This window comes from Lonchura striata, chromosome 3 (genome assembly GCF_046129695.1).
Source record: "Lonchura striata isolate bLonStr1 chromosome 3, bLonStr1.mat, whole genome shotgun sequence".
Classification (NCBI taxonomy): domain Eukaryota; kingdom Metazoa; phylum Chordata; class Aves; order Passeriformes; family Estrildidae; genus Lonchura; species Lonchura striata.
In genome coordinates this window covers 6,367,010-6,427,957 of record NC_134605.1, presented here as the reverse complement: position 1 = coordinate 6,427,957, position 60,948 = coordinate 6,367,010, and the positions used below count along the sequence as shown (strand labels likewise).

The window sequence follows — 60,948 nt, the reverse complement described above, 5'->3', positions numbered from 1 at the left end:
ACTAAAGGTGCACTCACATGGGCTCTTTGCCCTAGTGCTTTTCATGAGCATAAATGGCAAATTATTATTTTCCCTGTCTGAAACCTGCCAGGCCTGCTGGTGATGAATGGAACTGCATTGCAGTTGCCTGGTACACCCTGGAACTGAACAACACTCTGGGGAAGTGCTACAGCTGTGAAACCTACGAGGTCTGGCATTTTGAATAGAGAGGCAACAGCCTTTCCTTGGATTACATAAAGATATGCCTCTGCCAGAAGCAGGAAGCTTTAGACTGCCCAGCCTGGTGTGCAGATGCAGACAAAACCCTGCTCCATATGCTGAAGATTACAGGCAGAAAGATGCTGTTTTGTAGCTTGAGCCTGTTAAGTAAGGAGTTGTATGGTTATCCCTTCACCCCAGCTTCTGCTGAACCCTCCTGTGATTTGTCCACGAGGATGCAGCCACTGGCTGGGGGAAGCACCCCAAAGGATGTGTGTCTCTGACTTTCAAGACTGTAATTTCTTTGTCCCTGTATGGTTGTGCCTACAGCTATTTAGACCCTCACACTTCCTGCATGACCTTGCCTTTACCACAGCACAGGCTCTGGGACAATCCTGAGTCACCCAGGGGATTCCTCCAGACAAAGCCTGTTTACCAGGCATGCCTTGAGTTGCACTAAGATGGCACTTTGCTCATGTTGTGACACAGAAACAGGCTCCATTATAGGCTTTCCCAGGATATCCTTCCATCTGTTTCTTCTGTGAGCCCTGTGCCAAATAGTGCCAGCCTCTTCAGTTCTTTGTCATTTCAAGACCTTTATAACATTGTACACTCACTGCTTCCTGTCCACTCCATACCAGGTATTCCAACAACTGCATGAGGGAAAAATGAAAACAACTTTCTTTCCAAAACATAAGTTGTTCATTTTTTCCCACAGAAAATGAAAAAAAGAAAATGAACCCTCAAGTTTTAGGTTGTGTTCACCAGTATTTTCAAACAGCAGCCACGAAAGAAACCAGTAGTGTTTCTTATTTTAATTGCATAAACCCAATATGAACAAATCTTATCAAGCCTGTAAGTATACAGAGGTGTATTCCTTTCATATTTTTGTCTACTTTTATTTACAAAAGGAAAAATGAGCTTACAGTTTCAAGCCAAATTAAAAAAAAACAAACCAAACAAACAAGGCTAAAAGTGAAAGAAGAGGCAGAAGAATGTGTGGGCTTTTACTTTAAAAAAGTATCTGGAAGACAAACAGGACACACAGGGAGAGCTAAGAGTCAGAGCAGCTGCTGATGCCCTTGAATTTAAACAGCATCTGAAAATCCAAGTCTCTTATCTGTCACTTAACATGTAGTGAGAGAGTCCAAAACAGAGCAGTCCTTCAAGCCTCAGATGTACTCTGGGGCACTGGAAGCTTAATAGCCATATTTTTCATTGAGATGAGTCTTGCCATCACCACTTTGACCTAATGGACAAAAAGGAAGAGTTGAATTATTCCTTTTACACATCACCTAAGAGAAATGTGTATTCCTGTATGAAAAAGTCTCTAGGTAGCACCAGCCATACAAGCACAGAGGATAAAAAGCCAGACTGCATATTGCAATGTGTCTTTTGATTTACTCTTAGAATTAATTTCAATTTTACTGACAGTGTTAGTATTACGTCAGGTACTCCTGTTTTTGTGGCTGTTTTGTTTGTTTATTTGTTTTTCTGGAGTCCTCATAATGCCTGCTTAGAAGGAACGTTTGACTATTTATTGTCAGGCAGAGCCAAAAAGCAGAGCTCCCTCTTACCACTTGCCTAACTATCCCAGATTATACTTTGGAGTTCCTGAATCCAGTATTCTGCTCCTGTAGATTCGTATGTCACAGATGTGCAGTCTTTTCATTGAAGGATGATTCACCAGATAACAGTTTTCTTCAGTGAAATTTATTCTTATTTCTATAACCTTGCAACAGCCTTACAAAAATTATAGTAATGAATCTATCAAGTGAAGGCTTAGCTTTGAACTTGCTCTGAAAACCTCAATGCACGAAAATAAGTTTTCTATTTTAGAGGAACTGAACATTCATTACCCTGTTTAAAAATAACTTCACCTAGCTAAAAACACCCTGGAGCTAAAGACAAAAAAATATTCAAGTTTAACCTATGTTGGATGAGTGCATTAATTATTCAGTGCCTTCACCAAAGCATTATTGAGACTTTCTCTAAAACAGTTGACCCAGTGTATTCCAATGGTTTTTGCAAAAAAACTGCAAAGAAGCATTTTTAAATTTCACAGACTTCTGTGAAAACTGAGAATACTAACATTGCTGAAGCATTTATCCTAACTATACTATTTATACTAACATTGCTTAAGCACTTATGAGTTTGAGCTTATCTTTGACTAGGTTACCATACCGCCATGTCTGAATGCAGTTAGCTCCCCAGGTGTTACAAAACTGAAAAACAAATTTCAGGTGCATCTCTCCATTGCCATGAAGCTACTACAGATATGGTCTGTATTTCACTGCAAGACTTGCATGGCCATACAACCATCATGGGGCACAGCATGCCACAGAACATCAGGTTCTGGGTAAAGTATTCCTGAATTAGCTTTTTTTCAAGGACTTGCAAGGACATGCTGATGACTTATTAGGAAGATTCCTGAGTTATGAGACTAAAAATAGTAGGGAAATAGTTGATACCTGCAGGAGGAATCCATATGCAGTAGTCTGGGTCATCATCTGGGTACTGTGAGGAAAAAAAAGGTTGTTGGACCTGCAAAGAGAGGAAGATTTTTTTAAGGTGATGTACCCCTCCACCACTGTGTCACAGACACGAAATCCCTCACTAATTCAGATACAAATAATGAGAGGTGAGGATTACTTCTACAAGTCAGGGATGAAAACAATAATACAGAAAAAAAAAATCGAATTCTCAAATAGATACAGTTCATTTCCATTAGAGTCACAGCTAATAAAAATGCTGTTTATAGGGGACCTCTGGAGATCATCCAGTCCAATTTCCCCCATCAAAACAGAACCTGTTCATTTCTGGACAGTTTAATCCTAATGTTTGGTGATGTCATTTGACATAGGATTTCTTTATGCAGGGAAAAGCTTTAGAGTAGCATTTTCAATAGGTGCTCTACTGATTTCAATGCACAATACCACTGAAAACTTTTGGTTTAAGGTGACTTTCAAACTGGAGCTTATAAAAGTTCAGGTTTTATATAAGGATAATTTAGTTTTCAAAAAGAAAAGAATGCTCATTATTTTCAGGTCTCACTGGCACCTTGAAATGTTAAAGCAAGCCACAACAGGTCACTTGCAATGAAGTTGTTGACACAGCAGTATCTTTTTGTCCCTAGATTTTTAGATTTTGCCACATCAGCATCATTTTCTCAACAACTTCTATTTTCAACAACTGCAGGTAAAAAAAAAAAAAAAAAAATTGTACAACTGTAGAGTATAAGACTTAGGAGCTCAAAATAATGCCAAGTTACTCAGCACTGATTTGCATTACTCTGTAGCATCATTACAGTCTAAAGTTATGCAGTTGAAACAAATTTTCATTCCCTCAATAACTTTTCTAGGAGACTAATGTTTTCCAAAACATTAGACTGCAGAGTTGTGCAGCTTTTAAATACAGCTTGTGAACAATCACTTGAAAATTGTTTTTCCAGTTTTACATGATTCAAGTTATTGAAATATTACAAAAAGAAAAAAAAATGAAAAAAAAAAAAAAACCAAAACAAAAACCACCCCCATAAAAACCCAACTGACTTCTGGCTGATACTTTCCATGCAAGATTTGAGCCCAAAGGCAGAGACAGCATGTGGAAAAAGTGATTTGTGATGGGAGAAAGAATACATCTAAGCCATCTGGCATTTGGAGAATGCTCAGTGTTAGAGCAAACTCTCTGTTGATGAGAGGTGCTGACTTGACTGCCTCAGCATGAAAAACTGCCTTGTCCTCCCATACTCATAAAAGTTGTAAAACCTGAGCTTTACCAGCATAAATAAACTCTCAATTTCTTCAGCATCTTTAGTGAGGCCAGCAACAAAGCTCTGAGGACTGTGCCTACCCAATCCCTGGATCTTCAGCCAGAACTAACAAAGCAGCAGTCAGCACACACAGGATGCAGGGATCTGAGGTTCAGCAAGTGCTGCAGGACTAAAATTAAGATGGTCCCCACAAAGAAACTGTCCCAGTGGTCAGAACTCATGGTCCACCAAGTACAGTCACCAAGTCAGCAGAAGGGTGGGATGCCTTATAATAATCATCAGGCTGTCAGAGAAGAGCTTTCCCAGCTCCAGGAAAACAACAATTGATTGAGTCCCAAAATGTGCAAAGTTTACATATTTTAATATAAAATACTTCTTGAGCTTCAGGAGTCATGGTGTTGTAACTGACCTTGCTTGAACTATTGATTTTCTTAACTTTCTCAGATGTCTCTTCAGGTTCCTTATTTACTACCTTGGGTGCTGGGAAGAAAGCAGAATTGTTTTATCACACAGCACAAATTACCAATTCTACAGATATAAACTTATAGGAAGTTCACATAAAAATTTAAACATCCATAAGGAAATCCCAGATATCTCCCTGCACCTCAATTCTTACTTGAGAATAATAATGCTGAACATCTAATTGTTTTTCCTAGATTTAACTTATGTTAAATACACTCTGTTATGTAACAATGTAGTTTAGTAAGATCCTGTATTAGTGATTCTATAATATTAACTCTTATTAACTTTTTAGCTGAGTTAATGTCAAGATATTTATTTTCTAAAAGACACTAACCCGTAATCACTGTAGTGACTGACTTAGAAAGGAAGGAGCAGGAAATGTGCAGGACAAATTTGCTTTTTAAAAAGCCAAACAAACAAACAACAAACTTTAGGAGTTGATGGTGAAAACAATTCCTTGGTTTTCTGCCACTTAGTATTTTAAATACTGATACTCTCATGGCTCTCTATGGACAGATTCTAAGGAGTCTGAGTTACAAAAAAATAGAAAAGTCATAAAAATTTCCTCCATGTACACCCAACATTCTTCATTTTCAAGATATGATTTTTTTGTGCATACATGCAGAGGCATCATCTAGGTCACCAGCAGATTATTATCTAATGTTATTTGTCACTTTATAAAAGAAAGTTTTGTCCTTCTGTGGTGTTAAGAGCTAGTGCTAAAGAATAACAGAGGAAAAAGCATTATCATAGTGTCCTAAATTAATTATTCTTCTCATGCTGATATTTTGGAACAAAAAAACTCTAAACAGTTAATGACTATGAAAAGCAAGGACAGCTGTAATATAATGGAAATGCCCAGTCTTTACCATACCCTTTCCACTTCCCAAGCAAAACACAATATTCATTTCAATTCTAGATTCTTTAGGTTCTTGATTAGGCTCACTTTCCTTTGACACACATAAGATAATAAGTTCTTTAGTCAGTTTCCAAACCCACATGCTATTACAAAATAATCTGTATTGTACTGTTCACCTTGGGATTTCTCTTGTGAGGGTCCCATTTGAGATTCACTCCTCAGTACCTTTGGCTCAGGCAGAAAATCAATCCCTGTAACACAAAAAAGGAAGAGCTCAGTGGCACTACAGTAACTGATGAGCAGAGTGCATCCCTGAGACCAAGAACAAAAGGGAACTCTTTGCTACATTTGTCTTAGGAAGAACTCTTCTCTCAAAAACATTCCAAATTATTTCATCCACTAAGTCCACTGCAATACAATGAAGAAAATTCTGTGATCTGTTAAAACACTTTTCTGCAGCCACATGTCCAGCATTAAGCCAAGAAGCTAAAAGTAGCTTTCTGTTATCATCAGTGAACATATTGTTCACTGAGAAACATCATTACTGACTTTTCAAATGCATCAGGTGATACAGGAAAGGAGGGATTGGAGATACCACACAGGTACCTTTCCATTACCACTTTTGAAATTGTTTTTCCTTCTTACAAATGGAGCTGAAGCTTTGCACAGACATTTGTTTTCTTATTATGTCACTTTTACTGCCAACAAAACATTGCAGTTGTTTTTAGTTGGACAACCAATTGCATGGAAACACGGCATATCAAAACAGGCTTTCCTTATATCCAGGAGATTTGCACAATTGCACCAAAAAGCATGAAAACCTGACTGCCAAGCAGTTTCACCTAGAACTATGTGAAACTCAGCTGCTGCCACATGGACTCTAGACTCATGGCAAAAAAAGCTATGGAAAAGAAGTAGTCTGGAGAACCTGTGACTCAAACATTTGATTCACATAGCTCTTAAAAGTTCAGCAGTAACAGACTCATCTTCATTACTAGAAAAATCAGAAACAATGGTTTACCATCCTGAAGGGGTTCTGAATTTTTGTTACTGCAAGGGGAGCCATCAGGAGCACGAGTTTCTTTCCCTGTTTCTTTCTCTACTGTCATCTTCATTTCTAGGTTTGACACTCTGCTATTTACTGCATGTGCTTCTTGCTGCTCTTCCATTTCTTCTTCTTCCTCCTCCTCCTCTTCCTCCTCCTCTGGACCATCATCTTTTGTTTTTAACAAGTTTTCAGGGATGTCTGGACGCTTAACAGGCAACTTCTGCAAGACAAAGACTTGGGCATCAGTGCCAAGACAGAGGCAGGTGTCACAGATACTCATTACAGGAGAAGCACACACATTACTGTCTGAGACAGCTGGTAAGGAAACACTCTCAGGCTGACAAATAGTTAGGGTTTAAGGAAAAGTTATTAGTAGTGATGGAAGATGAAAAAACATGTCTGCGGTCTTTTCATAAGAGGCACACTGGAAACTGCATCAATCATGGATATGATCTTGGCTATGAGGATGGAGAAAAACAAGAAAAGGACTGGCTGCTGAGGCAGAGCACTGGTTCAGCCTCATGTCCCCAGACTGCCTCTCTTGATCCACTGCCTTTTGGCCACAGCTGAGCCCCAGGAAACTGGCTGTACAAGGACACAGAATGGCAACTGCTGGCAGCAAACGACATCCAACAGCCCCTGCTCGTTGGCCATGCACCTTCCACTACCACAGGCTGCACCTCCATGCTGTTTCCATGCATGTTAGAAGACACAGTTGCCACCTTTGGCCTTCACAGCCTGAGAAGCTGGTCCCACAAACAGACACTGACCTGCAACACTTACAAGTCCAACTTACCCCTAGGCTTCCAGTTTTCAGTTTGAATTTGCTCCCCCCTTTCATTGCACCAAAGATAGGCAGGTTCATCTTTTTAGGCTTGTTCTCTGCATTCAGACTGTAACTCCCACTCCTAATAAAAATTGGACACAAACGGAAACAGTATACAAAGTATCAAACAAATCTTATATATACCAATGCAAAAAAAACAAAAAAAAACAAACAAAAAGTCTGCCTATGAGAAATGGATATATAAAAAACCTTTTATCTCTCTCCCACTTGCAGCATCCAGGGAGGATGCTTCAGGAGATGATTCCTCCATCCTACATATATGTTGTAGGATTCAGACACATGCCATAATAGGAAGCAAAAAATAAACGAACAAGGGAAAAACCTCTGTATCACATAGACTCCCTTAAATTCAACTGCATACACACACACATATTTATATATAAAAACACACTTGGAGGCCAAACCTTAATTTAAATGAATTAGTTAATTAACCTCTAATCAAGCTGCCACTAGTAAATGAACCCAGCACACCCTCTCAAACTGCAGTGGTGCTGCTAGGCAGTAGCTGAACAGCCACTACATTTGACTTATTGCACAGAGTGAAGTGGCTTTTATGTTGTATGTAGTATCTGTAAAATTCTTCAGTTCCTTTTGGATGCACATGGGGAAAATTTTAAGAAGCTAACAGTGCTTCCAGTCCCTTACCTGTGTCATCCTGCCAGCTTGGGCTGGTCTCACTGCAGTGCTGTGCATTTCCCTCAGCCATAGATGCTGCAATAGCCCAGGGGCACAGCAGCTCCTTAAAGAGATGTGCCAGGTAGTCTGGAAGGCTGTCCTGCTTTTGTGATTGGAAAGCTGCCTATTTACTGCCCATGGATAAGAATAAAGGGAAAAGTAATTGTTTTATGTTTTCACCAAGACTTACTGGGGCTTCAGCTCAGGCAGTTCTGTAGGCTTGACAAGCTTTATTAACCCTTTCAGTCTCTGCTGCTCTTTCCTCAGTTCAAACGACCGTAAGTGAAGCTTCTTTCGTGCCACGCTGTCTAACGTGCATCCTGATTTTATTTCAGTCATGAACTCATCCAAAGAATCTTGAGCTGCTGGATGGGACTGGACTAGGCAAGATAAAGGGAAGATATATAACGTTATGGTGGGGACATAATTGTAATAATCAGATCCTGCCTTTAGAGAATAAGGTACATGGGAACAACTATCCTCTCTGTGAGTTTCTATTGAATTGTGAAATAATAGAAGTTGTTAGGCCTGGAAAGATGAAAGCATTTCTCCTAACAAAAGCCTGAAAGTAAATTTAATTCACTTATCTAAAAAAGCCTCTCTTAAAACAGAATGTTTCTTTTTGAGTGCTATTCCTGGTTGTTCATATCACTTCAAGATCTGCTCTCCCTAAAAAAGTGGCTTAGGGACTTTTTTGTAGTCACAAACTAAACTAATCCCAGCCACAGAGAAAACCTACACCACTGCATAGGGAATCAGATTTTGACATTTCTGGGATGTTTATATCATAACATTTGCAAAGTTTAAAATCAATCAATGCTGCCTTCTACTCCTGAAAGACTGCATACAAACCAAATTTCATGCATTAGGCCAATCACACAGAATGTACCTTTGTTTTGACTAGATTTTCTGAAAGAAAACTGCTTTTAACTTGAAGAAGAGTAATGACAAGTCTTTCTACACCTAATTTCAAAATATTAACAATATTATGCATACTTGACTAATTAAAATAAATCTCAGGAGGTAAAACTAAATCTCTAATGCCTAAGAAAAAGAAATACTCTTCTAATACCTGGATTTAAAATAACCAAACAAAAAGATCCAGAAAAATGCCTTTCTTTGGCTTGAATAGAGTTTCAGAAGTTGTTATATGGTATTCAAAAATAATCTGGAGGCAAACAAAGAAAAATGTTCTTCCCAGAATTTTAACAAGTCTTTTGATAGATAGTTTTCTGCCTTTTAATATTCAATGGAAAGTGGCAAATCCACTATGTATCTTCTGCTTTATAAGTGTTTTTGTATATATAGACATGTGTAATTATTTGATCATTGAGTTATTTTCAGTTCAGCTTGAGCTAATTAACTAGCACTTGAAATTTTAAATGCATAAAAATAAAACAGATTAAGTTATTCTAAAGAGTATGTATTTGAGCAGTTTTACAAGACTTAAATTCCTAGAGGAAAGTCTAATAAGACTCATGCTTACAAATGGATTCAATTGAAAAGGATATTTCTGATATAAAACAAAACAGAGTTTACCATTCGAAAGTACATGAAAGCCATAACAGTAACTGTTCAAAGCTGTACATAATTAATAGGTTTGAAAAGATAAGAAACAGTTGTAACATCCACCTCCATGCAAGCACAAATGATGACAAAACATGTCATAAAAGAAATTCTGATAGAAATACTCTTTCTTTTCATCACGACTATTTATATGAACCAAGATAAAAACCAACAATGAGAAGGTATTGTTAACAATGTCTAAACCTCCTTGCCGGCAGGAGCTGAGCAGAATGATAATTTGATTTAAACATAAAATTACAAAGATGTGGTTTAGTGAGTAGTCATATTCTTCAGAACAATTAAAGCTTCATAATTAAATCCAGAGCTTGCTGTTGCACTGCAGAGTGGTGTAAGTGCTTCAGTCAATGAGTGATGCTGAGGGAGCTGATCACCCCTTCTTGCAAATTGGATTCTCTGCTCAATTCCACCAACAGTGCCTATTACCAGCCAGTTCAGCTTGCAGGGTTACAGTTAGCATTCCTTATCTGCTGCAGCAGTTTTCTACACTATTGAATTAAAATCAGACGTTACTAGGAGGTGAATCAATCATATCTATTATCCTTTATATCCCAGTGACAAAAAGCTACAGGGCTATTTAATGCACCATCAACTTATCGATATTTTTCCTGAACAGGCAACCGAAGATGTGACTGAAGAGCTCCACATATTTGATCTGCATCGAGTAGCATCAGTGAATGAGTGATACCAAATCAGTCCACCAGTAATTAGTTCTGAAGAACCCCAGGGAACAATTTGTGAACTTCTACTGAGACTTTTTTAGACAACTACTTAATTTCTCCAAGTCCTTGGCAAGAGGTGTAGCAATTTAGCCTGTCTTTCACTCACTGGTGTCTCTACACTCTTGTCTTTAGGCTCCAAATAATCATTTAGAGCAAACAAATGGGCATTGAGGTTTCAGAACTGGATGTAATGCAGCAGTTTTGCTGGACAGATCATGACATTGGTAAAAATGTTCCATGGTCAATAACCCTGCTCCTGGCTTTCTCAACATCTGTGATTAACCTAAAGCATTCAAATAAGACAAAACCAAAGGATCTAGAAAACACCCAAACAAACCAGCTGATTGATGCAATGTTTGCTATGTTTGTTTTACCCTGGCCTAGTTCTAGGGAATTCCCACCCAATACTGAATGATTCTGTGCTTCAGTAAGTGCCAAGACTGCACCTTTTTCCAGGGCTCTAAACTAGCTGTGTAACCATCTGCAACTTACAAAAACCCGTGTATTGGGATTGCACGACCAGGTTTTGGTTGGGAAGGGACCTATAGCATTATATAGTGTTAGCAGAAGTACAAAAATGATCTGATTCTCCCTTCACTCAGTCTCTACTACAATGTAATTCAACAGTCTTGTTGAGAAACAGTATCAGTAGAAACAAAGGTATCAGAAGATAGAAAGCTTGGAATTACACCTCTCAGACAATCTAAGCATTAGCTTATTTTGCTGGTCAATTGCTAAATATTTATCAAAAGTATAAAGCTGAAAACAATTCCTTCAAACATGCAGAACATCAGTTCGAATGCTTGGTGGAATGGTACTGCTTTTTGAACAGGGATTTGGTATAATCAATCATCAACAAAGATGTTGATATGAATGATTTTTGTTGAGGAGCTGAGTAACTAGAAAGAAACACAGCCATGTAATGCACAGCAGATAGCCCAGCTGTCACACTGCTGCTAGGCTTCTTGGAGACTAATGTTGCAGCCTTTATTAATGCCAACTCTGTTAGTAAGGTTTTTGTGTGAACAACCAGCCTAAACACATTTCCTTCTTACCTTCCTTTTACTCCAGGAGACATCATTAGTAACAGAAAGCAAAGTGCAGCCATTGGTTCAGTTTGCTTTTAAATATAACCCACTAACAGACATCACTGGTCTGGAAAGGCTCTGCCTTTAGAAACAAAGGCATAATCCTAGAACCTGAATGGCACACTCTCCTGTACTGGCATGTTCACTGAACATATGGGTTAAGTGTCAAGTGCTTTGCCTCCACATTTCTTGCTTCTCACCTTTCCTTTATAAAGTGTGTTTACAATGAAAGAAAAGAAATAAAATATATTACCTCTTTTATGAGTTTTTCCTCCTCCCTTATACATGTTTTTTCAGGGAGTGGGAAAAGCAGCATTCCTCAAACTGGATCACTTTCAGCAATATGGGCAGATAAACAGTAATAATACTCACCCTCTCAGAACTCTAGGAGCTTGTACACTTGCCACCTTACTTTAACTTAGAAATTGCTTGCTTTGAAAAAAGCTGCATTCATTAGCAAGTGACCATAAACAGAGTATATAAGCTATTAGATGAAGACTATAAGAATTCTCTCCAGCTAACTCAGTGACCTGCAAACTTTCCTATCCCTTTGTGAAAAGCGGACACTGAAAAAAAAATCCAAACCTTTGAAAAGAGAAATCCCTAAGATAATTTTTGGCTCTGTATTATTCTTTATGGAAAGCACTGGGATGAAATAAACTTCATGTCTTACCTTTCCCTGAAACCTTCAGCTTCTCTGTGATTTCAGAAAGCTCATTTTCTGCTTCTTTTAGCTTTGTGACCTATGAGAGAAAAACATGCTGAGAAGACTTTATCCTGTTAAAATCTCATTTTAACAGTTACTCAAGTAGCCTATCAAATTGCTTCCACTTTTCTACTTCTGAGCTTTGACCAGGACTTCCTGGGCTGAAAAAAATTAGAAGTCTAGATTCTTCCTAAATAACTTATTCATTTTTTGACATGGAAAATTATTGAAACAATTTCTGATACACGACAGTACGCATAATTCTTCTGCAGTAGTGCTGTACCACCACTGAACCCTCCAGCACCTGTTATCCCTCACAACCTACTGTCTTTGCAGGATTTATTGTTGTCATATGCCTGTCAATCCAAGATTCTTATTCTTTGAAGGAGAATGAGATATTTCTTTAGGATGTGTCCTGTGGACTTAAAAGCCTGGAATTATTTTCCAGTTATTTAAAACTATCCTGTTTTGGCATTTCCTTCATCCACTGCCATAACCCACTAAGATTTCTTCTTAGTCATAATATAATATAATACAGACATGAGAGAGTAACCCTGACATGTCATAACAATTGTTCTTACCAGGGAGTCATATGTCTCTGGTTTTTCTTCTATTTTACCAGCTTTCTTCATTCTATTCAGTCGTTTCTTTTCCACAGCACCAGTTCGATCGAGGAAGGTGTCATCATCACTGTCATAAAAGTCCTCATCTTCCCAGTTCTTTGATTTCCTTTTTCGGGATACTGAGAAAGGCACAGGAGAAGGCAAGAAACAAAATGATTTGCATATCACTCAGCAATAAAGCAAATTCGAGATCGCAATCTCAAATGCCTAATTTAGGGCATTTAGAATGATCAGAGTTATTCACCTGCTTCTTGCCTCAGTACTCCTCGAGCATCAAGCAGCCTGCAAGCTTCCAGTGCACATTGTATCATCGCTTCCTTCTTTTTTCCTGAATGGAGAACTTCTGCCACTAGCTGCTTCCCTGATGCATCATCCACAGGCAACCTGATCAGTTTGAAGGATCAGAGAACAGCTCAGATACAAACAGCTTTTCAGAGATGCTACTCAGATATTTTACAATGGCATTGCCATTTCATTTTAATCTTTTTGTGCGTCAAATTTTTCCACTTTTTATTTCATACAGAACCAATCAAAAGACAAGCATGATTTCCTAGTCATGTAAGTCAATTTGTATTTCACTGGTCCAAACAGTAATTTTTCCTCTATTTATTCCATTAGAAATACAGAAAGTTAGAAGGTTAAATGTCAATCCCTGAATCATTTTAAGTACTGGTATCTTGTATTCATACAATGTGGGTAACAAATAATTTCCATGACAAAGCAAAGGATTTTTTAAGCAGTACAATCATTACTATGTTGAGACTTGTTGACTTAATTTCCACCTCACCTTCTCCTGTCTTATAAATGAATTACATTAGTGGCCTCTAGCAGGAACCCCTCAAAAATTGTCTTATACCATACAGGAACTGAAATTGGACAAACAGTAGAATTAAGTTTGGGGTTTTTTTGGATCTTTCTCATTAGGAATTGAAAGAGATTGTTTCCTAGTTTCTTCTCTTGTATTCCTATTTTACATACTGGGGAGCTGAAAGAACCTAGATCCTTGCTTTCCCAATTTTCATCCCCTAGGAAAACCAAATATTGTAAGAACAAAAAAGGATCATAGACACTGAACTAGGCACTGATCCTTGAACCTCTGTCTCAGTATCAGGGCTTAAATCTAAATTTAACTGGCTTCCTTGCCAAGTGTGACACAACAATTAATTCCTTCAGTTTTGTTTGCAAATTCAACAGTCACCTTCCATGTACCAAAGGAATGGAGATGTACATACTTGATCCTGCACAGCCAGCTGTTGTGCCCACGATCATCATACTCATATTCTAACTCTTCTCCTAGAAAAGAAAATAAAATTGATGTGGTAACCAAAATTGAAATAAGCAGGAATAACCTTTACAGCAGGGACATTCTTCAAAACAAAAGGATTAACAAGCTCTTGCTGCATACCATGATTTTGCTTTACTTATGCTGATTTGGGTTTTTTCCTAAAATCAAGGCTTTTTCAGACCAGAAAATCTTTAAGTGGCCTGTTTAGGAACATGCAATTCAAAGAAAAACCAATCTTGTCTCTGTATGCGTGAAAGTATATGATGCTGAAGCAACAACAGATTGCAATCTGAATTCACAGATACTGTTTGTCTTCAAGGTTGCTTTTTCACTTCAACAAGTAAGTGAATATTCTTTAAGTTTCACTAGCAACCACTGAAACTTTAGACCACTTAATTATTGCCTTTTATCTTTCTTAAATTTTTCCACGTAGCTTCAAAGCATGGGTGAAGTTTGAGTGTCACTCCAGAGGATACAAGCTGAAGAATATTCCAGAATATAAACTACTCACTGCAGTTTAGGAATTAGTAACTAAGACTCAGATGTACAACGGTGAGCTGAGTTTTAATGAAAAAAACCCAAAACAAACCACTACAAATCCCCACCAAAACAATGTAACCCACAGTGTAACAGAAAGTTTTGCTCCCACATGACACTTTATATCCCCCTGAAACATAAACAACAAAGTAACACTAGGCTGAGTTAAAAAAAAAAATCACATTTAATAAAAAAAAGAAAAAAAAACTACCTTCTCTATCAAAAAAGCCCTGTAAGGCCTTCCTAGGGTCTTTCATATAAAAGGCATCTTGAACATCCTGAAAATCAACAGCAATAGGGTTTTCTTCAACCTCATCCTCCTCAGCATCCTCACCTAGAAGACATCAAAATTCCAAAAAAAAAAACCCATGAAACATGAGAAAGAGAACACCACCATATTTCAACTTTCATTAGTTTGAAAGAAGTAGCAGCTACATCATAAAATTACTTCCCTTAAATGTATTATTCCTACACCCAATAAAAAAAAAATTTGCTATTAGTTATTCCAATATACTATTCAGTTTTGCAAATCAATGTCAGTCTCACTACTTTCAAAGGTTTATAACCTTATACGTTTTAACTCAAAAAAGCCCAATTAACTTGCAAAAAGCTCATTAATTATAATTTATCTAGCCTCTAATACGTGGACTTGCTGTTTAAATGCAAAGACAGCTATACTGCATAGAAGTCTCAAGCAGCAAAATTTCACCTCTTGGGCAAAAGTGTGGACATCATCACAGAGGCAACCCAAAGAGCATTAATTAAGCTCTAAGTTTCATGGCTTTTAATAGGTATAGGCAAATTACCTCCTGCTGTTTAAAAGGAGCTCACTATATGTTAGCTTGTCACATACCCTTCGTTTTAGCAGCAGAAAGATTAATTTGTACTCAAAAACTTTGACTGGATTGTGACTCTTGGTAGCCAGTTGGAATATTAACCCTAGTATTCAGTGAAAATGCACTTACAGACCTTCTAATACATATCAGTCAATCAATACATCCTCACTTACCCATGCCCCATGAGCAGCTCATATCACTATTCTGACTCCTTTCATTTCTCTCCTCTTTCTCATCTTCCTCATCAGAGTCCTCTCCCAACATTGTCTTTTCTAATTTTGCTTGTTGCTGCTTGCGTAGTGCCTTCAGTTCAGTCACAGTTAGCTCTGACTCAGACTCCTGGTCCTCTTTGGGTCCCTAAGTCAAAACAGAAAATTAGCAAAAGTGTTTTTAAAAAAAACCCAACAAGTATTTCCAGCACACATGCAGGGTTACATATAATAACACATTATTACATATAATAGGAACATCATTACACCGCTCTTCAAAAAGTGGACTTATTTGACTATAAATGGTTTGCATTCCAAAATGTATTAGCTTTAATGGCATTTTCAAAAGAAAGGCATGGAGAAATAAACATTGTAGTGTACTTGCAGTCAGATCCATCTCACATATAACTGTAATTAAAAGGCTAAAGGCAAAAATTCACGTCAGAACTACACGGGTGAATCTGAGGAACAAGCAGGTTCTCAAGCGCGTGTACAACACACAATGTGCTGCCCAAGTCCCTCCTAACAAACACTCCCCTTTTTCACAAAGAGATATTAGTTCTTTATTTATTGTGGCATCATACTGTCAGAAAGACATTCCTAATACATCACACTTTGGAGATCACACTTTTGCACACACAGCACATCACTGCAGCCCCACACCTCACTGCAGGGCCGGCAGCAGACAGCCACAGCTTTTCTCCCGGTCAAACAACCACGGCAGCGCTGGGCTGCTTCCAAACGGCCTCACACCTCATGGAGCCGGGAAAACTCCCGAGCCTGACCCGGGCCAGCCTGTACCACCCCGCACACGCTCCGGAGCCGCCCGAGCCCCGACGCACCTGCAGGAGGAAGAGGCGGGAGCTGCCGCCGAAGCGCAGCCCGTGGCCCACCCGCACCCGGCAGTAGGTGCGGGGCGGCACCCGCGCCTTGTTGAGGAAGGTGCCGTGGGTGCTGCCCAGGTCGTACACGTAGAACCCGGCGGCATCGGCGCCGCCGGGGGAGCAGCCGGCGCCGCGGTACTGCAGCACGGCGTGGTGCCGCGACACCGACGGGTGCTCCAGGGACACGGCGCAGCCGGGCAGCCGCCCCACCAGGAACCAGCTGCTGTCGTCCAGCCGCACCGAGCCCAGCGCCACGCCGCCCTTCAGCACCTCCAGCCCGTACCCGGAGGCGGCGGGCGGCCGGCTGCCCCACGGCGGCTCCTCGTAGCGCGGCGCGGGCGGCGCGGCGGCGCGGGGCGCTCCGGGCGGGCCGGGCCCCGGGTCGCCGGGCCCGGGGGCGGCGGGCAGCGGGCGGCTCGGGCGCTTGAAGGCGGCGGGCTCGGCCTCCGCTGCCATTGCCGCCTCTGCCTCCTCCGCCATCTTCCCCGGTCCGTCGCCAAACGGAGTCCGCCGGGAACGAGCGCGGCAGCGCCGGGGGCAGCGCGCAGCTCCCGGGGCCGCTCCGCCGCCGCCCAGCGCGGCCCGGGGCAGCGAGGGGGGCGAGTCAGGGAGGGCGGCGGGCGAGGCGGAGGCGGCGGCAGCGGAGGCAGCGGCGGCGGGCGCTTCCCTCCTCCGGGCTGGAGGAGCGCGGGTGGCGGGGGAGCCGCGGTGCTGGCGGACCGGGACGCACTTCCGGCAGGGAGCGCACCGCAGGGTAGGCGGGGGCGGGCAGCCGCGGGCCTGGGGGGGAAAGAGGGCGAGGGGCGAGGGCGGCCCCCGCTCAGCGCGGCCCGGGTGGGTCCACAGCAGCCCTTGTTACACGCAGAAACGGCTTCACGATCGCGTTTGTTTGTGCCCCTTCTCCCCCCAGGAAAAGCCGCGGTGCGATCTATAAGCTGCCGGAGCGGCGACCCGGGGCTGCCGAGGACACTGCGCTGCTCGGCGCGGCTCTGAGCCACAGCGGCTCGGCAGCCGTAACTTGAGGCGGCTGGAGCGGCGTCCCGGCTCCTGTGTCTGCTGCTGCCCGAAGTGCTTTTCCCCGCAACAAGCCTCCTTTGTACCCGCAGTACTCTGGGTTCTGAGCGCGACCTATGCGTAAAAATGTTGCGGTACTGGGGTGAGATCCCGGTTTCCTCCAGCCAGGCCAACCGCAGCTCCTTTGACCTGCTGCAGCGCGAGTTTCGGACTGTGGAAGTGCAGGATCCGCCGCTGCACCAGCCGTCCGCGAACAAGCCCCGGCCCACCACCATGCTGGACATCCCCTCCGAGCCCTGCAGCCTCACCATCCACACCATCCAGCTCATCCAGCACAACCGGCGGCTGCGCAGCCTCATCGCCGCGGCTCAGGCTCAGAACCAGCAGCAAGCAGAGGGCATAAAAACCGAAGAGAATGAGCCTCTGCCATCTTGTCCTGCCTCCCCACCTCTCCCTGATGACCTGCTTCCTCTGGATAGCAAAACCCCCAAAATGCCATTTCAGCTGAGGCACAGTGACCCAGAGAGTGATTTCTACAGGTGTGTTGGTGTTTCTTTAGGTTAGTTCTTGGCCGAAAGAAAGCTGAGTGTTCTAAAATATCTATGTAGCTATGTTCATTCCCTTAGGCTAAAGGGTCAAGCTGTTGTACGTAAAGTATAAAACAGGCTTTAGAAAGGTAATACATAGATTTTTTTCTATGTGAATAACATGTATATTGCTTGCTTTTGCTTCTCTCTGTAAAATGTAGAGGTGTGGTGCTGATTTCTGTCTTGTTAGTGCTATGCTAAATGTGTATGCATGGTTTTGTTAGTGGTATTTCAACAGTTTCAGTTACAGGATGTGAAGTCTCTTCTGTCCAGATCACTTACAACTAAAGTTGTGTTACTATAGTTGCAAATCCAGAAAACACATGCCTAGGTTTAGGCTGTTGAGCTGTAGGTTCTGAAAAGATGATTTGATAATGTATTTGTCAGATTTCGGTGGTCAAGGACCTGTGACACAGTGACTGTCATATTCCACCGGTTTGGTGGTCCTCGAGTCAGAGCTGGAAATGCACACAAGTGAAGGGAATTCTTGTCTCTGCTACTGGCTCCACCAGCTGGAGAAAGTGTAAAGAAAATTTGCACTGCTTCTACCTCTGCTGCCAGCCTTTGATTAAAGAATATTGCCACCACTGCCTGTCTATCCCTCTACAGGCACTAAGTTCACAAGGAGCTGTTGCATTTCTTGCAATATCTGACAGTACTTTGTAGGTTATGTGCATTTAAATTAAGGGATTAATCCTTGCTACTGTGTCCACTAATTAACATTTTGAGGGAAAGGATAACACATGCTAGTTTTTAAAATGGTAAATATGCATCAATAGAATGTAGTTTATCACTTTAGTGCCACTGAAATCTTTAGTGGCCTGAGGTTGTATGAAATGCATTTTATTGAAAGATGTTGCATTTGGTAACAGTGTCTCTCGGAACAATGGAATGATTCTTTATTGCTGTTTCTGGAGGAACACTATCATCCTTATCAGAAGATACAACGTAATTAGCAGAGAGCAGACACTGAAGGGAAATAGGGTTTTGTGAGAGTAATCAGAGCCTCTGACTCCTGCACTGTGGTCCTGTGGTTTGTAGAACTGAGAAGTGTTCTCTTCTGTCCTCCTCAGTGGCTTCAGCTTGAAATTTTTTTCTATGGCTCTGGCCATCTTTTAGGGGCTTCTTTGTCTTTTTGTTATTTCTTCTGAGTTTTTGGGGTCTGAGTAAAGAAATGTTATTTAGTGGTCAGCCACATGGGGGAGTGTAAGGACTACGTTGTGGAGACTGGAGAGTTTTGAAATGAAATGTTTTGTGGCTGACAGAGTGCATTTATAATGAGCTGCAGTGTATTCTAGAATTTGATTGTGTGCTTGCTAACCCAAACATATATATGCTTTTCCAGGGGGAAGGCTTTGAGTTGTTGCATGTTTCTTCCTACTGTTTTGAGACATGTGAATTAAGAATAGCAGCTGTTTTATAAGTGCTATATAGTAGCAAAAATGAAGTTCTATGATTTGCTGATGCTTCTGAGTGTGTAAAATCAAATCAAAGCAAGAACATTCTTCCCCCTAATAAAACATGCTAGTGCTTAATTCTGTGCTGCCTTCTGAAGTACAGTTGTCAGAATTACAGTGTTTTGATAAATCCATATTTTAAGTCTGTTTTTTTGGTCAGTATCCTGGGTCTGAGAAGTAGTGCATAGGTACATTTAGATACAGGAAGAAAGGAAGATAAGAGTTGCCAGCCTGAATCAGAACACAGGTTTGGTTAATGTAGGCCTGACCTTTTCTGTTTCCCTGTTACTCATTTTCATTCTTTGACACACTGTCCCCTTGTCTTTTATTTTGTTATCTCCTGATTTGGTTTTCCTCAGCCCCATATATAAACCCTACCTCCTTGTATGATGAGGAAGAGGCAGAGTTTAATTTATGGCTATTTTTGAGTTGGTTTGGTCTTATCAATTCTCCAAAGTCTGTACTAACAATGGTTTTATAATTACTGCACTGTTCCTTTCCTACAGTTTTCCAGACTATTTATAAATATGTTAAAAATGCATGATAAAAAATATGTTGATTCTGGCACAGATCCCCCAGGGAGGACCTGGACTCTAGAGTAGAGATCTCTGTTCTACTTGCTTGCTGATAGATTTGGAGGACTCTGATAGGTTTGTGAAGCAGGTTTTACAGTTAAAAAAAATTCTCTGGGTTCTTTCTGACCATAACGTATTTACTTATGTGTCCTCTAGTTCTTAGAATTTCCCTGATTCACCAAAATACATCCACGCTTCCCAGTCTGCAGTTTTCCACATCTCTTCTGAAGGTATTAAAGGAAAATGTTTTCACATTTTCTGTCTTCTGGTCCTCATGGGCCAAGGCAGTTTAAAGCAAGAGTTAACTCACCACAGCTATTCAGCTATTTCATCCTTGCATTCTTTTAATATTCTTGCATGAAGTACCATCTGGTCCTGGTGATGTTACAGTTCTTGGAATGTACAATAAGGGATTGACATCTGGTTTTGCTTGGTGTAGAAATAGAAAAGAAGCTTGAAGTATAATTGATGAAGAATGAGTAAGGAACTGTAGACTTAAAACTACCATTTTGACAGGAGACTCTTACCATATAACAGCTGCTGGCTTTTCCATCTTCTCTGCTCAGCTTCATCAGATTAGCATGCATCCATCTTCAAAAGAAGCCTGACCTACTCATGTGCTTCTTTTGTGTGCATGGTTGGGTTCTTAACAGATTTTCTCAGTCATTTGGTCATTTACATTCCTGGCCATGTTGGATTGCCTTGAAAGGTAATCTGTAAACAAAATTGGGAGCTTGCAATGGGAAGACAGCTCTTGAGAGAAGGACTTGTAGTTAAGAAATGTCTGTACAGAAGTAGAGAAGTACATGTCAGTGGGATAGATAGCAGTTTTAATGTAGGGAAGGATTTGGAGCAGTGTAATTAAAGTAGGCAGGAGACACTTCCCCTGATGATCTGAGCGCTTTGGCTTAGTCCATTTCTAAGATGACTGGTCTGGATTATGCCACTGAGATCCAATTTATTTTTGCCATTATCTATTGAACATTTTTTTTTTTTTCATACCTGTGCAGCCTTCGGTAGACGTAGCAGAGGTATTTAAAAAGAGACTTACTCAGGATGATGTGTAAAAAGGCTCTTTCCTGAAAGAAAACAATTTTCTGGTTTGAGTTAGTGTGCTGTGTTCTTTGGTGCTCTTTCTTACTAGTGAATCTTGATTGTACAATGTTTTCCTTTATTTTACTGCTTTGGAAAAATGGCTCTGAAGCAGCCTTGTTGCAGCTCATTTGGTAGAAATTCAACTTCACAGTGTAACATTTCATCAAAGTGTTCTGTTCATAGGAAAAGAAGTCCCTCCCTCCATCTGCTGCTGGCTTCTGCTCACCTTGGAGAGAGCAGGGCACTTCAATCCATTCCTGCAGTTGACTGAACCTGCTGATCCTTGTGCTGGCTTAGCCTGTCTCCTGAAGACAGTTACATGAGAAAGGAACCATGAGCTCCCCTTCCCTCTAAGAAAAGCTGCCCTACAGGAAAGGAACTTGGAGGAATGGATTGTGCTGCCTTTGAGGGGTGGCTCACTGTCATTTAACTGACACAGAAAGTGAGCCTTTGGTGAGCTCTGAAAACTGACTAAATCAGAAGATAAGTCTGGTTGGTACAAATGGACACTATTTTCATGTCTTCTGTTGTAAAGTTGTGCATGTTTTTGGTAGTGGTGGGAGAAGGTTGGCCTTTGGATCTAATGAATTTGTAGCTTGACAGGTAGATCAGACAGGTCTGGAGCATCATTTAGTGTTGGTAACCCATATATAAAATATATAGCACTCTGTTAGAAATACAAAATTGAAGAGTAGCAAGTTGGCCAGTATTTGTAATAAATTTCTATATACTATATATTCTGTAGAGGAGATTGCCTCCATGTCACAGGCTTAATTCCCTGTTCTGTTAATCTCTGGTGACAAAACATCAGGGATTAAAGCACTCATGTTTACTTGTAGATATATGACTGAGCCTTTCAGGAAAAGAACTAAGTTCTGCAGAGGGTGGCATTCTGCATAGTGATAATATCTGGATGGGTGCTTTTTTGGTGCTGAGCATCTGGATGAAATCCAAGACAAAGGCTCTTTAGCTATGATCATGATGGAAAAGAAGTTTGCTTGTCCTTTTTGGGAAGGTTTGACATTAGATAACTACTTTCAACATAAATGTGTCTATATGACTTTTTGTTCATGTGCATTCTTACCAGAGGGTACTTGGAAATCAAAGGAGATGAAGAAAAAATATTTTCATTATTGGTTTCTATTAACATCTACAACAATATTTCAATTTTTGCTCTCTGTTCTGGCTTTTAATCATATTTCTCTGTTGTTTATTATGAGGAACAGGAAAACAAGAGAAGAAAACATAAGAAAAACAAAACCAAATTGACTGGCCTTACCAAGAGCAAGAGATGGAGATTGGGATTTGAGTGCAGTACCTGAAATGTCTTTCCTCTCTGTCTTTAATTGATTAGATTTCAGGTTGATTATATGCCTTCCAGCATAGTGACCTAGCTGCATTTTAATGCTCACAGTTAGTTTCTTTTCCTCTAGGAGTTTAAAGAGACACAATATTCTCTGCTCTTCTGAGCAGTGATATGCATTACTGATTTTTTTTTTTAATCTACTTTGCAAGTGGCGAAGTCTCCTGCATGGGATTGCCAAAATTGTGTAATTTAAGTTTGTCCACAGTGTTTTTAGTGAAGGTCTCTGTATTAATAGAAGCCTGGCATTCAGTTTTGGTAGCATAAGGTGTTCTCCACTACTGGGTGCTGGACAGCTAGGTATGTCCTTTATATAAAAAAGATATTATTTTTTATAGACAGGAATTTTAAGATAGTTTTCTGGTTGATATTCTTTGATAGTTGTTTATTTCTGTTGTAAACTCTTGGTCCTGGTGTTGTGAGAGACATATGGCTGTGAACTTCAGAATTCTGCTGCTGAGGTGGGGGGGGAGTGAGATGTAAAAATAGTATGGGTAACGCTTATTTTATAAAGAAAATGATGATCTTTTAATTCATCTTGTCAGGGTGCCTGCTGTCTTCTTTGCACAGTAGTTACATAACTGAGTAGAAATTGGGATGCTAATCATTTTCCATCAATTAATAGCTGGGATGAATCCATGACCTGAGATTCACATACTGTTCTCAGTATCTACTTAGAAATGTGATCATATGCCACTCATAATATAGTGTGATTCCCCCTTTATTTGAATAAGCAGAAGTGTTGTGCTGGCATTCTTCAAAATGAATAATCTTCATCCTGATAGCTCGAAATTTCACTTTCCTTTTCACTCCTCTTTGCTTTTTTACTGCTGTCTCTCTTTTGTGTGTCATTTCTGAGGATCAGGGGAAGCTGAGGCTCTCTGGCCCAGCTTCTCAGTGAGAATGAAGGGTACCTCATGGATTGTTGGAGAGACAGAGTAGTGAGAACTTTAACAAGCCATCAATACTGTCTGTGTGCTGTTAAATCAGGTCCTTCTACTGGGAAGAGTGTGTGGTGACGCAGGCGATCTCGGGAAACAGCGAGGACAATCTCCTGGTGCGATGTGGAAGATGTTGGGAGAAAACGATCAGAAACAAATGGAGAGTGAAATTGCTAGCTCACTTCTGCCCCTGGTGCTGAATGGAGTGTAAAAAAGTGTATGAGTATCATACTTAGCAGTAATGGAATTTGATTTTTTGACATCAGCATTTGAAGTCCATGTTACTGATACGGGCAAATAGATTACATGCACTTAATTGTAAGTTGAGAAATCTGGTGTATATATGTGTTTCTCTATCAGAGGCCTTGCCTTAACTCCTCTGGGGAATGTCTATTTGTTAACTCACGTTGATAAAAAATTTGGTTGGCTGACTATAAGGCAATAAATGATGTTTGAAGTGCTCATGTCAGTTGTTCTCCATCTCCTCCATCCTGTGTAGTCACTCCTTCCTGTTTAGCAAGAGGAGGAAGGTCTTAAACCCAAGACCAGGGAATGGTGCTTTATGGGCAAACTTCTCCAGACCTCCTCCCAGGGCCTGGTGTTTGCATCTTAGGTTGCATATGGGGATACTTCTTTCAGTGTCATGCTTAGTGACTACCGGAAATGAGATCAGAGAAACAGAGAGCAGAAAACTTTTTGGCTACAGTGTACCTCTATGAAATGTATGTGTGTCCCATTTCTTGCTTTTGTATGTGTGTCTTTTGCTTTAGAAATTCCAATCTTGTCTATCCCAGAAGCCTTTATGTCTGACTATTGGGCATATGACATCAGAGATGACAAGGAAGAGCAATGTAATTAACTGAGAAGGGAAATTATTTGCATTCCTGTTATTTAAAATGCCTTTTTTTGTTTGTGTCAAGGACCCATTTAATTCACATCTCCAGGAGAAAATCTCTTGGGTGGGAAGGGAAATGCTTAAGGGTTCAGAAGATTTGCATCCCACATTCATGAATCACCCAAAGAATCTTGTGGCATTAGAAGGGAAAATGAAATTTGGAATTGCTGATTTGGAGGGAAGGAAAGAAGGAAAAGCAGATAAACACTTTTTAGGTGGTGTTCATATGTAACAGAAGCTGTGCAGAGCCCCAAACCCCCTGCCTTCCCTTTGTACATCAACTTATTATTGAGTATCTCTTCAACCTATACAGTCCTTCAGGTTTTTGAAAGTGTGCTCTTTTTGTCTTTTCTGTTTTTCAGAGGAAAAGGGGAGCCAGTGACGGAGCTGAGCTGGTCCTCCTGCCGGCAGCTCCTGTACCAGTCGATGGCCACCATCCTGGCGCACACGGGCTTTGAGTGCGCCAACGAGAGCGTCCTGGAGACCCTGACGGACATCGCGCACGAGTACTGCCTCAAGTTCACCAAGCTGCTGCGCTTCGCCGTGGATCGGGAGGCTCGCCTCGGGCACACCCCCTTCCCCGACGTCATGGAGCAGGTCTTCCACGAAGTGGGCATTGGCAGCGTGCTCTCACTGCAGAAGTTCTGGCAGCACCGCATCAAGGATTACCACAGCTACATGCTGCAGGTGAAAAGAGTGTCAGGGAGCTGGCAGCACAAGAAATGTACCCCCAGTACTGTTGCTTATTCCTGGGGCAAGTCCTGATTCTTACTGAGGGGAAATCTAACTGGAAAACTTCCTAGGTGTGGAGAGGAGTCATCAAGGGAAAGAGAACAGGAACTTTCTGACTGGAAGACGGAGCCCCTTATTTGTCTTCCTAGTGAGACTACTGATGCTCTACTGATGGCTTGCCTGAATTTAAGAGTCTCCCAGCTTTTGAATTACCCAGTAGAGTTAAAATCAGAACTGATTGAGGATCTGAATTTTCTTCTTTAGTAGGATATTTGACTGGTTAGCATTTTGGAAAACATGTAAGCAGACATAAATTTCTAGGCTGTAGAGTGGTTTGTGTTCACTTAAGCAAGGAGTGACTTCTGTAAGCTTTAGGAGTGTAGGGTAGTATTTTGCTGATCTGAGTTGTCACACAGGTTGTTGTCACTAATTTTTTCTTATATAAAAATAACATCCTAAAGAGTTATCTCTGTTAGAAACATTTCTGCTCAATATACAAGTTCTGTTCATTTTTGTTCAAATATTTTTGTTCAGATGTCGTGTCCTTTTGTAATCTGGATAATTTTCAGCATCATTCTGCTGCTGCAGTTCACTCACACCCTAAAGCTGATCACTGTCTTAACAATCATTCTTCTTTGTGCAGGACTGAGGTCCACAGTAGCCCCTTTATTTGGAAGCATGTCTTGAAGGGGGAAATAGGCATTACTATTCTTTTTCCTCCTTGCTTCTGCTGTTAACAAGTCTTGAGATTTTCCTGAGCACACGTCACTGACTGTTAGGTTTTAGTTGTATAAACAAGTTTTTGTTAGAAGCAAATGAAATCTGAAATGTTTAAATTTTATTGTTAAGTTTCTGGAAGTACAGGGTAGCTCTAAATCCTGTTCCTGTATTTGTTTCACTTCTCTAACTGGAGAAAACTTCTGTGTTTTTTGCTGTGAATCTGGCACAATATACTCAGTCTTTGCTCAGTAGGGACTTACAGGGCTGTTGAAGATCTGAAGTTCTTGGTTTTTAATGCTGGGATGAATTTGTTACTGGAGGATGGGGACAGTCTTATAGGTAAAACCTAAGAGTAAGACTGAGACATTTTGCTTTTATTTCATGCTCTGTTTAAATTTCTGAGCCTAATCATCTCTGTTTATAAAATAACAGTGTTCATATTTATCAGTCAGATGTTAGTGGATTAAAACTCTTATTAAAGTCTCTTGTTACAGCACAGAGAGTGCACTTAAAGAGGTAAAAAGCATCTCTTGTGTAGCTGGTAAGTTGTTTACTTGTTCATTCAGGTCAGATGTTAATAATGTTCAGGGAACAGAGTGCACTGCAATGTAATTGCCATCAGAGCCTCTGAAGTCACTCTCACCTTTCTGGCTTCTTTTTCACCTGCTGATCTTTGACAGGTTAGCAAGCAGCTCTCTGAAGAATATGAGAAGATTGTCAACCCTGAAAAGGCAGCGGAAGACACAAAACCTGTGAAGATTAAGGAAGAACCTGTTAGTGATATTACTTTCCCCATAAGTGAAGAGCTGGAGGGAGATCTGGCTTCTGGTGACCAGTCTTTGCCTGTTGGAGTTCTTGCAGCTCAAAGTGAGCGCTTCTCTGCCAACTTGGAAGTAGAAGCTTCCCCACAGACTTCAGGTAGGGGTTTCTTTCTTCTTCTGGAAACAATCTTTCAGCAGTTCCATGTGATCTTGTTTCCCCTGGTTAGGTTTCGATTTGTGTCCAGAGATTCATATTCCTCCAAACTTGAAACCCTGTTCCTTACATAGCTTAGGCACTGAATGAGTTCTGGAGGTATGAATGATACTTGGTGATGTCCTCCATATTTGGAGATTACCCTGGTAAAGACGGTCACTGTTTTATGAAAGCTTGTCACTGACTTAGGTGAGATGGGCTCCTGGGAATCCCTCCGAGTGTCTGTACCCCAAAACCTGCTGTACTTGGCTGAGGCCATGGAAAGTGAAATGGTGAGTGAATTAGTGCAGTTGTGGAGACCACTTTCTTCCTCAAAGTGCCATCCCTTGGTGATATTGAAGCACACTGGTGGCAAGCATGCAAGAATCTGCTATGGCTGTGCCTGCTCTATATCTACACAGAAGTATCATTCTCTTCACTGTACAATGAAACTGAACATCCTGGAATGAAAAAAGAGGCAGTTTTGATTTTGCATAAAACTGTCTGAACTCTGGAATTCCCTGCAATAATAAATATTTTACTTAAAAATCTGGTTAAAAAACAGTGAAGCTTGTCCTCTTATTAACCCTAAGCTAAGTAGCATATATACTGAGGTTAGAGTATACCTCTATGTCCATTAGTTTTTTTTGCATTGTTACAAGTTTTAAAAACCATAAATCCATCTAATGTTTTTCTAAAAGTTCATACTGTTTCCCATGTCACCTCTGAAATGTAAACTGTTTGCAGTTTGTGGGAGAAGGAGCAGCAGATTCCTCTGGCCCATCCAGGGTTTTGAGTGATTAATCTGGAAGGCTTTGTATTAGCATCTACCACTTTGAGACCAAGAGGTTAGCACGCTAGCTGTATATTAAATGCCTCTTGCTTCTCTGATACAGAATTGATATTTTCTAATTAAGAATACAAGTGCTCTGTTCCTCCCTGAAAATCCCTCTTCACTTCACAAGAGCCTTTGGAAATCTCATCTGTGAGAAGTTCCAATCTAGACCTGGGCAGGATGGAGAGTTGTAATATCCTAAGGAGCAAAAAAAAGCTGCTGCAATTAGACCACTGCTATCTTGAAATGCAGGTGTGAAGCCTGCAGGGAGGGCAGCAAGGCTTCAGTGTCTGAGGGCAAAACTTCGAAACTTCGTTACAGCTTTCCATGGTCTTCCTGTGTTTTTGTGGGTGTCTGACATTGCAGTTGTGAGCTGGCTGCTTACTTTCATTGCACTTGGAAAAATGGAGGCAAAATTGTTCCTTGTTCTTCCACCTCTCAGGATAACGTGAAGATTAGCTTATTTCGGAAGTACTTTGAAGTTAAAGTGCTTTGAAGATGAAACATCCTTTGTTGATGCTTAAGTACTTTTAGTCATTAGTGACATTCTTAGTGACAGGTGACAGAGCTGAAAGGAACAAGGCTGAGCAATGAAGAGCAACTGATGAAGGAAAGACACAGTTTAGTTTAGTGAGCACCTTTGATTATTATGTAGACTGGAGCTGTAACTATGGAACAGCATTTTAATGACGTGTCCATTGCTGTTGAGAGAGATGCATTTACTTATGATTGACACAGGAAGGACTTCCATTAAGGCAACTAAGCTAATGTAGGCTGTGTTATCAAAAAGGTCTTGTAAACCTTGTTTTTGGCTAAGCTGATCTGGAAAAGATTCTCGACTTCTTCATAAAGGAGAATTTTTGGCACCAACACATGTTGGAACATTTGTTCTCTTTGTCATTTCTACTAATAACGGCCTATTGTTACTAGTATACTGATAATAGGGAATGGTCATAGGTTTGGCTTAGTACAAGAGCTTTGGTTGTGCTTTCAAACTGTAGCCATGCTCTTTAAGACATGAAGTTTGGAAAATGGTTGAAGATGGTTTGGAAAATTAAGTTTATTAAAATGGTTTCCTATTTTGCTTATTGTTTTTTTTTTTTTTTTGGTTGATTGGGTTTTTGGTTTTGGTGTTTTTTTAATTTTCCACATGAACTTAACCCCACACAAGAGAGATAAGATTTCACAGTTTATTCAGTTCTGGTCTGTTTATGCCCATCTCAGCAAGGAGACCAGTTAGTGTGTTTTTAATAGGATTTTTGTTTCACTATAAACTTAAACAGATATAATGCAATCTGTAATTACTTCTCTTGGGGAAAAAACATTTGCTATTCCAGGAATATGGTTTGGTAATTTTGTACAGAAAATCCTCAGTCAGTGCTCAGATTGCACACTAGTCCAGAAATGTTTTATAAAAAATGAGGCAAGGGGAGCTATTTCCCAGCAAGGCATCTGTGAGGTTGAGCCAAAAAGGGTTTCTTTCCGTTCTCTGAAGGATGGGATGAGACCTGTGGGTATTGAGTAGAAGGAGGCAGGCAGGCAAGGTGGATGACTGCAGCTTTGAAGCCCCTGCATTTCTGTGCTGAAAGTGGTATTGGGACTGCTCATCTGCCTAGTCCTCTCTCTGCTCACTTCACCTCCCCTGCAGAAGCCCTGGATGTCTGACATTTGCAAGGACCTCATAATGACTTCTGGACTGCCTCAAAGTCCTGCTTGTGCAGGGCCTAGTCCATGTGCTGTAGGTGTACTCATTGCTGCTGGGACACTCCTGGAGAGTAATGTGGAGTTGTTTCTCATGGAGAAAATCACATGGAGGCTAACAGTAAAAGGATACCATCATACTTTTTGCAGTGGTAATTGCTGGACTATTAAATAAGTCAACAGATATTTTTTTATTGATCACAGTGCTTGGTTTATTTTGTTTGTTTTCCCCAGCATAGTTAACCTGTGGCTTTGCTTTTGCTCCATCTTTACTTTTGCTGCCATCCCTTGTATCTGCGTGCTATTTGTGATTTATCTTTTTACTCAGTTACTGTTGTTTGCTTTTTCCTTCTCTAGGGGCTGAGGTGAATGCTTCCCCACTGTGGAACTTGGCACAGGTGAAAATGGAGCCACAGGAAAATGAGGAGGCTAATGTACATGGCCACGGGGTTCTAGGCAGTGATGTCTTTGAGGAACCAATGTCAGGGATGAGTGAAGCTGGGATGCCACAAAGCCCCAATGGCTCTGAGAGCAGCTATGGTTCTCATTCTGCTGACAGCCTGATGGGATCCTCACCTGTCTTCAACCAGCGCTGCAAGAAAAAGATGAAGAAGATGTGAAAAGGAACAGTCTTTTTTTTTAGTCCTGATGGTGTGCAACAGACACTTGAAAGGAGCTACCAGAGTACTGTGATGATTCCAACACAGGGCTGGCCCTGGTGTATGAGGGGCCTGCATAAAATTACTGTGAGAGGTTTGATATGTAGCTCCCCTTTTGCTGGCTTCTATACTCCATCTTGATTCATGAGACTGAAGATCACCCTTTACATTTGATGGTGGCATGGCTTGCTTTGGCAGATTAATGAGGAACGTGCTGGTGAAAAGTAGTTGTGAGGAGATTTTGTAAGTTACAGAACCGTTGAATACTTTGGATTAAAGGGACCTTGTGTCATTTCTACTCCAGCCTCCTATTCAGATCTCAGCCAGTTAGAGCAGGTTGCTAAGGGCTTTTTACATTTGAGTTTTGAGTATCTACAAGGATGGTGATACCAAATCTCTCTGAGCAAAATTTTCCTGTATCTGGCAACTACCACAGTAAGCAAAAGAATATATTTGCATCTAGTTGGAATTTCCCATGTTCCAACTTGTGTTCACTGCCTCTTATTCTGTCATTGTGCATCTCTGAGAAGAGTCTGACTGCCTTCTCTAACCCAGTTATTAAGGGATTTTATACAATGAGATCTCTTTCTAGCCTTTTCTCTTCTTACATGTGGAGAAACCATGTTGCCTGAGCTCTCCTTACTCATTCTGTGCTCCAGTCCCAAACCGGCTCAGTGACTTTCCACTGAAATTACTGTGGTGCCCTTGTAAGGGGAGCACAAAAATGAATGACATCCTCCAAGCACTATCTCACAATTGCTGAGTAAAGAGGAACAGTAATTTCCCTCAGTGTGCTGGCTACCTGCTTGCTGACTGCTGTGGGCAGCAAGAGAGTCCTAAGTCAGGGTGTATTAGGTGGAGAGCTGTCGCTGATGATGATGTAGCATAGATGCTGTAGTGTGGTCTCACAGTGCCATTAGCCAGCTCCCTCAGTGCCTTCACATTCAACCTGCTGGTTTCAATGGGCCTAAGTTCTCCCTAACTCAGTCTTCCTCTGCTGTAGGCAATGCTTTATTCCTGCATGCTGCTAGGCGGCTTGAGGACCTGGCAGGCCTTAAAGCAGAACTTACAGTGAAAACAGGTGAAAAAGATGTTGTGTACATGAGCCTGAAAGTACAAAAAGCATTCTTTGGTACCATATGGTTTGCATTGTTGAACAGTAAACTATATTTTGTTTAACCTTCCTTTTGCTTCCAGTGCACTTAAAGAAGCCCTTCTTCTTACTTCTTACCAGTTTGAACACTAGGTGAGCTTTGGCTTTCCTAATTTTCTCTGTGTAATTGGGCTGTGTCTCCAGATCTTTTGGCCAGCCCATCATCACTTCCACTTCTGTGTACCTTTGTTTATGTTTGAGATCAGTCAGGAGTTCCTCAGTCATCTATGTTGGCCTTCTGTCACGCCTGCTGTAATTTCTGTTTGTCAGAAAGGACTGATTTTTTACTTCAAGAAGGCTGTCTTTGAAGACAAGGCAGGACACTTGGGTTCCTTTGGGCAACCAGGACAGAATTTCCCTTGTGAAATTCTGCTGAGACATTCCTTGAATAAAAATATGTTGACCTAAAGGTACAGGACTCTGTCTTGTACACGTTTCTCAGGATTTTAAATGCCACAGTTCTATGTCTTCTGCAGCCAAGACATTCACATTCTCTACCAATTCTTTCTTGTTAGAAATAAAACCAGCAGAGCTTACTCCCTAGTTGATTACTTAATCATCTATTCAGGGAAGTTGATGTGGTTTTCTGGAGAGAATGAAACAGCTTTTACTAATGGTGTGAGTCTGTACTGGCAATGCAAACTTTTCCTTTGCTGTCATTGGATTGAGTGCAGCAGCTTCAGGCTGGCTGAGCTTTCATATTCAAGGTTGTTATCTTGACAGCTTAGTCTGAAACAGAATCTATTTTGCTGCTTGCTTTTATGGCTCAGCTGACTGATGGAATTTTTTTTGTTCTTCACAATCCTCAGTTGATCAACTCGGTCTTTAACTTGATTCAGTGTGTCTCTCTCAAAAGAGCTAGAATGAACATGAATCAAGAATGAACAGCCACTTAAACTGGCTTTATACCTGTAACCCCTTGGGATGGTTGAGGGAAATTTACCAAACCTACCATTTATCTTTACAATTGCAGTTTTATCTTTTGAAAGAGTGAGCTTCAGGCATAGTATTTTTGTTTCTGTATAACATGCCTGGCCTTAATTCTTTTTTCCTAACTGTATTTCTCTTCCACTTTATAGAAGTGGAATCCAAACATAAAATTCCTCAATGTCTAATAAGAATGCGTGACCATAGGCTTTTATGGACAATGGAGTTAAAATTGTCCATCAGAGTTTTAAGGGTCTCTCCTGGGGGGTAAATTCTCACTATTTTAAGCCTAGTCAGTAGTAGAAGAGCATACCAGGAAACCTTTATTTTGATTCCCCCTGAGTCACCATTAGCCAAGCTGCAGTGTCCCTGTTTTCTCATCTGTAAAAAAGAATAGTAATATTTGCCTTTAAGAAGTGTGTTTGAGATTTAGTTGCTCTGCAAGAAAAAGGTGCAGTAATCATTCAGAGAGTTTTGTGAGAGCTGCAAGCTTTTATTCCACTTCAGTTGGACTGTTGCTGGCTGGAGAATGCTTAGATGGTCATGGAAATGTCTAAGATGACACAGATTTTAAACAAAATGCTGATCACAAAGAACAACACAACTTTGCTGTTCAACTGCCCAGGTACAAGGAAGGCATTTGGGGTGGTATCTTCTCAGTCAGCTTTAGATGTCTGCATCTAAACTTGTTACTTTGGGCCACATTTGCAGATGAATAGAAATAATCATTCTTTGGTCACTGTCCTTTTGGCCTTGAGGTAGAAGTATAAAGCAGGTTGAATGAATGGCATTTTTAGAAAGGTCTATTTTTACTTTGTGTGCCCATGAATTGAGTTCAGCTTGGCTACCTCAGCTGAAGACATCCACACTGTCAGTGTATGAGTTAAGTGATGTGACTTAAGCCTTTTCTGGATGGGAATCAGAGACTTTCTCCTGCTGGGCCAGTGCTTTTTCTTTTCTGCACTAGAGCTTTCTGTTCAAATGGCTAAGAGCAGACTGCCCATCTCAGCTAAACCAGCAGATCCAGCATTCCCCACAACACTCAGAATGTGACAGGATGGGGCCTTGAGGCTCAGCCTGATTTGCCCCATGTGTCTTTTGACACTGTGTGAGAACACCTGTCATTGGGCCTTTCTCTCTAAGTGCTTAGCAAACTGGCTCTTGTAGTGTTCTTGCAGCCAGGCTACTTATGCAGAGTCCATTGCACTATTTTTGGGAGCCAAATGACAGAGTGACTGCTGCCAGCATCACTTGCTCATTTGCAAGATTTCAAGTGGGCTACAAATGAAAATCTAGTGTTCTTTAGAGCTTTGGTTAAACCTCCTGAGTGTTAATCTTAAGTGCTTTCTCTGTATTGTTCATGTACAGATGTTCTATCTTAACTTTTGTTTTTTTTTTTTAATTTGACATTCCCTTTCCACACTGATTTCACCCTCTAACACACTCCTCAGCAAGCCAAGCCTGAGTGCTTCAAGTGTATTTAAATGCAGTGCATATTGACTGTCTTTTGAATCAGCTGTGTTGTTGCAGTGTGAGGCAGAAGTGCTATTGATTCTCTTTGGGATGTATGCAAAGGTGAGAAACCCATCAGCATCGCTTATACACTTAAAAATGAAGGCAGAGTAATAGCTGTACCTCCTGTTCCCCCACTGTGCTAAGGGTTGCAGCTGACTTTTGTGTGCTTAACATTTCCTTTTATGCATGTGGAAGCTTCACCTTCTGGGTGAGCCCTTCGCCTCTGAACATTTATGATTCTTGTATTTACAGTGGTGTTCATCATGCATGAAATAGTGAAATTTAAAAACTAGCTCACAAAGTCAGACACAAGACTATATGCTCTTTTGATGGATCAAATAAGATTTTGCTAGGTGTTAATGCAGCCTTGGGCAACTAGTGAGGTGTGTTCATTGACCATGTAATCCCCAAATTTTAAACCACAGTGAGATTATGCATTGGGTTGGAATGAAGCTCTGCTTTCGCAGTTGCTGTTTCTTGCTGATGGCTGGTGAAGCACTCTGCTGATCCACCTGCTTCAACAGTCTGCAGTTTTCTTTCATCTTTCACCTTTCTCTTTTCAGAAGTGGGTGGATGGAAAATGGGAATATTGAGCATTGACCATATCCATATCCAGTAGCATTGATGTCTTACAGTGATTTTTTTTTTTGCCATGATTGAAATTGGTAGGAACTTTGCTATCAATTTGGATAGCAAGATCTGTAAATTACTTGGCTTTTGAAGTGTTTTGCATAGGAATCACACAGGACTGTAGTTGAGAGAGTGCTGTATATCATACTCCTTTTCCCCTCTAGCAATACCTTTTTATTCCTTTTGAAGAGTTTTGCCTGGTATCCAGTAAAGTTCTCTGTATAAATGGTAGTGTAACAACTTATGTGTACAGCTTTATGTCAGACTATGCTACCTAGTGATTTAATTCCAAGGCCATCCATGATAATTTGAATATGCATAATGCTGTGCAGAAAAAGAGATGTTTCCTGCATAAAAATGTACAATTTAAAAAGAAAACAAGATTAGGTAGGGTAGGTGAGGCCAATCTGATTATGTGCTCAGTTCTGAGACTAATGCACATGTTATGTGTGAAGGATGTTTTACTTAAAATGTTTTTGTACATGCATGTGAAAGAAATATGTAACTTTGCTTTGTGTTTATATGGAACAAAATTACTTGGAAATATTTCAGGGTTGGGTTTTTTCCCTTGCTCTCCTGGAGAGAGTTGCTTTGTAATTTCTAAGAAAATAAATAAAAATATTCAGAAATAAAAACTCTAAAGGTGTTGTATGTGTTTTTTGGCTTGTTTTGGTGAACAATGCTGTGAACACAAAAGCCAGTCTTGGGGTTTTGTCTACCCTTACGTGGGATCTGGAGGAGACATTTTGCAGGCCTGAATAAGGTACTGGATGATATATCACAGCCAGGAAGATGAGAAATGTTATTCAAGGATGTGGCCAGGGGAAATGGAAGTCTTATTTTGCACAGGTACCAGTGCTAGTGAGCCCCTGAAGCAATATTAGAACCACAGTGCTACTATTGGTATTCATCCAGCATAAGGAAGTGCTGTTTCTGGGGCAACTACTTATATATACTTCTACTACTTATATTAACAGACTACCTAGGAGCCCTGCTGCAAGCCGTGTGCTTTGCTCTTTTATGTGCTGGTCTACTTATTTTACATCCTGCTTTTTTTTTTTTAATTGGGGAAGTGCTTTAGACTGCAGTGAATAAAGCACAGTGTGCTTTCCCCTTCTGCTCTGTCATGGTAGGGCTGAGGAAGGAGGTTTGATGCTCGCTAGCCATGCTAAACAATTGCAAATAGCACACCCTCAATTAGGATATTGCCAGGAGAGGGAATTGTGCCTGCTTCCCATCACGCCTGTGCTTGAACGCAGTCCTGTACAGCTGAATGGATTTCTCGGTCCTGCTCCGGGGCTGCCAGGACCTGGAGGCAGAGGACACCAATCTCCCTTCCCATTGCCAGGATAAAGCCTGAGCCCTCGGATCGCTCCACTCCAGCATCTCCGGGAGCTGCCGGGAGCGCGGATGGCAGCGGCCCTGGGCTGGCTGCTTCGAGAGTCGCCCGTGGCCACTGCGGTGGTCACCGGGCGGTGCTGGCCGTGCCCACCGGGTGATGCTGGCCCTGGTCGATCACCGGGCGATGCTGACCGTGCCCACCGGGTGATGCTGGCTGTGCCCACCGGGTGATGCTGGCCGTGCCCACCGGGCGGTGCTGGCCGTGCCCACCGGGTGATGCTGGCCGTGCCCACCGGGAGATGCTGGCCGTGCCCACCGGGTGATGCTGGCCGTGCCCCCGGGTGATGCTGGCCGTGCCCTCGGGTGATGCTGGCCGTGCCCACCGGGCGGTGCTGGCCGTGCCCTCGGGTGATGCCGGCCGTGCCCACCGGGTGATGCTGGTTGTGCCCACCGGGTGATGCTGGCCGTGCCCACCGGGAGATGCTGGCCGTGCCCACCGGGCGATGCTGGCCGTGCCCACCGGGCGGTGCTGGCCGTGCCCACCGGGTGATGCTGGCCGTGCCCACCGGGAGATGCTGGTTGTGCCCACCGGGTGATGCTGGCCGTGCCCACCGGGCGGTTCTGGCCGCTCGCCGCTGCGGAGCCGCCGGCCGGCGGGGCTGCAGCCCAGGGACGGGGCTCTGGCGCTGCAGCCGCAGCCTCTGCGCTCCCCTAAAAGCCCCCAAACTCCAAACCGTGTCGTTTCGCCGCATCTTTAATACCGGAGATTAGAATCGCCTGTTTTGTTGCTATGGAAACGCTGCGTGAGAGAAGTCGACCTCATTATGGGCTGGGATGAAAAGTCCTTAGGGATGGGCTCGGCACCCAGCACCCTTGCAGTGGGGAGAATGGGGCTGCGGGAGCTGTGGCAGGGGCGTCGCTGCTTTTGCAGGGATCCTCAGTTGTTTGCAGAGCTTGTCGGTCTTTCCCTTCATCAGGCCAGAAACAGCCCCTGCTCCTGGACCATTTCCCATGGGAATCGGCTCAAGAGCCGTGGCAGCATCACTTGTGCACCTGGACCACAGGTGCCCTTGCTTCAGCGTGTGTGGAGGCTGTCACTGCAATAGGTAGCGGGGCTGCAGCAGTGAGCTGGATGAAAGTGCTGTGAGGGCCTGGCATACACTCTGGGAGCTTTTCCTTCAAATCTGGGCTGCCACCCCTGAGCCCACACTGTCCCTGTAGGTGTGCCTGCCTCACTGTCAGTGTTGTGCCCACCCAAACATCCTGCTGCCTCTGCTCACCCTTGCCACCCATGTTTGTTCTTGTCCCTCCCCTGACCTTCACTGCTCATTCTCCTCCTGAACTGACAGCGTTCTGTGCTCTTGCTGCCCAGCTTCTTTTGGCAATTATTGCTGCCCATCTTGACTTGCAAACACGCTTAGGAAACAACATTTTTTTCCCCCAGTGAAAAAACCACCAAACCATTAAGATTATTTATCTTAGTTTTAGGCAGAATTTTCTTTCTCTTGGTGGAGGAAAGTAAGTTGAAACTTGCTGCAAATATAACAGCTGTAAAAGCTGATGGCTCTTCTCAGTTATACCATCTTGTTGCTGTTGGACAAACTGCCCAGCATGGAGGGTGTGCTGGATTCCAGCTCTGGTGTAACCTCCTCCATCCCTGATGCCTTCTGGCTGAAGTGGGGGGACAGGCAGAACTTGTACAGCAGGAGAAGATGAGGCAGGGGGCTCTGCAGCAGCCAGAGCGTGTCATGTGCTCTGGGGTGGGGTCTGTGTTACCCTGCTGTGCCAAAGTTGGCATTTGTTGAAAGGTAACCCCATTAAAGATTGTGTGAACTACAGTTTCTTAGCCTTTCTGGGTATCAATTTCAGAGTATTTGGAGAAAGGCTGGAAAAATGATAGTATTTGCCAATAGTAATACTAAAACCAAGAAAAAGAGGCCCCTTTTTTCCTTGTTGGTGGGTTTGGGGACCTCTCCCTTTCCCTCTCCCCCTTTCATTAAATTTTCCAGTCACAGAGCAGCCACAATGTTGGTTTTGGTGTTCCTGATTTTGCCAGAGGAACTGCAGTGTGCTTGGTGAATGTGACATTGGTGCTGCTGCAGCTCCTTTGAAGACAGTGATGCTGAATGTTTAGCCAAACCTTTCTTTTTCATCTGCAATGCCCAGTAGTGAATAGACTTACATGAATGCAACCAGACCAGTTTGACACTCTCCATCTTTCCCTTTTGACAGTCTCTTGACTCCTGTAATACCATAATTTTGCTATTATTTGAGTCGATGCAAACTCTTCTATTCTACAGCAGTCCTGGGTTTCTCTAGTGAAGAAAGGAAACAAGGAAGCCAATTGCTGGTAACTCTGAATGCCTAAAGAAAATTATATGAACCAATTCTAATCTAAAAAGCTGTAGTATATAAAAACTGTCTCAGTCTTCCTTTTATAGTCTAAAGAAACAAAACCACACCTCGACTTCCAAGCTTCTTTGATGGTCACATTGAAAGCAAATTAGTTGCATTTATATTGTGATATCTGAATTAAATTTGTCTGATATGGCTGAGATGTCACAGCCCTATTAACTACAGATGCTCTATAATACAGTGTCTTTTTAAACAGGCAGGTAGGATAAAATAAAATGCAATTCTTTGTCTCCTGAATGGATTTTTCTGTGGGAAACAGTGAGCAAACCAGCTACATCTCAGTATAACCATATCTTTCACAATGACTTCAAAGGAAGCAGAGAAATTAAATAACCAGAGAGACACTGTCCTTCATGTATTCATCTCCTCTAGCCCAAAGCTCAGAGACCTTCCTACACTCATTTTTAGTCTTTAAAAAATTAGCATTTCACAAAAAATCAGCAGAGCTCTACAGCTCTCAGCAATGATTTCTGTTGTTGTGTTTTGTCATTCTGTTTGCATGCTCAGTTTTGATAAATTATGTTCTTCTTGGGTTGGGTGCAAAATGTATTTCTGTAATGAATGAATGTACTTCTCACTACAGAGCATCTAATCAGATACCCTCTAAGACCCCTATCTTGTGAGGTGTTTAATTATACAGAATCATCCTAGAAAATACTAGCTGATGTCTGGATCCTGAAGCAAGTGTGAATGAAAGATATTTGATCTTGAAATTGTGAGCTAGAGAGGAGATTGTGGGTCAGCTTGTGGGCTGGCCACAGACCTTTATTCTGCTTTTTCTGTTTTATAAATTCTTCATGAGTCTGATGTCTTCCACAGTATAGTAAGCAGTTTCAGAAACTACAGAGACAGACTTCAGTGCTGTTTGTGGGAGTTTCTAGGTGGTTTTAATGAGGCACAGAGGTAATTTTGCAGAGTCATGCTGCAAGTGGATGTACCTGTGAGTGCCAGTGTGGGACTGTGAAAGCTCTGGTTTCTTTTTGGAGTGGCAGATAGAGGAGAAAGCGACATTCTGCACAGAAAATCTGTGTGCAGCCTCCTCATGGGGAGAAAACATGAGCTCTTGGAGCATCTACTGAAAATTCATAGAGGGTAAAGGATTTAAAAGTGAAAGGAAAGGCAGAAAAGAGAGAAAGATGAAACAAATTGTTCTAGGAACTGCAGAAGTTAAAAATTGCAAGGCTTGATTCCTCCCTTTCCCTCTGCCTGGAATCCCTCTGCATCCATGAGATGCCAGTGATTCAAACTGACAAAGGGAAAGTTGAAGAGATAGAGAGGGCAATATATGTGGGCAGGTATTTAGGATTTACTGAATTAGGTGGTATTTGTATATGCATTATCAAGGCAGAGGTATACAGAGCAGTTATATTTGTGGCTGTGCTGTTGCCATCATATAATTTACAGTTCCCAAGGATTATGAGTAGCTCCTGTGCCACTTTTGTCATCATCTTGTGGGATGTGTGACCTGAGGAGTTTTGGGTGCTTGAGATAACCACGTAGTGCTCCTAGTCTTTCATCTAGCAATTCAGGTAAGCATGTCTGTGATTTTAAGTGTATGAGGAACAGGGTGTGGATGTGCTTTGACTTATGCCTATACCTCAATGCTTTGCTGAATAAGGGCAGTACAGCAGAGTAATGAGCAAAATTTTAAAAACCAACCAACCAAACAAACAAAAAAACAAACTAAAACTGCTTATTGGGCTATATTTAGGTCAGGATCTGCAGTTCATTTCTCTGGACACCTGATGCCTCTAGCTAACTGACTAGGCTGCTCCAGGAATGATACTTTATTCCACTGATCTGACAACACCCATCATTTTCTTAAACACAAATGTCCATATCACTAAATCACCTCTGCCATTGTTAGTGCTAATTGGCTCCCTGACTGTAACCTCAGAGGAGCTTGATAAGCCTGAATGGAAGCTAAAGGCCTGTCTCCCCAAAGAATGGCACTGGAACAACCTGTGAATATTTAACAACCTCTGCTTTCACATTTTGCTCCCTGGTCTCGCTACAGAGAGGCTTTTAAAAGCCAGGGCTATCACCCTCACCATTTTCTGCCAGGACTGAGTTTGCCCACACAGAAGTTGAAGTGTACTAGCCACTGGTAAATGTTTGCTTTCCATCCTATTTTTCTGCTAGTAGGTGCCTGTGTGTGCAGTGGAGTGCACTGGGCAGGCTCCAGCTCCTGGTAAACAAGAGAGACAAAATGGGCAGAGTGGGAATGCAGATGGGTGTTGGCATGAGGTCAGATGCTTTTACAAAATACCACCCGTCATTTAAGCTGTGTCATGCTTTCTGATGTGTCATATTTTATGATGGATTAGACAAAGCTAGCAATTTTTTGGCAGACTGAACAAAGCTTATGCAAGAGTAGATCTTTTTGCTAAAATTTCCCTTTCAGAACCCTTCTGAGAAATCTTGAATTGTCCTGGAAATTCTGCTCTACATGTAGAAGTTCAGTGTGTAATCCTGAACAGATTGTAGGTTTTGAACAGCAATTCTTTGAGGACTAATAAAAATGTATTCTTTGTCATGCAAAGAATTTTTTTATCCTTTTCCAAAAGGAGTGATGAGCTTTTCCTATTAATGAGAACAAGAGAAAGGGAGAAAGGGAGTGGCAGAGCTGACATCTGTAGCTCCTGCATCTGAATCGCATTCCATCATTTATTTTATATAACCAGAAAATCTTCTTTTGAGAAAGAGAAAGTAGAGCAGGCTATGGAGAATGGAAGAATCATTATTTTGTTCCAAGGAAAGAGAAGGAGGAAAACCAAAATTCTGCCAACAGAAAACCAGTGTTTGTCCTCTGTCACTTTCATTGCCATCCCACCTAGTATAGTGGAATCCCAAAGGGAAACAGAAGTAACCAGAAGGTACAGAAGTATTTTCATATGTTTTCAAAACATGTTGTCAGGCAAAGCTATTTACATTCTCTCTTTATCTTGTCAGCTGTAGGCCTTGAGGGTTTTCTTGTCTTTTTGCTTTCAATGTGTGTGGGTGAATTGTGGCATCCTCTCTGCTCCCCTCCATCTTCTTTAAGGTCTCTGCTTGATTTCCCAGTCAGATGCACATAGATTTTCTATTTGGCAAGATGTGGCATCACTATTCCACACTCCACTCTTAAGTCCTATGTGTCAGTCTCCTTCCAGCTTTGCAGGTTTTGTTTGCATAAATGAGCGGATTGCAACAAAAACAATCTGGATTGGCAGCTCTGAAGACTTTAATCCTCTTTTCATCCACAGAGCAAAAATAATGCAGCGGCAATGTGACTGGGATGACTGCTATTCTGGCTAACACCAGGGACCAAACTGGGGAACTTCCAGAGCTTAAAAGCACAACCCTTTTTATAACCTGAGCTGAGGCAAGAGGTTTGTATGACACCTGTAAGCTCTAGGGACTGGGAAGGCAGAGGCACAGCTGGCTGCTCAGGTACATGCCTTTGCTCTGGAAATGAGCTCTTTCCAAGTATCTCACCTTTACAGCATTGCAAATCCCATGCAAGTCACTACCTAAGTGCTAACAGTATCTTACTGGCCATACCAGAAATTGGATTCAGTCCTAAACCTTAGGAAGACTTATCCTTAAATCAAGGTAATCTTCAATTCTCTGCAGATGTTACAGGCAAGTTTACTGGGCTTGTTCTACATTACGGATTCTGTCGTGGTTGCAAGGTTAATGGTGCTCCTGGCTGTTCCTGATGTCAAGCTCTTGGATGATCTGGGTAGTCATTCTCCTGTGCCTCATCTGGCATCCCCTGTACAGAAGCAGAGCTGTCCTGCAACAGGTCTGCCTCAGAGTCCATTGGAAATAGAGGTGGAAGAGGTGGCCCTGTAGTCCATTTTCTCATTCAGGATCACTGGCACAGAAATGATTCATGAATGACATTTGTCAAAAGCAGGGACTGCTTATAATATGAGGGGGTGCTGGTCAGGACGAATGTAGATTGAACCAATGTGGTTAATGCTATGTTCTCCCTTTATTCGAGAGAAGATGGCAGTTTATATACATTTCTACATAGTTTACAATTTACAAAGGCACTCTGATTGGCAAACTAACATTGTTTACCTTTGCCTTAAGGTGGTCAGGCTTTTCACACTGCAGCTCTACTCTAATTCACACTCAGATAGCTCATTACTTTGTAAATACCTTAACATAATTTCTGACTGCGCCACAACTAATTTCTTACTGAGTCAAAGGCTTCCAGGCTCCACCAAGGCCACTTATCAGGCCTAGTCTGAGGGGCAGCTCAATTCTCACTCCAGACATAAATCCTGCCCTTTCTCTCTCAGAAATTCTGTAACATTTGTCTCCATCTCTCCTTGAAGATCTTGAGCGAGAGTTTTGGTACATGAACAAGCTCCTCCCTTACTTTTTAAAGGTATTTTCTAATTAGCAGCCTGTATGTTCTTTGCTGTAGGTTAAGGTTCCATAGGGTGTGTTGTTGATTTCATGTAAAACTCCTATCTTATCCATGCCTATAAATCCTATTTTGCACTTGTGGTTATTCAGTTGTGTAAAATCCCATGCATACCCCTTGTCTAATGCTTTCCTTCCCCAGAGCATTTCTACAGCCTGTGAAGGTCGTGATGAGTCCTGACCTTGTTCTCCACTGTACGTGTAGTCCTGTGCAGTTTAGTGCTAGCAAATTTAGTAAGCATAATCTCTCTTCCATCAAGCAATCTGTAGTGAAAAAAATGGATAGAAGCAAACCAAGGACAAGACATACAGAACAGCTTTGGAGAAACAACAACAGTGGCAAATAACTAAAGGCAGGTCATATGATTCTCAAAACTAATACTTTTTGGTTTTGCACTGAATTCAGAGATCTGGGAAATTCCTATTTGAGTTAAAGATATTTTTAAATAATTTTTAATAATGTTTTCACTAGCTGTTGTACCAGTGAGATCTCAGTCTTAAAGTTGCATTTCACCATTCTGAAATGATTTCACAGGGCAGACTGGCTCTACTCATTGCCTTGATTAGGTCACTTCCAGACAGGTGGCTTATCTCTCACTGAGAGGGCTGCACTGTGCTGGCTCCAAGGCTGGCTGTGCCAGCCAGGCACTGCCATCACCAGCTAGAACATGCAAAACTGCTCTCACAGTCACAGTCAGTGGCAGAAAACACAGGATTTCCCAGTAAGGTGGGAAATGTGCTGCAGCATTAAATTTGGCGGTGTTTACCCCCAAGTTATTGAGTCTGGTCTGGGTAGGAAGCTCCACTGTGAGGAGTTCTGGCACATAAGTTTCACTCACAGACCTGAGTGATACCTGCTCATTTAGAGAATAAAACAGGTATTAAGAATTAGTACACAAGGCTTCGGTTTTGTGTTTTTGTTTTATTTTTTTTTTTCTTCTGGATGGTGATATCATGTCTTAGGAAAAGTATCTGATATAATTACTTGTAGAAAACAACAGGCAGGTAAGCAGCTTCCTGCTTTGTCCACCTCTTCCTATTTCCAACCTGACACTGAAAAAATACACAGCTGGGGACCCTTGTGGGAGATGCCACAAAGCAGTGGTCTGACCCTCTGTCTATATTCTGTCTGGGTCATTTATTCACTCTGTTTACAAATGTCTTGAGAGTCCTGAGCCACAGTAGTAAAATAGGGGTAAAGTTCCATCCACTCCTAAATAAATTTCTCAAGAGACTGGGAGACCTTCAGTTATTGTAAATGCAGGTGAACTTAATGGGAAGAAATTACGATGTCTGACTCAATTCAGAAGGCTGAATGATTTCTTTATTATAACTATGGCTAAAATACATTAATATACTATGTAAAAAGGAAGATACTAAAACTACATACTACTTTTCTAACTCTAACAAAACTTGTGACTCTCTCTCCAGAGTCCAGCCCCAGGTGGGTTGGATTGGCCATCAGGCTCAAACAATCCTCACCAGAATCCAGTCAAGCACTCACGCCAGGTAAACAATTCTCCAAACACATTCCACATAGGAGAAACAAGGAGCAGAAATAGAAATTGTTTTCTCTTTCATTTCTCTCTGTGCACCTCTATGAAAAATCCTGAAAGGGAGAGAAATGTGCTTGCCACATTCAGTAGCATGACTGATCTCACAGCCTCCTGAGCAGCAGCTTGAGGAATCACAGAGCTTCTCCCAAGCCGCTGGCCAAAGGTTCTGGCAGTCCCAAAAGTGACATTGGCCACTAGGCCCTTCTTTAGGGGGTGAGAAGAAAAAGATGCCAATGACTGACGCACATCCCAACCCAGATACATGTGGGTTGTTGTTCTTATCATTACCATTGTTCATTTGCTGCAAAGCAGGTGTTAGCTCAGAAAAAAAACTCATAAAAGCTGTATTCTGGATTGTTTGTTCCTTGTTAAAGTGATCTGGGCCCCCGTGGGCATGTGTTGTCTTAATATTCTGGTGCTGAGAAGTGCTCCATTTTCATAATGAAAGCTGTTGCAGAAAAGCAATTCCGACCTCAGATAAAGGGAGAAGATTACACTTGTCACTCGAGTTATGGTATTAGAACAACTGATTTTATTTGTTTTCATTTTCCCTGTCAGCTGCTGCTGAACCTCTATGCAGTGTTCTTCAGAGATGTTAATTGTATTTTGTGTGTCTGGATCCCCCTAAGAAGTGACAAACATTTTCAGTCACAAATTGGATGTCTCTTTTCATTTAAACATCAACAAGGAAAACTAATTTAAGAATGGTGAAGCTGTTGTTCCAGCAAGGGCCCTAATATGTGATAGGAACTGACAGATAGATTTAGGGACATAAAGCAACTAATTCTGTGTTGGGAATGTAAATCTATAAGATACTCATTTAATTTTCTCCCCAGCTGGGTCATGATTGAAGAAAAAGAGCCACATGTGTGCAGTAGGACAAAATAATAAAGTAACTTCATTCAGTTTTCAGGGGTACAGTTGCATAATTTAGGTCCAGCACTGAAGTGGACACAGCAATCTTTGGACAAAGTTCCTGAGGGCACCTATGGATGCCTTTGCCTTAAGAAAGACTGGACTGCTTTTTTAAGTCTTGAGTGAAAAGAAGAAAATAACAGATAACATGCAAAGAGATGAGGAGAACATTGAGTACATGGATCTGTGCAAAGTGGGATGAGGGAATAAATTGTGGGTCCTCCAAGCAGCTGAGCTGCCAAATGGAAAGGGAAGATGACCAGAACCTACACTTCTGACAGAGGTGCCTAGGCAAATTCCCCTAACATCCCCCCTTATCCCAAACAGGATCCCCTATCCCCCCCTAACCAAAGTCTTGTGAGGCCTGCACCTGAGTACAATACAGTCTGAGTTCCCTAGATCTGGGAACTCAAGCCCAAACTTGAGTCTGTCAGCAACACAAACTGGTATTTTAAGAAGAGCTGCACTCCCCATACTGGAATACTTCACAGTGCTGAGCAAAGATGAAATGAAGGTGCTCAGCAGGTGTTAATGATTCTCTCAGATGCCCTGGAGAAAAAAGACCCCAGCAGAGCACAATTCCCTCTCTCAGGCACCTCTCCCTTTCTATCTTCTGATTCTGCATGGCCAGATTACATATGGTAAAAGAGCATGTGAACATCAGGAAGGCAGTGAAATATTTTCCTTTTGTTTGCAAGTCAGTGTCCAACACAGTTTCAGAGCTGGAGTTCTCTTCCCATGAGTTTAGGGTCTGTTGCTCATGGTTCTCAGTTTCAAGCTAGTCTGGGTGTGCTTCAAGCAGAGGGAGCTTTGCAGCATTTAGGCAGCAGACACTTTCTGACAGGTATTGTGCTGTCCTGTAAAATGTGCAACAATCCTTGACCAGAGTCAGTCACTGTGTTCTTCAGTAAATGCTTGAAGGTGACTCCAAATGCGTGTCTAAGTCACATTTCTCTTGTCTCGGTGCTCAAGAGAAAAGAAGCCATCCTGTAGCTGCTGGAGCAAGACTCTCAGCTGCTGTGCATCCTCTTGGGCCATGGCCTCAGCTTACACATTGTGGGATGGGCTTTCTTAGCTCCAGGCTGGGCAAAGCAAATTTCCAGCCTCACAGTCCTTTGTGGCTCCAATAACTTGTCAAACAGGGAGTTCAAAGGAACTTAAAGCAACCTTTTGGTTGGTGTGGAGTACAGCATAAATCCTTGTGGAGAACAGTTGCCTGTTAACATGGAAATTATTGTGGTCAGCAAGGAGGCTGAGGGGACAGGGACTGCCCCACTGAAAAGTCTTACTGGAGCAGCTGCATGTTCAGCCCATGACATGAAAGAGTCACTAAGAGCTTCCTTATTTATTTTCTAATTTTCTATTTTGGGCAATAGGCAGAACTGCAAGAAAGCTAATTTGGAGGGGAGATAGCTCTGCCTGCCTGCATCCCTCAGGGTGTAACTCATCAGGTACAAAAAGCATACAGGCTCTCCCAGCACATCCTGCAGACTGTAAGTCAGATTCTGGAAATTTTACCTGTGCTAAGTAGCATCTTCCTCCACAAGTGGTCCTCCTACAATCAGTGCAGTGGGTTCCTACCTGAGTGAGGAAGTCAGACAACAGCTGGTCCTCAAGAGCTGTGAGTTAAAAGTGTAGCAAGCAAGCTGATTTCCATAAAAATAGAAATGAGTCAGAGAGGGGAGAACTATATTTGAGTGCAAATGCAAGCAATTAGCTCAAAGCCATTACTGTAATGGCTAGGAAGACTTTTTTTTTTAAATTATCTTTACTGAAATGCATTAGCAATATCTTTTTTTAAAAATGTAAGTATACACAGTACAATCCCATCTATCTGCCAGAGCATGAAGTAACCCCATTTCAGTGGTACGTGCAGAGGAGTCTGTGGAGATTCTTAGCTACAAAAAGAACTTTACAGAGGAATATGAATGAAGGCATTACCAGGGAGAACTTGAGAAAGGCAGCTGTGATTAGTACCAACACAAATATTTGCTCAAATGGGAAGCTGGACTTTCAGAACAATTTCTAGGATTACCTGCCTGGCACTCATTACCTGTCTTCCTGGCCTTGAGCTGTGCTGATGCCCCTGTTCCCCAGAGCACTGCTTTTCTCTCCTTCCTCAGCAGAGCCTTTGGAGGATGCCTGGCTCAGGTACAGAGCTCAGGTCCCATCACAGGACATGGCAGCATGGGGGACTTTCAGTTAGTGTGGGGAATGTGTGCTGAATGAAGTGGTACCCAAGGTACTCTCAGACAGCCTCGGATTTTTGGTTAAAGAGAGTCATCTTGCCACTTCATCTATTCTCTGTAGTTACATTTGCAACTACAGGGTTAAAATAGGTGGTCAATGAATTAAAAGTATTTTCTGTGAAAATGTGATGAAAGTGATAAACTTTTGCTTCATTCAAGCTGGGAGTAAGTGGAGGACTTCTTCCTGACTGAGTGGAAGTGGGTTGATTGCTAGGTTGCTTTTCTCTCCGCCTTCTCTTTGTGTTTGAAACAAGGAAACAAAAAAAGAGAAAGCTCCCAATTCCATACTATAACAATTCTATACTATAGATACTATACAATTCTACAGTATAACAATTGTTTTGGACAAATGCAGGGTTCAGCTGAAGGTTTTGGAGCCTTGTTGCTCACCTGCAAGGTGGGCTGTGCAGCCCACATCACTTTCACATCTCCATTGTATTTTTTTGAGAACTGTGTCATCAGACTGAGGTAACAGAATGAAGCATTACTTGTATGAGAGCAACTTTAAACACACAGAGGAGGTTCACAAGCAAAATCCTGAGATGTTCTGAGGGAGACACACTGCACTGATGTAAAGAAGTTCAACTATTCCTGAAACTCAATCCAGGAAGCATGACTGCAGTCATTCCAAGTGCTGACAGAATCTAGGGCAGCAGGAGAAAGGGTCTTCTGGTGAGATGGGTATCTATGTTTTCTAGGTTTTCAGCATAATTTATGAATTTAGGACCAAAACTGTACTTCCTTGGAAAATATTAGCATTTGCAGGGTTTTTCTTGGGCAGCCACAGTGGTGGATGATGTAGGGTCGTGCTCTTGTGGCTCTATAGACCTGTTGCAGTTCTGGAAGAACTGCTCAACTTCTCACATAACTTGGTAGAAAAATACCTGGAAAAGCACAGCATTACCAACATTTTCAAGTTCCCTGGCAGTATCCTGTCCATGCACAGTCATTGTGTCAAAGTGTAGATTTTTTCACACCAGTAGTCTGCAAGTATCTGAGGTGTAACTATGTTGAGAAGGGAATGTAACATAACAAGTCAGGGGTTTTGCTTTGTTAGACACTTCAGTTGAAGACTTGGAAGCCAACCTCTGCCTTTGAGTACACCTTCATGGTTCTCAGTGGAATCAGGAGAAAGAATAGGCAGAAGCAGTGGTGATTGAATCCTCTGTGCAGGAGTTTCCCCTACAGGAAAATGGTCAGTTCACCATGTTGGGTGCTTGTGGAATTCCCTTTGTGCACAATGTGCATGTGATCTGTACCTTCCTTCAGGAGCCTTAGAGGGGCTGAACCTGGCCTGCAGATGATACAGAAGACATTGTCTGCTGCAGAAAGATGTATCATATTTTATACCTGGATTCAATGAGGTGACAAATGTAAGCCTGTTTTTTATTACCATGTGGCTGCTGTATTTCTCACAGCTGTCTATCGAGGGTTGTCTGACAGAGACAGAAAGTCCTGGGTTGTGTGTTTTGGTTATTTATATTCTAGGTCGCTCTCTGCCGTCCTTTCAGAGGGATGACTGATGCCCTCAGCCCTCTGCACAAGGTTCTTTCCTCCCCCTGAAACAGATCAAGGTGTGGGTGCTTTCAGCTGGGACCCTCCCCATGTCTGACAGACCCTTGATTCAGTGATGCTTCTAATCATGTGCCAAATCTGGGGTGTGCAAGTAGCCCCACCAGCTTGTGGCTCAGTTCACAAACGTGGCTAATTCCACCAAACATAGATCATGGACCAACAGAAGACCTTCAGGCAGCTGTGGTGCATGACCCTGTGCTAAGCCAGTCCAACAACAAAAGCTGTTGCTGTTCTAGCATTGCTGTAAGTGCAGAGGGCATCCTGTGGCCTGGCATGAGCCTGACAGTTCCTGCCCCTAAGTGGGCTCAGAGTCATAGCATTGTGCTGCTTTGGTGATAGAAAGCTGGGGACGTGGCCCTGGAATGATCTGACAGCACAAAAAGAGTGGCACTCCGTTACAGTGAGCCCATGGGCACTCTATTTCCCCTGTCCCCGGGACCCTGTGACTCTGATCAGATAACCCTGGACCCCTCCCTCCTGCCCCAACGGGGTTGGCAGAGAGCCAGGGAAGCCCACCCTGTCCAAAGTCTATACAGACCCCTGACATTTCCTGTTCATCCTCTTTTGCCCCGCTCTCCCCATGGACATCACAGAATAAAGAGAGCTGAACCAACATATATCGGGGTAAGAGCTTCTTTTGGAAATCTTTGTCATGTCCTGATATTCCCCCCATCCCAGCCTCGGACCTTGGGCTAGCCTGATATTCAGGGGGCTGTGTGAGGGGGGGAACGTCAGCACTCCTTGCCTGCAGCAGCCTTGCTGGGACATTCTCACTCTATATAGGCTCATCGCTGAACTCAGGGACTTTTTTTCTAGGATGGGTTCTAGAGAGCCAGTGGCTGAGGCACTGTCTGCATGACTTGATGTCCTCAGTTATCCTCCTTCCAATTTGTCTTTGTGAGCAGCATATTCCACTCCTGTCACGTTTTCTCTGTGGGAGTGGGGGAGGTGGCAGTCTGGGGCTGTCACCTTCCCATGCTTCCCCAGCAGACAGATTCTGAAAGGGCATGAAGCCCTCTCCAGAGCCCCTGGCTGAAGGTGACTGTCCTGTGTGATTTAAAGGAGTCAGGATAAGGATAAGGAGTCAGGGCCAGATGAAGGAACTACATCTGCTCATTTCATGCACCATGGCCCCCTAGAGACAAGCTGAGAGGACAGCTGTGTGTGGTGGGTCTGGAAGGATTTCAGTGTGACTACTGCTGGGGAAAGGAACACAGGGGTGAAACAAGTAGAGGAGGATTTATTTAACTTCAGCCAAAGGTGGCCATCAGTTACTGACACAGTCCATTAGTGGAGCTGTTTGTTATACCAACTTAATTGTGTTTTCAGAAAGAAAAGGGGAAAAATAATCAATATGCCTAGTTCATTTTAAAACAATAAATAACCACAAGTCTCTCCCCTGTCTCGTATATGCTATTGTTCTCAGCTGGGAGGGTGAAAGGTGGTGGTTTGGCCAGCAGAATCAGGCACTGTGGATCTCTCTGAACTATGTTCCTGCTTCCAGGTGCTGAAAAGGGGTCTCACTTCTCAAAGGTGATGCATGGAGCAGCTGCAATACTACCACTGTCTAACCTGAGCTTTCCCACCTGTCATTTACTCCTTGCTGCAAGCTGCTTTTCCTGCTCCAGCCATTTTAGCAATTTTGCATATCCCAGCACTCACTGTCTCAGTCCACAGCCATGGACATTATTTCTTCTATTCCAGCATGACCAGCAGGTCGAGAGAGATAGATATAAGGCAGAAGTTCATTTCTGTGGGGGTAGTGAGACACTGGAATGGGCTGCCCAGAGAAGTTGTGGGTGCCCCATCCCTGGCAGTGTTCAAGATCAGGATGGATGGGGTTTTGGGCAACCTGGCTGTTGTGATTTAGGAATGGCACTCCCTAATTTAATGCCCTCTCCCCTACTCCATGACAGTTCCCCAAATCACACACAGCTTGCATGCTCTCCTTCCCCTGAGGAAGTCATGAAAGATTCTGAGTGACGTAAGAACAATTTACTGGAAACACCAGTGAGGTAAGGGAACAAACAGTAATGACAACAATACTAATGGAAACAGCGTGTGAAAGAGAGGATGCTTGACATGAAAAAAGGATCACTGAGTCATGGACAGTGAAAACAAATGTTGGTCAGACCCTCTGTGTGCCCATTCTTTGTCCCTGCTGCAAGCCATGCACACCTTCTTCTGGAAGTGGGGATCCTTCCTTCTGCTCTCCAACAGTGAGGTGAGCTGGTGCAGAGAGACAACCTGGACATGCCCTCACATCTCCAGGTTCCACCCCCTCACAGCTAATGCAAGAAAATTAATTCTGTCCTGGCCAAAAACCAGGACATAAGTCTAGTGGAAGGTATCCCTTTCCATGGCAGTAGGGTTAGATTAGATTGTCTTTAAGGTCCTTTTGAACCCAAACCCTCTTATGACTTTATTCATTGTATCTGAAAAGAGAGCCTAAATCAGAAACTGCAGTGCTCCATGCAAGGATTGTGAAGGCCATAAGTAAAACCTTTGTCTCACAGCTTGGATCTTTTCTTGCTTTGTAGCACACAGGGTAAACACATGCCCTGAGAAACCGTGGAGAGGGTGTGCAGGAACCATGTCAAGCCCAGACCCCCTGATCAGACACTACTGTACATGAGCCAACCACGTAGTCCAGAAGAGACCAGATCTCATTTCTCCTGTATACCCTTATGTAGCACAACCCATGGTATAGGAAATACAATAATGAGTATAAAACATGGGGTCTGTCTTTTTGTGGTGCTTGAAGAGTGTAATTTTACCACTATTTGCTTTCATACATTTTTTTTCATGAGTGTTCTGTAGTTCTTGAAAATTCATGGGATTGGCTGGGAAATCAAAGGACTAATAAGAACAAACTGCAAGTTTTTTTTTTTTTTTTTTAATCTGTTAGATTTCTAAGTCTCTTTCATCTCATTGCAAACATAAGGAGAAGAAATGCCCACAAAAATAAAATGAAAGCTGAAGATCTAGGTGGCAGAACTTTAAGACACACTGTAAATATTGCAGAAATTATGATTAGCCTATAGCAGTCTCTGAGAAAAATCTGTCTACTGAAAATACAGCCTCTCAAAGATCAGGACCATAATTTAGTCATGTGTGTGGAGAAATATGCTGTAAGTGCTTACAAATTATAAAAACAATAATAACAATTAATAATACATGAAACCTGAAAAAAAAAGATGAATCACTGCATTAGAGAACACAATAAAAATCTTTGTTTCTTGTCAGGGATTCTGTGCTGACAACTGTATCTGCTATAACAGCATATGCTGGAAAAATGCTCTGAGATAGGGCTCGGTTACTCAAATTTACAAACTGGCTGATTGGAATCTGGCCTGCAGCATGACAGCCTCATAAATCAGTGATAAAACCTTGCTCTGCACAGCTTGCTGAGATGTGAAGCAAGTACCATCTTTGCAGAGAACGGCTTGGCTGTGTGGCACTTGTGTGTCTGCTCCTGGGGTGGATGGAGCAATGCACGTGGGAAGAATTTTGGAGAAACCGGTGTCACACAGGGTGGGAAGGTGTCAGTCATGGAGAAGACAAGCTCCTGACCACCAGCTCCATAGAGGTAACTGAACAGAGAAGTGTTTTCCCAGTGTTTTCTGTGTGACACTTAACCACCTCCCTGTGGAATTGCCAGCTGCACATCCGTGTCCTCTGGCCGGCTGCGGGGCTGTCCTGAGTCAAGTGCTTGGTTCCCAACGTGTACAAGCAGGAGCATCCTTCCTGTCAGGCCAGGCTGCATTTGTCCTCACAGTGAGTTTATCATCCACATGGGAGTGCAAAGAATGTTGTGTGGGTGATGGAGATCACTCCCCTGCCTGGGGCTTCAATTCTCAGAGCACTGATCCCAGGGAGAGCAACGTGTTGCAGCTGCTGGGCAAAGAGGGAATGCCTCGCCTTTGCCAGCAAAGGAGAAACCTCAGCTAAACAGCTAGAAAGTCTGCCCAGGGCATGCTTGAAGGCAGAAAAAACCAAAGATGTTTGGAAACATTAAGTGTATGGTAGCATTTCTCTTTCTACTTTTCAAATCCTTTTAAAGAGACATTTCTACTGGATTGTTTACTCTGAACTGAACAGATCTGTACATTGGAGATCGACTTTTAGTTATAGAAGGGTTCTTTTTCTTATATTGAAAATATAAAGGAGCCATAAAATAACAATAAATCACCCTTTTTACTATGTGGAATCCTCTTAACATTGCCAAAGTGACAGAAATTTGCCTGGGTGTAAAATGAGCCTTAAACCTAAATTGCATATTGTTCTTTTAACCTCAGTCATCTTCTCTCAGACTATGGGATCTTGAGATGTGGCTCCATTCTTCTTCAGTGTTTGGAAACTGCTCAGCATGCATGGCAGGCTACTATAAACATGTAAGAAATAAGTACAGCATGACAGTTTAGAGCTTCAGCTTCACAATGTTTTAAAGAGACAGTGGACACAGTGACCAGCTCGGTGCTCCTTATATTTTAAACAGACAGAACTTTAAAAAAAGAAATTATCCATATAAAAGGTCCTGCAGAAGTTTTCTAAGCTGACTAGTGAAACAGGGAGTCTTCCTCACATCTCCTCTCATTTCTTTCTGAAACACTAATTTTTCATTTTAGAAAATATGCCATAATTGTGGAATACTTTGCTCTTTTCTTCAATGCAGTCCTTATGCAGCCTTTAAACTACACAGAGAAAAAGATCTTTTAAGTATTTCTGTTGCTCCTACACCATAGATAGACAGAAAGCTCTTTTGCTTCAGTCTTTGTTAGCATTTGCACATAACAAAATGTTAAAGCCCCAATTTAATATATTTTTTTTAAAAATAGAAGTGGAAACCTTTCCCAAACCATTCTTTCCTATTCATCTTTTCCTTCTTTTTTTACCCAGGAAAGTTTCTTTGCCATTTCTGTCCTTGGGCTGACCTTCCCATTAGGATGTACTCCAGGTTCAACTCTTGCTGTGTTTTTCTGCTCACTGCCTCAGGGCCTTTTAACACAAGATGGAGAAACCAGTAATAGAAGGAATATAAAATATCATCACTATTATGAATGTTTCCTGCAATTTCTCCAGATGATGAAATATGGCTATTGATAGAGCAAGAGCACTTAAGAGACCTCTGGCCAAGGTCACTTCGGCCAATCTTTGCACAGACACAGAACAAAATGGCAAGTATTGCTTCTAGATGAAAAAAAAAAAAAAAAAGTCAGTTTATACAAGGTAGTAAGGTAGTACAACACAGAGAGGGGTGGCACATTGAAGCTGAGTCATGTCACAGTGATTCCAGCATGGCAGGAAGGAGAGACTCCCCTACGGAAGAGCATTTCTCCTTGTGAGCTGAAACTTGGAACAGAACCTTTCCTTCCATAATGGACTAGAAGGGAAAATCAGCTGCATATAAAAGTAGTCAGGACTCAAAATTCCACTGCACCTGATGAGAACATCTGTCTCTACCTAGCATGCTTGTGCTCACCTTGGTCCCAATTACTCAGGGTTTTTTATGCAACCTCTTTATCAGCTCTTAACTGTACTTGAAGGATGAAAGTGAAAAAATTCTAGGTTGTTTCCATAGCTATACCTCCTTTCCCATAATCTGAATGACAGTTTGACACCCAAGTTTCTATTGTCAGCTGTTCCTCTGAGGGGATGAGGGAAGAAAAATTTCATGAGGTTTCCAATTACAAGTGAAATGATCTCCATGTAACAGAAAGCAATATCTGTCTATAATGCAGGCAGGTTGAAAAAGAAGATGCAGAAGAAGAATAATAGAAATGGGAGCGTGACGCATACAGAGATGCCTCTGTCATCTATCCCCCACTGATCCTCTGTCATTATTGCTGAAAAACTCAATTTATTTGTTTGGAGATGAAAAAAGAGAAAACCTCCAAAACCCAGAAGCAAAGAACTGCATGGCTGAAGAGGGGGAATGTTCTTCTGTCCTATAATTTCAAAGATTTTTGGAAAGCTGATTCCTTTGACATGAAACATCAGCTGGACATTCTTGTGGGTATCTGACAACATCTAATTCCTGATGTCAGGCAGCAATTGGAATTTTTACTGGTTTTGTCAGCCCTTGAACCTGAATCCTTTCTCAGCTCTGTTATAACTGGTGAAGTTAGGCCCTAATTCTGCATCTTCTCTGGTGCTGCCATGGACAGACCTTCATTCATTTTGGGCTGTCAGGTTATCTATCATCTTTGCCAGTTTCTCTAAATAAAGGGAACATTTGCCCATATCTGTAAGGAATATGATCAGTGTGGTGAATTTAGTGCTGTGCAGAAGGATGGAGTTCCTTTTTTTGTCACCTGTGGCATTTTTTGGCTTTACTTTGAAAACAAACAAAATCATCAAACATTCCTCTCTACTAATTTATCCTTTATCCTGTTTGTTTTCCTGCTTCCTGGGGGGATTTTGTAAGCAGGCCTTGCAGGCTGATTGACTTCTCAGATGCAGTTGTAGGTGATAAATGGATGACTTCTAAAAGCAATTAGTGCAAGCAGCAGAGACGCCAGGCACAGCATAGTTTTACCAGAGTCAGTTATGGAGATTGGTTATCCCCTTAGAAACTGGGCTTTGCTGAGTTTAACATTTGCTTTGAATCTGGGTTTTTTCCTAAAATCCCTGATCCTAGTGTGGAGATGCTGTCCCTACCTGTGATGAGTGTCTGTGCTGTAGAGCTGTAGGTGTGCTCAGGGACAAGGGCAAGAGGAGCCTTTCAGATTTCAGCTGCCTCCAAGGAGTGAACTACATGTACACAGATAGGTTCTGCCCCAAGGAAGTGAGGCTAGAGTGACCATCAACTATCTTGATATCTTTTGGACATTTTGGGGTAGATAAATGCTCTGGCACAAAGTAAATTCCTTTACCTCTGCCTGACTTCATCCTACTTGGTTTTTCTACCTGCCTCCATAAAAACTCTCATGGCACTGTCAAGTGGCATAATTTACATCCCAATATGTGTCCACCTTCAGTAGCATTCTTGCAAAGTGGTCTGTTCTGCAGTGGTTGGGAACAAAAATGAAGGATACTGATTAGCTTACTTCTCCTTGAAGTTTATTAATGCTTTGAAGGTGTTTTCCTGCTTGTTTCCTGCAATGTGGAGAATTCCAGGTATTTTTATAATTTTTCATCATCTCACAGTGACTTGCTCTTTGCCTATGGGTTTTGTCTCTGCAGAACACCTGGGTGATCTTTGCAAATCAAGCCAGTGTTCTACCAGTTTAAGAAGTTGTTTTGTGGACTTTGATCCTTATTGCAGTTTGGGAAATGCTCTAAGCCAGATTGGCAGAGGCAAAGATCAGCTGTGTTTCTGTCAGAAAGACTTGCTGGAATAATCACAGCTCTCTGCATATAGTGAGCAGCCCCTCTCACTGCACATGCAAATTTCAGGTATGTGGAGTGACAGCTGCTTTGGGCTCCAGCCGAAGGACTGGGATGCACTTTCCCCCTGTGTTTTAGTTAAGTGGAAAAGAGCAGCTCAGCAGATGGTGTGGCTTGAAGCCTGTCTTGCAGGAGCAATAAAAGCCACGAGCTGGGGCTGTCTCTGCTGGAATATACATCAATCTACACCAGCATCCTAACAGTGACTGCTGGGTTGTATTCAGGCAGGTTGTGGTTGCCAGGGGCCAGGAGTGGTGCACAGAGATGGACATGTGGGTTTGGCAGCCAGGAAGGGGCAGCTCAGCCACAGGGTTCAGGAGGGACTGAACTGTATTTTCTGCTTAGATGAGTTCAGGCACCCTCTGAACTGGTTAAAAATCTGTTTACTTCTACCAAGGCAAGTACAGCCCAAATAATCTGATCTCTAAAGATGGCACTTTGGCTCCAGCACGTAGCCTTGGTTAAAATGCATAGACTTCTGGGCTGCTAGGCTGCTGCTGGGAACAAATTTGTTTCAGACTTTGTCCTGTACTGCTGTGAGCTCAACACTGCCACAATGTGCAGTGCTGGAAAACCAGGGAGGATTAATGTAAAGTGAAAGTGATTCAACCTTAGGGCCTGAGAAATTCTCTTCTAATGCCTGTTTTCCAGCTGAGCAGTACCTTGACTTTAGTGGAATTACCCCTGATTCATACAAGTGAACATAAGGGTTCTAGAAAAAGACCAAACCAGTGTGGATTTGGCATCTGACTTAGCTTGCTGTTCATGTTTTAATTTTCTGATATCAAGTGTGTCTTGAATGCCAATGCAACTTTCTCTGAAATCCCAGAATACAGATTTGTGGAAATAGGGTTTGGATTTGAGCCCCATCTCTGACAGGAGTCAGTCTTCAGCATCATAAAGAAAGCATAAGCCTGAGCAGCTACTGCTACTGGGGAAAACAAATGAAATCTGAGGAATGTGTTAGGTTTAGGGTAAGAGCTGGAGACTGGAATGATGAGAGGTTTACACACCCAGCTTGCTTTGTTAATAGTTCTGGAGAAGGGACATCAATTCTTTTAACTTGATTTGTGCCCTGGTAATGTTCCTTTAGGAAAAGCAACAGCATAGTGAGAGACTGTGAGGTTTCATCACCACTGATAGGGTCTTTGCTGTGGGTGTTGTTATTCTGATCAGCTTTGACATCCTATAAAGCAGCACTTCTTGTTCAAGTAAATCTGAGCAGCTTTTCAGAATTCATGAGGTTTAAGTCCAAATAATTACATTTATTGATCTCCAGTATGTGAAGAAAATTTCCAATCTATTGCAGACCTCTTTGGTGTTAGACCACAAATTAGGCCATGTCAGGATTTTCTTTTTCTTGGTCTCTGGTTTTTGATGCTTTTGTTTGTCATGAGATTGTTCATCTGATAATAAACATTTTCAAAAAAACCTGTTGTTGCTGAGCAGGTGAAGTAGGATGCCTCAAACAAGCCCCAGAGCAGGCAGACCCTCTACAGGACCAAGGAGAAGAGGGAGGATTTTGAGTCAGATATCCACATCCCCTGCTCCCTGCTACAGCTTCATGGCAGGAGCCTGAGCTATCCTCTGCAGGATAAAAAGGGAACAGTTCTTCCTCTAGTTCAGTGGGTTAAAGCCCAGGTGCTTGGAGGTCCCCAGATGCACCCTGTGCCCAGAGGCATCTTTTCTAGGAAAAGGAGGCTGGTATTCCTGCTGGTTGTGCCAGAGCTAAAGGGGAATCACCAGTATGGCTTCATGGTGACTAGAAGATCCATATATCCTGCATATACATCTAGTTAATTTCCCATGGACACCTTTGCTGGCCAAACTGTAGCTTTGTAGTCAACCACAGGAGACCAGCCCAACATCTCTACCTGGGGCCCAGGATAGGTGGTAGGGTCTGTCTGGAGAACTCTGCTTCTGGACACACATGTTTTTCCTTCTGAAGGCAGGTCAACAGGCTCCTTACAGTTAAAAACACTTACTGGGGGCTATGCTGTAAGCATGGAAATTTTCCAGGTGCCTAAACCAAGCATATACAGAGTTTGCTGGGCCAGAAGTTCAGAGCCCGAAGTTGATGCACTAGAAAGCCATGGCAAAAGTCACAGGGATTTCTTACTCTGCATCATATGTGGTCTTCCAGTGGCAGAAGGCAAGGTTTTCACAAGTTGCTGCTTGCTGTTTCTTTGCTGCTGGGCTCTGCACCAAGCCCTTGGGCAGGGGGGTCAGCAGGAGCACCCCAGTGCCCCGGGGCTGCACAGCCTCATCCTGCTGCAGGGCACTCTGGGCTTTGCCAGGGCTGGGGAGTGACCCAGCAGGGCAGGAAGGGGACATTTGTGCTGGGGGCTTTCTGTGAGACTGGAAGGTGCTGCCAACAGTTTAATAAATTATGCCTTTCTTCAAAAACACCTTTAAATTTAGATCTCCGTTTAATAAGGCAGTCCTCACATGTTCTTTCAGGGCACATGTATTATTTAAAAAACATTTATAAAGGATTAATGTACTCTGGAGCCCCACTGACACAAATCTCTATCATTTCCAGTGCCAAAAGCCAAAACAGTCCAGCTTATTCTAAGAAACCTTTTTCATCTGTGTGTTTATCTGTAAATCTGGAAGTGGAGAAAATGCTAGACTTACAATATTTGTTTATCTACAGGACTCTTGTTTATCCAGTAAACAGGCGCAGCACAAACAGTGATATTGCTGTCTCCCCTCTGCTCAGCCTAAACTTTCTGTTCTGCACATGGTTGGCATATTTGCACAGAGGATCTCAAAGCTTCTCATCAATTTGTGCTGACTTCTTCCACCTTTGACTGTGCAGGCCAGTTGCCTGTACCTTCAGTGTCCTGGGTACAGATTTGTAAATTAGGAAATGTGTGTTTTTTGCAAAGGGCTTGCTGCATCTGCAGATGTCAACAGCTAGAGGGATCTTTCAGATGAAGTGTTTGTTATTTTTACGTGGCAGATAGTTGTGCAACAAGGAGCAACAGAGCTGTCTCCCTGCATGACCCCACAGTGGGCTCTCAGTGGCTGCCCCTCTGTCCTGACAGCTGCAACTGCTGGGCAGTGTTGACCTTCATTTAGCTGGAGCAGGAAGCATTTCCAGCTGAGGCTCAGCTTTCTCATCCTTAAATCTGTGGAAGTGATGACTGAAGACACAGATGTTGGGCTTAAGCTTTTGTGGGGAGCAGCAATTCATACCAGGAGAGGAGCAGGTATGACAGCAGCTTTAGACATTGCTGTTCTTCTAGCACTCTTCTGGAGGATGGCCTTGTGTCAAAACCACTTCCTCCACATGCTCGGGGCCAGCACAAACTTGCTGGGCAGTGAGAGGATGATGGACACCAGCTCCCCTCTGTGTTGCCCTGTGGCAGCCCCTGTGCAGCCCCCCTGCCCTGCTGTAGATGTGCAGCAGGTGATGGGGTGCACCAGAGCTCCCCCTCCTCTGGCTGGCCTTGCTCCCTCTCACCAGAAGAGCTGCTCTGTTAGGCAGAAGAGGGACATGGCAGGACGGCCAAGAGATCAGAAATTTCTTTGCTCAGATGAGCAGAGGGGTGAGCTGCACCTGGGGTCTCACCCCACGGAGAGAGGAGGCCAATCTCCCAGCCTTGCCAGGGATCACTGTGGGAATCCAGAGCTTCCCTCTGGCTGCCCTGGCAGGTCTGGAACCCTGGCAGGGGTCAGGAATCCCCCTGGACAGAGCCCCCAGAGACACTGTCTGTGATCTCTGTCCATGGAAAAGAGTTTTCAATCTTACAGGATGAATTACAAGCTCTGAGTGTTTGATAGAAGTAATAATTAAGTGTGGCATGGGTGCAAAAGTAAAATTTTAGGATTCTAGATGAGGGGTCCAAAGGGGACAAGATGGAGGAAATTGGGTGTGTCTTGTCCTTTTTCTCCTTCTTCATGCCCTCCATGTTTCACTGTGGTGTTGGCATTTTTCTGTTGGTTCAGGCTGGGGACACACTGTCCAACGTAGGTGACAGATATTGGCACGTTCTTGTAAATCCAGCCCAGGGAGTTTCTGGTATTTAATGTTTGTAACATCCCACTGAGGGCAGAGCCCCACACGCTGCCCTGCAGGACAGAGCTGGGCAGGGCAGCAGAACATGTGAGAGATAAACAGAATAAACAACCTGGAAACCAGCACAGACCAATTATGGCTTCTGCTTTGGCAGCGGGGCTGAAAGACAGAGACTTTTACAATCTCAGAATCATCAATACCTCAGATTCCAACAGATCACCATCCCTGGGGTGTGTCTGTATCTGCACATGGGGAGGGTGACAGCTCCTGAGCTGGGTTCCATCTCAGTGCTGGCCTGTGTCAGGGGAAGCTGTAGGACCAGGAGGCTGCAGGGATTTCTCCTCACCCTCAGCATTGCAGAGAGCAGCCACTCATTAACAATCAAGGTTTCACCAGCACCTAAGGTCTTTGCAAATTATTGTTGTGCACCACTCCTCTGCTGCCCTTTCCTTTCTCTGTGCTCCTTCCCCGTGGCCTTTGATTCAATAAATCAAAGCTTAGTGCCAAATCTTGTTACATTCCAGCTTCCCTGTTATTCCCTCTGTGCCCTTTGGGAGATGAAAGCTTGGAAATGTGTACAATAATGAGGGCTCTGAGATGTGACTAGAAGACATGAGAAATGTAAACGAGGATGATGATCAAAGATGATGCATTAGCTCTGATGAGGATCTATATTGTTGCTAATAGGATGGCCAAACCAATACTGGATGACAGAAGAAAAATCCCTGTGGTACTGCAGATAAAGTCTCACTTTTCACTGGGAAGAAGGTGAGAAAAGAGTGTTGTAGAAAGAGATCTATGGCATTTGCACTTTTCTTCAGTGGCATGGAGATAATCTCAGTTCCTGAAGCAGCTGAAATATTGGTGAAAAATATCAAGTTAGGCTTCTGTCAAAAATAGTATTATTCCAATTTCTTTCACATTTGTTTAGTAATTGAAAAATAAAAAATAACATTTATCATTTTTGTTTTATCATT

General features: G+C 42.5%; 2 protein-coding genes across 3 annotated transcripts; one reads left to right on the top strand and one right to left on the bottom strand.

The window, feature by feature from the left end:
• Positions 1-998: 998 nt before the first annotated feature.
• On the bottom strand, positions 999-16,815 carry SLC4A1AP (solute carrier family 4 member 1 adaptor protein). Its single transcript, XM_021552555.2, has 14 exons — positions 16,294-16,815; positions 15,416-15,599; positions 14,618-14,740; positions 13,817-13,877; positions 12,829-12,968; positions 12,543-12,703; positions 11,929-11,998; positions 8,052-8,241; positions 7,136-7,247; positions 6,313-6,559; positions 5,468-5,542; positions 4,380-4,450; positions 2,670-2,742; positions 999-1,447 (listed from the first exon to the last, which is right to left on the bottom strand). The coding sequence occupies exons 1-14, from the start codon at positions 16,813-16,815 to the stop codon at positions 1,398-1,400; spliced, it is 2,079 nt and encodes a 692-aa protein (XP_021408230.2). The 3' UTR covers positions 999-1,397.
• Positions 16,816-17,060: 245 nt separating this feature from the next.
• Positions 17,061-34,730, top strand: SUPT7L (SPT7 like, STAGA complex subunit gamma). Of its 2 annotated transcripts, XM_021552221.2 has the most exons (5): positions 17,061-17,089; positions 17,246-17,888; positions 24,625-24,949; positions 26,395-26,632; positions 29,562-34,730. In XM_021552221.2, exons 2-5 carry the CDS (start codon positions 17,476-17,478, stop codon positions 29,822-29,824), a joined length of 1,239 nt encoding a protein of 412 aa, XP_021407896.1. In that variant the 5' UTR covers positions 17,061-17,089; positions 17,246-17,475; the 3' UTR covers positions 29,825-34,730. The 2 variants fall into 2 exon arrangements, with proteins under 2 accessions (XP_021407896.1, XP_077637984.1); XM_077781858.1 differs by lacking the exon at positions 17,061-17,089 and having other exon boundaries at positions 17,124-17,888.
• The last annotated feature ends 26,218 nt before the right edge of the window (positions 34,731-60,948 follow it).

Bases quoted from the DNA above. Each gene is read 5' to 3' on its own strand.
- SUPT7L (XM_021552221.2), top strand. From the start codon at position 17,476: ATGTTGCGGTACTGGGGTGAGATCCCGGTTTCCTCCAGCCAGGCCAAC. The intron at 17,889-24,624 runs GTGTGTTGGTGT...TCTGTTTTTCAG, and splicing joins CCAGAGAGTGATTTCTACAG to AGGAAAAGGGGAGCCAGTGA. The intron at 24,950-26,394 runs GTGAAAAGAGTG...GATCTTTGACAG, and splicing joins ACCACAGCTACATGCTGCAG to GTTAGCAAGCAGCTCTCTGA.
- SLC4A1AP (XM_021552555.2), bottom strand. From the start codon at position 16,815: ATGGCGGAGGAGGCAGAGGCGGCAATGGCAGCGGAGGCCGAGCCCGCC. The intron at 11,999-12,542 runs GTAAGAACAATT...TTTCTCTCATAG, and splicing joins CAGAGACATATGACTCCCTG to GTCACAAAGCTAAAAGAAGC. The intron at 2,743-4,379 runs GTCAGTTACAAC...CTCTCTTTGCAG, and splicing joins AAATCAATAGTTCAAGCAAG to GTCCAACAACCTTTTTTTTC.